Raw genomic sequence first — 72,089 nt, 5'->3', positions numbered from 1 at the left:
AGGTGGGGTGGACTCAATAAGCCCCAATAAGATTATTGAAAAATTACACCAAAAGCAAAGGCAACAAAAGTAAACAAGTGGGACTATACCAAACTAAAAAGTTCTGCGCAGCAAAGGAACAAAATGAAAAGGCAACCTACCGAATGGAAGAAAATATTTGCAAATCATGTATCTGATAAGGGCCTAATATCCAAAATATAAAAGGAACTCAAACAACTCATTAGCAAAAAACCAAACAATCTGATTTAAAAATGGGTAGAGGGCTTCCCTTGTGGCGCAGTGGTTGAGAATCTGCCTGTCAATGCAGGGGACACTGGTTCGCGCCCTGGTCTGGGAAGATCCCACGTGCCGCGGAGCAGCTGGGCCCGTGCGCCACAACTACTGAGCCTGCGCGTCTGGAGCCTGTGCTCCGCAACAAGAGAGGCCGCGATAGTGAGAGGCCCGCGCACCGCGATGAAGAGTGACCCCCACTTGCCACAACTAGAGAAAGCCCTCGCACGGAAACGAAGACCCAACACAGCCATAAATAAATAAATAAATAAATAAATAAAAATGGGTAGAAAATCTGAAGAGACATTTTTTCGAAGGAAGACATACAGATGGCCAGCAAGCACAAAAAGATGCTCAACATCAACTAAAACTCAGGGAAATGCAAACCAAAACCACAATGAGATAACACCTTACACCTGCCAAAATGGCTACCATTCAAAAGACAACAAATAACAATGGTTGGCGAGGATGTGGAGGAAAGGGAACCCTTGTACACTGTTGGTGGGAATGTAAATTGGTACAACCACTATGGCAAACAGTATGAAGGGTCCTCAAAAATTTTTTTTTTAAAAAACTACCATACAATCTAGCAGTTCCACTTCTGGGTATTTATCCAAAGAAAATGAAACACTAACTCAAAAAAATATATGCACCCCTATGTTCACTGCAGCATTGTTTACGATAGCCAAGATATGGAAACAACCTAAGTGTCCATCAATGAATGACGGATAAAGTGGTATGTGTACACAATGGAATATTATTCAGCCATAAAAAAGAATGAAATCTTGCCATTTTCAACAACATGGATGGACCTTGAGGGCATTATGCTACGTGAAAGACAAATATTGTATGACCTCACTCATACGTGGAAAATAAAAAATAAACAACAAAAAAACCACCCCAAGCTCAAAGATACAGAGAGGAGATTGGTGATTGCTGGCAGGGGCCACAAAACAGGTGAAGGCAGTCAAAAGGTACAAACTTCCAGTTACACACTAAATTAAGTCCTGGGGATGTAATGTACAGCATGGTGACTATAATTAATAATACTGTACTGCATATTTGAAAGTTGCTAAGACAGTAAATCTTAAAAGTTCTCATCACAAGAAAAAAATTCTGTAACTACATATGGTGGCAGATGTTAACTAGACTTACTGTAGTGATCATTTTGCAATGTATACAAATATCAAATCACTGTGTTGTACATCTGAAACTAACATAATGTTTTATGTCAATTATACCTCAAAAAAATTACTGAAACTGTTAGATGTGAAATTACAAAGAACCAAATTGAAATTTGTTGAAATGTGATTTTTTAAAAAGCTTGCTTAGAAACTTTGGTGAAAAAGCCCAGGGTCCCCTGTACAGGTGGCCAAACCCATTTCATATGCATTTGTCAAAGTCAATTACTTTTGATTGTGGAGAATACTGCCTGGGGTTAACTAACAGGAGAAAGTTACCAGAAGGTGAAATTCATACACTGTTTGTACATTACCACAACTCTCCAGAGAAAGAAATCCTCTTTCTCGAGTTTTACTGCTTTCACATGCTTGCCTTTAGGTGAAAAGGTGAAACTGAGAAATTTGAGGTGTATTGATTTCTCCCAAGCCATCATTTTTGACACTGTACAAAGTATCACTTGTAAAGTTCTCCAAAATGTTAATGACTAACACTTGAGCCATCAAAAACTTGTTAATAAAGTCAGATTTCTTACCCACTGTAAGGAAATTCCTTCCCCAGTCACAAATGCATTTTAATATTACAGCTCTGTTGGAAGATATCAGAAATTTGTCATGAAATCTAGCCTTATTCTCATTTGTTTAAGAAATGGAAACAACAGTTAAGACTCATCTCATGATTGAGAACGATAAAATGGATTCTGATATTCAGGCAACTACACAAATCAGAAAACACCAGTTCGGCCTCCAGGTGCTCTGTGGATGCAGTGACATGTTCTGTGCATATTTCCTAAAGGAGAGCAAGCAGCTTGAAAGAACACTGCAGGAAAAACCGTCAGAGAACCATGTGAGTCCATAAATGAGCAACATGCCTTTTAATTAATGGGTGTGCCGTCCATGTATTCACCCAGTTTTGAGAGATAGCTTCAAAGGGACAGCCACAAATGGGATTTTACTGGTTTAATCATCAAATTCTACATCTGGTCAGGAAAATGGGAAAACAGTTTAAAAGAGGGAAATCACTAGTGGATAGAATGGCTACTAATTACTTGCTGATTTGTAGATGCTGGAGGAAATTGATTTATTACACCAAGAATCCAGTTCTGCATTCTATGCTTGCTAGTTTTTTTTTTTAATTTACATATGCAGCTATTTAAAATTATGGATAAAAAGAAGATTAATTATTAAAAATGTTTCTAAGTTGAAATGATATTGAGGGGAATAAAGAATCCAGCACAGGCAAGTACGATATTGACAATAACAGTAGGACACACTATCTTATAAAACCTTTTTAAAAAACTGCTAAAAAAGCTTTAACTTTTTGTTTCTGCATAGCTCTCAAACGACATTGCAAGTTAATGTTAGCAAGTAATTCAGATCACTTTCCCAGCATCGACTCCTTCTACCTGCCTTTTGCCCTAATTCCATGCCCAATCACTAACTTTCCCGTCACTAATTCAATTACTCCTTTACTTTAATATCTAGTTGTGAGCATTCTGGATAAAGGACACAAACCGTTAGGTTAAACTATATGAAACTACCATTTTATAAGTTAAAAATGGCCAAATATCTGTAATACCACATGTTGCAATTTAACAATCACGGAAGAGAAGGTTAAGTGCTCATTAAGTCCACTTCTGTGTCTCCTGGGCACAAAGCTACACTATACTTCCCAGCCATCCTGTCGGTTAGGTGGGGTCACATGACTGGTTTTGGCCAACGAAATGTGGGTAGACCATCTCCAACCCTGCGCACAAAGCCTCCCATGGGATCCCTGACTCCTTTTCCATCAGCCCACTAAATAAAGACGACTCTGCGCACCGGCAAAATATGGCGCCTCAAGATGGATGGTGCCTTGTCCCATGTGCAAGCACGTAGCAGATTCTCTCAAACATGCATTGGACTTGGAGGCAGGCAAAGAAGTAAACTTCTACTGTGTTCAGCCACTATGATTTTGAGATGGTTTAACACATAAGTTAGCCCACCCTGATCAAGAGAGTAATACTCCAAGGCCATTTCTTTTCCTAAAGTCTAGTACACATGATTTTTTCCTCATGTGTGAATCCATTCAAACAAACAAAAACTTATAAGGCTATCGATATGAATTGAATTTAGTTCCATATTTAATGAAGCATGTGTTTTTTTAATGTACAGAATTGGAGCAGTGCATTCTGGGATATCAAGGTTGCATGGTTAAGGCATAGTATCAATCACCTGAATTTAAGAGATGTCTGAGTAGAATGAGCTTATATGCATTGGGCTGGATTCAACCAACTCCACGGAACCTGATAAACCTGCGGTAATCAATAAAAGGAGTTTATAAACCTGGAAAGAGAATTCTTGGTCTTGGACTGAAATGATCCCACCAACATTCTCTGCCACCGTGGGAGGTACGGCCGGGCTAGACAGCTGCTGGCCCACGCGAGCTTGCTCTCTCTCTCTCTGATCTCTCTTCCTAAACAACACTGGACATACTGAAGGCTCAGGGCATCCAGTACTGAGGCAGGGAAGTGGCAGTTTAGGTGAGCAAGTCTCTGTGGGGAGGAGGCCCTGAGCCATGGGAGTCTGATCTAAATGCTGAATTGCCCAGAGTTCCTTTAACACACTATACAGCTTGCTGTCTACATTGATCAAATTAATCACAAATCGCTGTCTCCACAGCTGAAGTTAATTTAAAAACATTCCAGGGATTGTGTAAGCAGTATAGTATTTCTTCATGGGATTCCTTATTTTCTGCAAAAGTATACTGTGCCAGAATTCTTAGTATGCTTGCTTATGGTCAGGTTCCAGGAAACTTTCTGATATTCTCCAAGACAAATTGGGAAGTTAAAACTTTTTTGCTGATGTTTAAATACATTTAAATATTGCCAAATGAAATAAAAAAATTTCTAAATACGGACAACAAGGGCCAGCCATAAGTGATTTGTTTTTGTTTTCTCTTGTTTTCATCATGGCTCCCAGTGTGGCAAGTCCATAGTACCCAACCAGTTCAGATTAATTCTGGGTTCCCATCCACCGTCGAGATACAGAGTCCAAGTCCAGCAGCCCCAGGGATGCCCCAAGGCATCTCGCTTTCCTGGATGTGTAGGGATTTAGAGCCCAGTCAAATGCCCAAGCTATCAAGTGTGTACCAGTGTGTGTTGAGGCATCTTCAAATTTCCCATGCCATGAGTAGGCAAAACTTGGAACTTTCCAGTGTTTCCCCTATTTCTCTCACTTATCTTCCAAGCTCAGAGTTAGGTAGAAATTGGGAATGGGGCGTGTCTTAGCTTGGGCTCCCCCAGAAGCAGACCATGAGACAAGGATTTGAGTGCAGTGGTTTATTTATGAGGTGAAGAGAATGTCCATGAGGGATTGGGGAAATGAGACGCGGAAGGGAAGGTTGTCAATAGAGCAAGTGTTATCCAGACAGTTACATTTATTTTCCATCACATTCATTCATTCATTCATAGTGAGCATGAAGGAGAATAATATAAAATGGAGTTAGAGAAATAGGCAAAGGCTAGATCAAGCAAGGCCTTTGATACCATTTAAACTAGAGGACTTCCCTGGTGGCGCAGTGGTTAAGAATCTGCCTGCCAATGCAGGGGACACAGGTTCAAGCACTGGTCCAGGAAGATCCCACATGCCGCGGAGCCACTAAGCCCGTGCGCCACAACTACTGAGCCTGCACTCTAGAGCCCGCGAGCCACAACTACTGAGCCTGTGTGCCTGAAGCCCATGCTCCTCAACAAGAGAAGCTACCGCAATGAGAAGCCTGCGCACCGGAAGGAAGAGTAGCCCCTGCTCGCCGCAACTAGAGAGAAAGCCCGCGCGTAACAACGAAGACACAACACAGCCAAAAATAAATAAATATATTTTAAAAAATATATAGAATGGATTTTATTCTTAATCCAATGGGGAGTCACTGGAAGGTTTTAAGGAGAGGGCTGGCATGATCTGATTTAAATCTTAAGAGGAACACTTTGAGACATGGACTAGAGCGGACAAAAGAAGAAGCAAAGGGAAGCTACGGTGGGGATCCAGCTGAGAGATGACGGTGATGTGGCTGGGCGGTGGCTGGGCGGTGGCAGGCAGGAGGGAGAGAAGGAGATGGGTTTGAGACATGGTCCAGAGTAGGACTTAGCACCAGATTGCATATAAGTGGGGACGAAGAGTGAGTTGTCAGGAATGATGCCCAGGTTTTTGGCTCAAACCAGTTTAGACACTGTTTGTTCTGGAATAGGGGGAAGGGGTGAGATGCAGGGAAGTGAGTTCTAGAGAGCTGATTAAGAGTTCAGTTTTGGATGTCCTAAGCTCAGTGAAACATCCCAATGGATAGGTCAAGAACTGACAAGGGATTAATCTCCAAAATATACAAACAGCTCATGCAGCTAAAACAACCCAATCAAAAACTGGGTGGAAGATCTAAATAGACATTTCTCCAAAGAAGACATACAGGTGGCCAAAAAGCACACGAAAATATGCTCAACATCCCTAATTATTAGAGAAATGCAAATCAAAACTACAGTGAGGTATCACTTCACACCAGTCAGAATGGTCATCATCAAAAAATCTACAAACAATAAATGCTGGAGAGGGTGTGGAGAAAAGGGAACCCTCCTACACCGTTGGCAGGAATGTAAATTGGTACAGCCACTATGAAGAACAGTATGGAGGGTCCTTAAAAAACTAAAAATACAGCTACCATATGATCCAGCAATCCCACTCCTGGGCATATATCCAGAGAAAACCACAACTCAAAATTAAAACTGATTCATAGAGCTAGAAAAAAAATTAAGCTCTTAGTTCTACAGGCAAGAAGAAATGAGTTCTGACACCAAACTGAATGAGCTTGGCAGTGGTTTTATCTCCAGTCAAGCCTTCTTATTAGAACACAGCTCTGTAAACATTGTAATTTCAACCAGGAAACAACCTGAAGCAGAGAAGGCAGTTGAGCTATGCTTGGACTCCTGATACACAAAAACTATGACATAATAAATTTGCATGTGTTTTTTTTTTTTAAAAAAAGATACATGCACCCCAATGTTCACTGCAGCACTATTTACAATAGCCAGGACATGGAAACAACCTAAATGTCCATCAAAAGAGGAACGGATAAAGAAGATGTGGTACACATATACAATGGAATATTAGTCAGCCATAAAAAAGGATGAGATAATTCCGTTTGCAGCAACATGGATGGACCTAGAGATTGTCATACTGAATGAAGTCAGAGAATGACAAATATCATATGATATCACTTATATGTGGAACCTAAAAAATACAACAAACTAGTGAATATAACAAAAAAGAAGCAGACTCACAGATACAGAGAACAAACTAGTGGTTACCAGTGGGGAGAGGGAAAACCAGAATATATAGTGTGTTTGTCTTAAAATATGTCCACAAATTCTTTGATATTCCTCCTTTCAAAAGTTAAGCCTAATTCCCCTTCCCTTATGAAAGGGAGAAGGACTCTGTGGTCCTTCTCCGACATGTCCTCCTCCTGCCTTTTGTCTATAGAAAAACTTTAGTCAAAGAATAAATTTAATCAGAGAAGTGAGAAAATGCAGAAGCAAAGGAAAATAGTCAAAGAGGACAAAATAACAGTTTAGTCATTAAGAAATGTCAAGGATCTTTAGTTCTTCCTCAAGGGCTACAGATAATATTCTGAGCCACATCCTTTGAGCTGTTTCGTAAATACTGACACCCCCACCAGGTGGAAGAAGTTAACTATATGATGACCAGACTGTAGCCATGACAAAGCTGCCGCAATTCCAAGAACTGGCCTCAAAAAAATGGGAACAAACCAACCCTGGAACTGAAGATTAACTGTGCTTAAAACAATCAAGATGACACTGATCAAAAACAAAACAAAACAAAAGATGACACCGATCAGACCACCGCATGATCAATTTCAAGATGACTGTCAGAGCTGCCTGTGCTGTTTCTGCACGTAGCCCCCTCCCTCCGCCTACACACCCCTGAAACTCCCCTTTAAAAGCTCTTGCCCACTGACTGTCAGTGAAGAGTCGGCCTTTGGACATGAGTTCGCCCTCTCCCCTGGTTGCCAGCCTCCGAAATAAAGCAAACTTTCCTTTCCACCAACCTTGCCTCTCAAGTATTGGCTTTCGAGTGGCGAGCAGCTCGACCCAACTTTCGGTAACATTTATGTGGGACTGTACTCAGTGACTGGTTTCTAACAAAGAGATTACGGTGGGAGTGATTGAGGGTAACTTCTGAGATCAGGACATAGAAGGCATTGCAACTTCCTCTTCGTTCTCTGTTTTTTGGATTTCTTGCTATGTAGGAAGTCCGCTGACATCTCATAAGGATACTCAAGCAGGCTTATGGAGAGGTCCGCAAGGTGAGGAGCTGAGGCCTCCTGCCCACAGCCATGTGAGTATGCCATCTTGAAAGCAGATCCTCCAGTTGGAGTCATGCATTTGGATGGCTGCAGCCTTGACCAACAACTCGATTATAACCTTGCGAAAAACCCCAAGCCCCATCCAGCTAAACTGCTCCTCAATTCCTGGCTCACAGAAACTGTGAGATAATAAGCATTGTTTTAAACCACTAAGCTTTGTAGTATGGTAGTATCGATACAATTTGTAGTATCAATATTTTGTTAAATAGCAGTAGATAACTATAATACATGTGGTACCCAGAAATCAAACAAAGGGAATACTCAAAGAGCAAGGTGATGATCTTTATAAAGGTATTTGCTGCTTTGGTATTTTGATTTTTAATTTTGCATTTGTATTCATCAAAGCTGAGATACCACAGACTAGAAGCACACTATTATTACGTATATTAGGAAAAATACTGCCAGGTAAAATAAATTATCGTTAATTACCTTAAAAATAATTTTGTGTAACTGTGTGATAATTCTGAGCATGAATTGGGCATGATGGGTTATCTTTAAAGAAATCAGCCGGTGATGCCCTGCTTTGCTCTCTACTGCTGTCAGAACAAAGTTCAAATTCCTCAGCTGGACATGCAGGGCTCCTTACAGCCTGGTTCCAGCCTGGCTTCTTTGATCTTGGCAGTCACTTGGCTCATGACCCCAGATGCTAACCACTCCACTCCATACCTTGGGCCAATGCCTTCCTTTTGCATTCCTTTTGCAGGTATGTATCTGTCCAGCCAGCCATTCATTTATTCCTACGCAAGACCTGCTATGAATCAAGCACTGGAACACTTGCCTTCTCCCCTGTTTTATATCAGGTGGGCTCACATTCATTCTATACGCATAGCTTCGGTGTCATCCCATGTCTTCCACTTTCCCTGACTCTGTCGTGCTGGCTAAATTTCTCTTAACTGTATTCTATGGAATATTTATATGTGTGTGTATATATATATGTTTATAAATAAACACATATAAATATATAATTTATAAATATAATATACCCATGTTCATTCTTTTGAATGTTTATATACATATAAATATATATATTATTCACATGTAAATAACATTATTTGCTTCTCCATTGCCTTCCTTTGGTCATTCATTTAGGCACCAAAGTTTTTACCCAACACCTACTATGTACCAGGCACTGGACAAAGAGTTGGAGTTATAACTCTCCCCCTGCACCCCCCTCACCAAAAGAGAAAGACAGGTTATTTTGCTTGCCCTGCAAAGTTGTCCAGTGCAGGTAGCAGATAGAGGTTTCTATCTCCGGCATTCAGGAGGATGTTTGGGCATGTCAAGTGTTCAGTAAATGTGGTTGACTTGAACTGAATGAATTTTAAACTACTTTCAAAATATTGGTGTTTTTTTTTTTTTCCGTAAGACCTTCAGATTTACAACAGGTTAGTTATTGAAACCAATACACTGGAACCAGCAAGTTAACTAAAGAAACTGGAAGTACTACTGATTACTCTGGACAAAATATTTGATGGAAAGTGATCTAATTATCTTTGGGAGCTACCACGGCTCCTTGTCTCACCAGGTCATTGACAAATGGTGGTACATTGTGGTTAACGGTCAGCCTCATTTCCTGACGCCCAAGAACTTCCTCTGCTGGCAGGAGCCAGCTCTGCCTGTGAGTGTGGTAGGCTGAACACATAGAATCCACCTCCTCAGAAGTCCTCAACCAATGACTGCTGGGAGTATAGATACCCCAGCTCCCTTACCTCAGGGGGGATAATTCTAAGGCTTGTGTCCTACTGTCTTCTAGAATTCCCCAGCAGAATTAAATCGCAGTGGTAACTTATTTATATAACATGTCTTTCCCTTCTCTGTCCTACTTCCCAGCTTCCCTACTAGAACTTTCTGGGAACACCTCCCAAATAAACCATGCACACTTGAATTCTGGTCTTAGAGTCTGCTGCTGAGAGAATGCAAAGTTGAGAGGAAGGAGTTGGGAGGATGGAGTATCAAGAACTCCCCACTTATTCTACACATATCCCTTGATGGTGCTGGACAAGAGTCAAGCTCAACAGGCTCACTGGTGATAATGTGTGAGAAAGTACTCTGTAAAGATGTCAGCTTTTATGTATTCAATTTTTTTTTTTGAGAAACAAATTTGAAATATTGGAATGTCACTGTTCTTAGAGCAGAAGACCAAATCCAATGCAGTTATTGAGGAATCATCTAATTTCTTCCAGTTTCTCCATCCCATTGTCTGTCAAATAGACACAATACCTATTTCTTAGGATCAATGAGACAGGTGATTGAAATCACACTGAAAAAGTGTTGACAAATAGTAGGGTCTCAACAAAATTTGTTGAATGCCCATCTGATTTATGAAGACTAGATAATATACTTATTCTCATTTTAATGTTTACATAACCTTAGATTATATACATAAATTATATATAAAAAGGACTTTAATACCTTCTAAGCCAGTGAAACTAACTATTGAAATAAGATTGCTCAGAAATGATTTCTATGTTATAACTGTGCATTTCATGGTCACCATTTCCTAGAAACACCCAGCTCGTGAGTTTTTGGTATATTCCCATAAATTCTGGTTTTAAGAATAAAGAAATGAGGAATTCCCTGGTGGTCCAGTGGTTAGGACTCCATGCTCTCACTGCCAAGGGCCGGGGTTGAATCCCTGGTCGGGGAACTGAGATCCCACAAGCTGTGCAGTGTGGCAAAAAAAAAAAAAAAAAAAAAAAAAGAATAAAGAAATGAATGGTATGCTAACCACTCATAAATCACTAAAATCATGTTTTAAAGTAAGATCCAACCCATAAAAGCAAACACAACAGACTCACAGCTCAGGCTTCCTGTGGAAGGCTAAATAATGGCCCCCCCCCAAAGACAGTCATGTCCTAATCCCTGGAACCTGTAAATGTTACCTTATAGGGCAGAAAGAAATTTGCAGATGTGCTCAAATTAAGGATCTTAAGATAGGGAGGTCACCCTGGATTTTCTGGATGGGCCAGGTATAATCACAGAGTTCTTTTTAGAGGGAGGAAGATGACTAAGTCAGAGAAAAGGCAAGGTGACAAAGGAAGAAGAGAATGGAATGATGTGCCCACAAGCCAAGGACTGTTGGAAGCCGCTACGAGTGTAAGAGACAAGGAATGGATCCTCCCATGGAGCCTCCAGAAGGAACAAATCTTGCCAACAGCTTAGTTTTAGCCCCATAAGACTCATTTTGGACTTCTGACCTCCAGAACTCTAGGAGAATAAATTTATGTTTTTTGTTTGTTTTTTGCCACGATGCACGGCATGCGGTGATCTTAGTTCCCTGACCAGGGATCGAACCCGTGCCCCCTGCAATGGAAGCGTGGAGTCCTAACCACTGGACCACCAGGGAATTCCAAAATCTATGTTATTTTAAGCCACTAAGTTTGTGGAAAATTGTGACAATGGCACTTCCTTTAGCAGGGCTTTGAGAAGAATCAATTCTCAACACAGGGTGTGGTTTGCAGAAAGCAGGCCTCTCTCCGTGAGTACATGAATCCAGACATTCCTCCATCTCTCACGTTATTTTTACTTGAACTCAATAGAGAAAAAAATGTATAACATAAATATAAGTAGGGAGTTGTTCCAAACTTCAAACTCGAGAATAGCAAAGTTAATAACATATTTATTTTATGTACCCAAGGCAGAAAGATGCCAGCGTCAGGACCTGAAATGCTGGAGATGGAGTTCAGATCAGTAAGTGTTCTGGATTAATACTGTCCAATAGAAATATAATAGCCATATATGGCATTTAAAATTTTCTAGTAGCCATAGTTTTTTTTTCTGGCCATGCCGTGCAGCCTGTGGGATCTTAGTTCCCCGACCAGGGATCAAACCTGTGCCCCCTGCAGTGGAAGCTCAGAATCTTAACCGCTGGACCACCAGGGATGTCCCTCTAGTAGCCATATTTTTTAAAATGTAAAAGAAACAGGTGGAATTAATTTTAGTAATATATTTTATCTAATGCAGTATATCCACAACATTATCATTTCAACATGTATTCAATATAAAATGATTAGTGAGATATTTTATGTTCTTTTTTCATACAAAGTCTTCAAAATCCAATGAATCCAATGAGTCTTTTACACTTACATCACATCACATCTCATCTTGGACTGGCTACATTTCAAGTACTCACCAGCCACATGGGGCTAGTGACTACCGTATTTACTGTATTGAACAAAGCAGGTCGAGAGCATCTAAATAGTCCCAATGCCCAAATGGCATTAAAAAGTATGGGGATCAGCAAAGGGAATATAGTCAATACTTTATAACAACTTTGTATGGTGTGTAAGCTATAAAAATACTGAATCACTATGTTGTACACCTGAAACTAATATTGTAAGTCAATTATACTTACAATATTAGTTTGAAGTAGTATACAAAATAAAGAATAAATGGTTTAAGCCAAATTCTGATGCTTAAGATCAGAAAACCGCATGCTGCTAAATAAAGATTTACTCATTTGATGAGTGTTAACTGTCTACTATGCACAAATCACCATTTAAGAGGCGTATAATTTTCTAGGTCACTGAAATTATGGAGCAGCGTTTTTATTTAAAAAATACAACGAGTACTTATATTAGAAACCTCTATATAGCAGTCAGTTTTTACTATAAGTCGTAAAACCTCGGGAAATAATCAGTAGACACACTCTAGTGCAATGAGCACCTTGCCTTTCTGTAAATGTGCCGTCTGTAACTTGGAGGCTGGAATTGATGGAACCTGGTCCCCGGGCAGTTCCTGAAGAGCCGAGCATTAGACATTTCCAAGCATGCTGCACAGATAATAAACATAGCAGCTTGTGAACCTGATACCATGTAAAGAAACCACAGTTCACATCTTGAAAACTGTGAAATTGCAGAATCCTGACGTAGATTCTCCATTGTAATATTCTTGGGTTTATTTGGGAGCTTTTCGGCTTTTAATTTAATTTGGTGGCCCTTTGAAACTGAGACTCCTGGGGGTCAGTTAGCCTGCTGCTAAAAGAACTATTAATCTCATCTCCAAATAGCACTTGATCTTTTTAAGTGGGCTTTCTAGGGATACCAGCACCTCCAACGTTCAAGGAAATGTGATCATGAGCAAATTGCATCTCCTTACATTTTTATCATGAAAAGGAAATTGAAACTTGCGATCATACATTCTAAGAACCTGGTTTGAAGTTTTTTCTGTTTGAACTTGAAAATCCCTTAATACTGTGACTGACGCTGATAGAAGATTTTTTCCTGTAAGTCAAACAAAGATAGTCAGGCTCACCTTTAAGAAGCCTGTTCCAAACCAAGGCTCGCAGCCAGCTCTCCCCAGGAATTGTCTACTAAAAAAATCAAATAGCGCAGACGTTCTCACTCAGCTGGACACAACTGTGCAGCCTCCGCCCCGCCCCCGTACCTTGGGCAATGTCTGGACACAGTTTTGATTGTCACAACTTGGGGAAGTTGCTACTGGCCTCTAGTGTGTAGAGGCTACACATGCTGCTAAGAATCCTGTAATGCACAGGACAGCTCTCCAACCACCCCGAACAAATAACTCTCCAGCCCAGCCCAAAAGATCAATAGTGCCACAGTAGAGAAACCCTGCTCTAGGGGACACCTCGGAAAGCAAAACATCACAGCCAGAGAACCAGGAAAACTTTTCCAGTCAGTGATCCCTAAAAGGCTGCCCTAGCGCACTGGGGAAGAGCAGGGTCTCCAGGCCAGACTGCCTGGGTTTGAACGCTGGTGTTTTCACTTACTGGCTGTGCCTGTTGGGGCAAGTTACTCGACCTCTCTGTGCCTTGGTTTTTCTCTTCTACAATACGGGGATTATAATAACAGTACCTTCCACACAGAGCACTTATGGACTTTAAATGGGTTAATAGCCCTCAAGTGTTTAGGACTGCCAGGCCTACAGTATGCACTAGAAGTGTGTTTTTTTTTTTTAACATCTTTATTGGAGTGTAATTGCTTTACAATGGCGTGTTAGTTTCTGCTGTATAACAAAGTGAATCAGCTATACACATACATATATCCCCATATCCCCTCCCTCTTGCGTCTCTCTCCCACCCTCCCTATCCCACCCCTCTAGGTGGTCACAAAGCACCGAGCTGATCTCCCTGTGCTATGCAGCTGCTTCCCACTAGCTAGCTATTTTACATTTGGTAGTGTATATATGTCCATAACACTCTCTCACTTCGTCCCAGCTTACCCTTCCCACTCCCCATGTCCTCAAGTCCATTCTCTTACGTCTGCGTCTTTATTCCTGTCCTGCCCCTAGGTTTTAAAAGTGTGTATTTATTAAGTGGCTTTGCTGATCTCTGGGAAAATAAGTTTCAGGGCTTAGGAAAGTTTAAGGGAAGTAAAGAAACGGCTTCAAGTTCTGAATTGCCAGGGCAAGAATAATGAGTCGATTTCATCTGACAATCACGTCCTTTCTTTCCAGCTCATGGACCTTAATCAGAAAGGCATTGAGCAGAGGGGCCCCCTTCCTGGCGCAGCCCAAGCACGGTAAACGCTGACTCTGTGCCGTCCTCAGTTTCTTTCCCTCCTTCCCCAGTAAAACTAGCCATTGACAATCAGTTGGTGCCCTTCGGAAAGAGTGGAAAGCAAGACGGCACAGGCACGGAACCCAGCCACCCATCCACAGACAGACACACGCCCGCCGGAACAGTGGATGTCTGCAGACCGCCGAGCCAGACCGCACACGCGGGTCCGCGCAGAGCCTCCCTCCTCCTGACCCGCAGGACGCAGCCAGGTGGGGCGCAGCTGATGCCGAGGAGCCGGTGCGAAGCGCCGCCAGAAGGGTGCGCGGGGAGGGAGGGAAGCCCGTGGGCGCTCCGGGCCAGGCATCCTCTTTAAATACCGTCTCGCGCGCACAGATACACAGGTGCCTAAGGGGACGCGGGACAAAGAAAAGGGGCCAAACGGGGGAGCTCAGGCCAGGGCCAGACACTCACCTGGCCGCGTTCCCTACTCCACCTGCCACCCAGGGGAACAGCAGCGGGAGCGCCAGGGCCCAGAGCTGCGGCATCTTCGCGCTGGGCCTCCCTCCGCCGCCTCCTCTCGCTGCTCCCCCTGCGCCCCCTCGGGAGGACGCGGAACCCGGGGCGCAGCGGGGCCGCCGCCTCCTCTGTCCTCGGCCCCTCGGAGCCTCGGCTTCTCCCGGGCGCGGTCCTCGCGGGCGGAGAGGTGAAGCCGGGCACTGCAGCGGGGGCGCCCCGGCGAGGCGCGCAGCGGCTCCTCTACGCGTGAAGCGGCAACGGGCGCGCGAGAGAGGGCGGGGCGGGCCGTGCACATCTGGCTGGGACCCGCCTCCAGCACCACCCGCGCATCCTCTGCGCTCGCTGTTCGCCGCCGAGAAACTTCCCCCGGACTCAGGTCCCTTCCCTCTTGTCAGAGTCACCGCGTCTCGCCATCTGTTTCAGACATGGGACAGGTTTCGGCGATACCCGCGCTCCAGGATTTCACAATTTAGTTGAGAAGTCAAAGCAGGAACCAAGGGATGCCGGTTCGGAAAGACACTTCTGTCTTACTTCTAGGTTTTCATACTCTGCGGGCTTTTCTTCCCAGACTGCAAATCATGGGCGGCCAGAGCTGGAAGGTCACCAAGTCCTGTGCAACCCCGTCATCTGACAAGTGATCTCTCCCGCTCATTTGCAACACCTTCCTTACACGGGACCACCAGAAGATATTGTAAGGCAGTAACCAGTTCAGAAATGAATGGCAGAAACTCGAGCGCTATATGAGTTCAGAGAATTCATGTGGGTATTTAGATGTTCTTCGTTTTGACAACTGTTATAATAGAATGAACGCCTGGTCCCTCCTGCAGCCCCGCCCTCACCCACACCCTGTGGCTTCAGGGTGGGCAGAGCCTATGGTCCCCACACTTTGGCTTTGGACGTGGCTGTGTGACTTGTTTGACGAATGGCATGAGGACCAGTTCCAAGCCTAGGCGGTAAGACACCTGGGCCTCTATTACGGCCATGAGAAGACCACGCCCCAGCCAGCCTCTTGGCCCAAGAATGAGCATCAGGTGAAACAGAGCTACCTGGTCAACTGCAGACTCACAGCAAGCCTAGTGTATATCAGCCAACCCACAGATACATGAATAAACTCAGCCAAGGTCAGCAGTGCCAGCCAAGCTACTGAGGCTTACTGTGATAATTTGTTACACAGCAATAAGTGTCCGATACACCTGTGACCTGGTATTAGAAATAAAATGAAGAATATAGAGAAAGAGGAGATTTGTCTTGATTATAAGCTTGACTCATGGTTATATAATGGGCATATGCCTTAATTCTAGCCAGTGAAATGTGAGAAGTGGGGATGGGGCAGATTCTTGCTGCAGACCATGGATGTCCTTATTGGCGTGAGCCACGCTACACTGGATCTTCTGTTTTATGGATGAAGACATCCTAATGGATTCAGTGTCCTTGGTTAGTAACCAGTTAAGCCATTGAACTGTTCATAGATAATAGTGACAGGCATTATCCTAAACGCTTTACACACATCTTACTGAACACCCACAACTGTATAGGTAGGGATGAATAGCTCTCCCATGTTTGAAGTGTCAAACTGAGAGGCAGAGAGGTTAAGTGACTTGCCCAAGTTCACACAGCTAACGAGTATAGAACCAGGATTGGAAACCAGGGCCCATCTCCCCCTGGCCTGTGCCACTTACATTGATCCCTTTTCTTCACCTTCTTACTCCTTGGTGACTTCAGATGCCAAATGAGTCTCATGAACAAGGTAATAAGATGATCTCTTCAAGGCCATTACCAAAACCCTTTGAATTCTTCATATCATAACTAGTTTTATCAACTGAAAATATTAAAATTGAAAGGAAAGAATATAAAGGTATGAACTGTATACCTACAAATATCTTAAAGCAAATGCAAGATTAAATTTGTCTAAGTGTGGGTTTTCCCACAAGCAGACCCTAAGGCAAGGATTTGAGCGGAAGTAGTTTGCTCTGGAGGCTTATAGAACACTGGTAGGGGAGTGAGGGCGTGAATCGGGAAGGGAAGGAAAACAGTAGCAGGTGTGTATCAAGTTATCACTGGGGCAACTGGAGCGTCAGGCTGCTGAGCATCGCCCAGAGCCAGCTTAGATGGTGCACCTCCACATGACCTCACCCAACAGGCGAGGGAGCTGGGCTACTTTAGACCGCATCTGCATTCAGTTATCGCCTGAAGGCTTCTACCAGGCCACTGATCCTAGGACTTCTGCTTGCTGAGCTGAGGGCAGAGTGGGGGGGGGCGACAGATAAAGAAAGCCCTTAGCCCTGTAGATGCCCACTGTTGACATCGTACTGAAATGTTAAGGCCAGGGGGATACAGGCAGGGCACCACACTGGCTGTTACCTAAAGTCTAGAAATTGAATTGAACTGAGAATTATGTTTTTACCCATGCCACTGCTCCCTAAACATTCAGAGCCAAACCACTCCCTCCTCCAAATACAGCATTATTCAAAAAAGTCCGACTAAAACATGACTAGCCTCAAACGTGGGGGCCATCCCACCTGCTTAGCCCTGAGTCATAAAGGGTCAGAATAACATCTTGCATAATGTTTATCTGTCACTTTCTAGCTTAAGTTTCAGCATTTTGATGCTGTTTCTGCTTTTTTTTTTTTTCAGAGCTGACTTCTCTTCTGTTTAATTAAAGGAGGTGATGAACATGACAACGGGAAACTTCCAGAGGAAGTCAAACACTCCTCAGCCAACGCACCTATTATTTCCTGGGGAGAACTATCAAGAACGGCACCGTCAGGAAGCATGAGGAACAGAGAAGGAACCTAGAAATGATGTGTTGCCAGGTGAGAAGATGTTGGACACAAACTGCCACGTCGAGGCAGGTGTTTTTAATAACCACACTGGTGTGGCTGACTGTGAAGAGAACTGCTCTTTAGATGGCCCTACTCCATTCTACAAAGGCAAAACAATCTCTGATCAGAATCTCATAAAGTCATCCGCCCCTTTTACAGGAATACTTTTTGTTTTCCAATCTATTTCCACTTAGCCCTCTGCATGGAACAGGTGTGATGGGGGTATTTTTGTGCTGAGTATATACCCATAACACACATATAAAGCTTTCAACACTTACGATGTGCCTGGTGCTGAGATCCAGAGTTATATTGAAATATCACCACCAGAAGCAAAGCACTGTTGGACGAAAGGGCAGGGTGGAAGGGTGTCTAGGCCAGAGTTTTCAAACTTTAACATCAATACAAATTACCTGGGGGTCTTGTTTGTGGTTCTGTTACAAAAAAGAACCCAAGTGATGCCCATGCAGCTTGTTGAGAACCACTTCGTGTAGTGAGGGTCCAGAGACCACCTGGCCCAGTTCTCAAGCTCAGCTGCACGTTGGGATCATCTAGGAAGCTTTGAAACTACTGATGCCTGGGTCCCACCTAAGGCGATTCTACTGTCTGGACTATGGCTTGGGCATGGGGACAGTTGGAAACTCCTTGGCTGGTTCTAACGGAGAACCAAGATTGAGAGCCATTGATCTGGACCAACTCTGACATCTTACAGATGAAAAAGCTCAGCGTGTGAAGCACCTTGCCTGAGGCCACACGCAGGATGAGTTCACATCCCTGTGTTTCCATCACATAGGCCTCCCCCTCAAACTTCATGACGTCTTCTCCATCACCATTCCTACTGAAGAAAATGGCATCTCTTCTTCACCTTCTCCATTAATTGTAGCCCAGAAACATGTTCTAGAAATGGATGTCTTTTCCTAGTCTGTTTCTTTCCATGTCTTCTTGTTCCATGAAAGGAGGCAGTGAAGAAGTGTAAGACTCAATGCAGACACTGCTAAATTCTGCAGGGGAAGGTGTGTCTTGAGGTTCACACTGCTTTCCTTCATTCTGTGCCTGTCAAGGACCCTGTTCTTGGAGCTTTATAGTAGAAACAAATTCCAAACACTAACAGCCTTCCTTCCTTTTCTCCCTCCCACCTCAATCCCCACCCCCGGATCCTTCCCTTTCTATTCCTACCCTCTTCCCTTGCTCAAACATTTACCCGGAACCTACAAAATGCCAGGCCCTGGGCTAGGCAGCGAGGACAGCTTGTTGGAAATGTGTACACCAGATAGTCCCTGGTTCCTTTTTCTCCCTGACGACATGGGCTGGACAACCAACATGTGCTTCTTAGAAAATCTGGTCTTCAGCAATATGAGTCTCACTTCTTAGGAAGCAGAAAAGAACTAATAAGGTACGATGAAAAGAGCAAAAAAAAATGACACCATGATCCATTTTCCCCTCAAATTTGGCCAACTCCCCACTTGATATTTGAGGAAGAGAAAGAAATTGATATTTGTGGAGTGATTATTACATGCTAGACATTTTGGAGAGAGTAATTGTTTACTCTTAACACCACCTATATAAAGTAGCTATTCCCACACCATTTTACAGGTGAGCAATGGGAGGTTTAGAGCAGATAAATACCTTGTCTAAGGTCACCTATCAACGTAAGGGAAAGAACATGGATTTTGAAGTCAGGTCTCACTGGAGATTAATTTTGCCAGCCGATTTCATTCTTCATGGCATGACGTGGTGGTTGGCGGGGGGGGGGGGTCAGCTCACCACCGGGAACAGTGAATAATACTTTATGTGTAGGGGAGGGGAGTGTGTTCCAGTGAGGAGCAACACGACTTCAGATTTTTAAGCAAGTCTATGACCCTTTAACTGTCATTACTATATAGAAAAGTCCCCTTGCCCGTGAATAAAATCTCTTTGTCTGAATGTTAGCTCCCTTGACTTTTACCAAATTCATAAGTTTCCAGCTTAAGGCACTCAGTCACCCGGGGCGTTTTTGTCTTTACTGGGGGAAGGTGTGGCTTGAGTCCATCCCGTGCACTTCCCTCCCGTCCCATGTGGAAATATCCTTTAGCTATCTTCCTGTTCACAGTTGAATGTAATAATAACTTGGCATACACCTACAGCTTGCCTATTGACTGTTTCCTACATAAACCCTATAGAATGGCTTGTGAGGACTAAAGCCAGGAAACTCAGTTTAGACAGGCCTTAAAAGTAAAGACTTTTACCAGTCACTCCAACTTGATTTGGGAAAGTTTGGTTGAGAAATGTTCTGTGGACTATAAAATTAGAACTACATTTGTGATCTTTTTAAAAAATAAATAAAAATAGCAAAATTTGCTAAAACAAAAAACTTTTTTTTCTTTTTCTTTTTTTTTTTAACATTATCTACCTATTTTCAAAAAGTTCTCCTATATGGTTTACAGACTTATTCATTCCCTTAACAAACATATAATGTTCCCTAGTCAATCATGTGCTGGACACTGTTTGGTTGAGATATAAAAATGACTAAGACATAAACCCTTGCCCTAGGTGACAGAAATATATTAAATATATTTAAATATGTAAATATATTATTACAATTAATGGCCTAAGTCTTCACAAAAGTACTTCGGGATGCTGTGGAAATAAGGGAGGGAGAAGATAAATTCTTTGTGTTCTATACCTATAAATGTTTGTCCCTGTTTGATCCCCTGCTTTCATGAATCATTTTATAAAATGATTTTCGTTTTTAAAAAATATTTATTTACTTATTTATTATTTATTTTGGCTGTGCTGGGTCTTAGTTGCGGCACGCGGGCTCTTTAGTTGCAGCACACAGACTTCTTAGTTGCAGCATGCGGACTCTTAGTTGGGGCACGTGGGCTTCTTGGCTGCGGCATGCAAACTCTTAGTTGTGACATGCATGTGGGATCTCGTTCCCCGACCAAGGATCAAACCCGGGCCTCCTGCATTGGGAGTGCGGAGACCTACCCACTGGACCACCAGGGAAGTCCCTAAAATGATTTTTAGATGGCAAGGTTTCTAGAAAATAGAAAACCTTGAAAGTTATATTCGCTCAGATAATAACTTATCCCAAACCACATTGTCCTGACTCAGGAGTTCTGCTATTCTTGAGTGAGGCAGTATTTGGTTAAAAAAAAAAAAAAAGAGCCCAGGACTGGAAATTAGGAGAATCAGGATTTAGTTCCAAGTTCTACCAACTTGGCAAGCCAGTTTGCCTCTTTGGTTCTCACTTTCTACATCTATATTGTGCTTGCAAAGGATTCTGGATCCTTCAGCGTCTTTCTCCAAAGTTGCATGATTCAAACATTTTCGTTGGCAGGAGGGTGGAAAAAAATCATCTATGTCCCCAAAGACCGTATTTGAAATGGCAAAGTTGGGTTAACTTCAGCAAAGGAATCTTGATCTGATTGGGTGGATAAATGAGTGAATGAATTTTTTCTTCCATTGTGGTTAAGATTCATCCTGCTTTGCTTCTGGAGTTTATTCCACACTCTGTGAGACCTTTTACCCATATACATTAATTGACTGAGTACCCACTTGGTGCCGGGCACAATGCCTGGGGTTGGTGATATAAAGTTCAGGATGTCTAGTGTTAACTGACATTAGTACCCCAATCATCATGTCTACCTAAAAACCCACCGTGCATTTCCAAAACACCCTCATGAAGGTGGTACTGTCCTGTTGAGAACCACTGGCCTAGCATGATGGAGCTTCATGAGCTTGGCTGAAGGGTTTTCACTTCATCTTATGTGCTCTGGGAGCCACTGAGGGAATTGAAACAGGGAGTTATAGGATTCATGATCATATGTGTGTTCAAGAGCATGGAGACTTCTGAATCTACTGATTGCCAAAGGCTGAATACTGTGAACACCTGCAACTCTTTGAGGGTTTCTTAGTCACTGATGGCAGCCCGAAACCAATGATGGATAGGGACTTGGTGATTCCACACCCCAGGCACCTCACCCCTTGGTTGGGAGAACTCTGAGGCATATTCTGCATGGTCTCCCAGTGATCCCCAGTGGGAATGAGGTCCAGATGCCCAGAGTGGAAATAGGCTTGATAACTTACTCTTTCTTGGCTGCCTTCTCTTCCCTGTCTCACTTTCCCACTCCCTTGCCAGTATTTCTGGGAATCACCTTCCAAATCCTGCTGGCATTCACCTCCTTGCCTCTGGGGAAACCCCAAACTAGACACCTATATATTCTGGTAGGAACTATTTCCATTCAAACTTTGAATTACATCTTATGGCAGGTTTGGAAAGAGAACCCCCTTTTAACTCCATTTAACATAAATTCTATTGTATGTGTGAGCTGTGAGGTTCCCCAAGGCCAATTTGAGAAGAGTGGGGTACTGTGCCCTTCTTTAGATGGAGAAGTGGTCACTTCGGTATGGCGCATGCATTTATCCTAGTCTGACTGTAACCAAGGGGATAAAACCCATGAGTCTAACCCTAACCTCATTGCTTGGCCCCATACCTTTCATTTAGTGACCTTGTAAGGATGTGATGTTTTCTGTATTCTATGAAATTTGTATGGTGTGAAAATGAAGAAAACACATCTTTTAAATTTTGTTTTCGGCGTAACAAAGTACACTATAAATTCCCTAAACGACAGATTTATGATGTATGTAAATTCTAGTATTTCCTTCTTTTGTCAAACTCATGATACTGCTTGGATGCCAGGGACAAGAATTTATGCAACTAGAAGCATATGGCATAAACACAATATGACAACTATTATACATTTCTTTGATAAACAGAAAAAGAATATGTAATTTTTTTTGTTGCTGTTAACTACTCTTCAGATTACGAAAATAAGTTACCCCATGTTTGCTACTGGGCTCCATTAAGACCAGTTAATTACTAAAACATTTTAGATGACTGCATATTTTCAGGAATTAACAATACAACATAGATCTGATGGAAATATCTGACTGTGCTCAAAGTTTACTGTTAAAAAGTTGATTTTGTCTGCTCTTTCATTCAGTAAATGTTTATGCAGCACAGATCTGGGAACAGAGCAAGGAATGAGAGAAAATTCCTGCTCTAAGAGCTTCCTTATGATGAGGGAAAACAGGCAATTAACAATCAGATAAAAGAAAACTGAATCCAACAATACATTAAAAAGATCATACATCATGATCAAGTTGGATTTATTCCAGGGTCACAAGGATGGTTCAACACACACAAATCAATCAATGTGATACACCACATTACCAAAGACAAAAATCACATGATCATCTCGATAGACACAGAAAAAACATGACAAAATTTAATGTCCATTCATGATAAAAACTCTCAAAGTGGGTATAGAGGGAACCTATTTAATATAATAAAGGCCATTTACAACAAACCCACAGCCAACATAATACTCAATGGTAAAAAGCTGAACGCCTTCCCACTAAATTCAGGAACAAGACAAGGATGCCCACTCTCACCACTTCTATTTAACATAGTATTGGAAGCCCTAGCCACAGCAGCCAGACAAGAAAAAGAAATAAAAGTTATCCAAATTGGAAGGGAAGAAGTAAAATTGTCACCTTTTACAGATGACGTGATACTTTATATAGAGAACCCTAAAGTCTCCACCTCAAAACTATTAGAACTAATAAATGAATTCAGCAAGGTAGCAGGATACATGATTAATATACAGAAATCTGTTGCATTTCCATACACTAATAATGAAATATCAGAAAGTAAAAAACAATCCTGTTTAAAATCATATAAAAAAATAAAATATCTAGGAATAAACTTAACCAAAGAGGTGCAAGACCTATACTCTTAAAACTTTAAAACATTGATGAAGAAAACTCAAGATGATTCCAAGAAATGGAAGGATATCCCATGCTCTTGGAATGAAAAATTAACATTATTAAAATGGCCATACCACCCAAGGCAATCTATAGATTTAATGCAATCCCTATCAAAATACCCATGACATTTTTCACAGAACTAGAATAATCCTAAAATTTATATGAAACCACAAAAGACCCCGAATTGCCAAAGCAATCTTGAGAAAAAAGAATAATGCTGAAGGTGTAACCTTCCCAGACTTCAGACAATACTACAAAGCTACAGTAATCAAAACAGCGTGGTGGGACTTCCCTGGTGGCACAGTGGTTAAGAATCCGCTTGCCAATGCAGGGGACACGGGTTCGAGCCCTGGTATGGGAAGATCCCACACGCCGCGGAGCAACTAAGCCCGTGCGCCACAACTACTGAGCCTGCGCTCTAGAGCCCATGAGCCACAACTACTGAGCCCATGTGCTGCAACTACTGAAGCCCATGCACCTAGAGCCCGTGCTCCGCAACAAGAGAAGCCACCGCAATGAGGAGCCTGCACACCGCAAGGAAGAGTAGCCCCCCACTCGCTGCAAACAGAGAAAGACCACATGCAGCAACGAAGACCCAACACAGCCAAAAATAAATAAATTAATTAATTAATTAAAAAACAACAACAACAGCGTGGTACTGGCACAAAAACAGACACATATATTAATGGAACAGAATGGAGAGCCCAGAAATAAACCCACGTACCTACAGTCAATCTACAACAAAGGAGGCAAGAATATACAATGGAGAAAAGACAGTCTATTCAATAAGCAGTGCCAGGAAAACTGGACAGCTACATGTAAAAGAATGAAATTAGAACATTTTCTCACACCATACACAAAAATAAACTCAAAACGATTTGAAGACCTAAATGTAAGACCTGAAACCATAAAAATTCTAGAAGAGAACATAGGCGCGACACTCTTTGACACAAATCGCAGCAATAGTTTCTTGGATCAGTCTCCTAAGGCAAAAGAAATAAAAACAAATGAGACCTAATTAAAAGCTTTTGCACAGCAAAAGAAACCATCAACAAAATGAAAAGACAACCTACTGAATGGGAGAAAATATTTGCAAATGATGAGACTGACAAGGGGTTAATATATAAAATATACAAACAGTTCATACAACTCAATATCAAAAAACCCAAACAACCCAATCAAAAAATGGGAAGAAGACCTAAATAGACATTTTTCCAAAGAAGACATATAGATGGCTAACAGGCACATGAAAAGACGCTCAACACCATTAATTATCAGAGAAATGCAAATCATAACCACAATGAGGCATCACCTCACACCTGTCAGAATGTCTATCATCAAAAAGTCCACAAAAAAAAATATTGGAGAGGATGTGGAGAAAAGGGAACCCTCCTACACTACACTGTTGGTAGGAATGTAAATTGGTGCAGCCACTATGGAAAACAGTATGGAGGTTCCTTAAAAAAACTAAAAATAGAGCTGCCATATGATCCAGCAATCCAACTCCTGGGTATATATCCAGAAAAGACAAAAACACTAATTTGAAAACATACATGCACCCCAATATTCATAGCAGCATTATTTACAATAGCCAAGACATGGAAGCAACCCAAGTGCCCATCAACAGACAACTAGATTTAGACGATGTGGTATATATATATACAGTGGAATACTACTCAGCCATAAAAAAGAATGAAATAGTGCCATTTGCAACATGGATGGACCTAGAGAATACTATGCTTAGTGAAATAAGTTGGACAGAGAAAAGACAAATACCATATGATATCATTTATATATGGAATCTAAAAAATAACACAAATGAATGTATAAGCAAAACAGACTCACAGATATAGAAAACAAACTTGTGGTTACCAAAGGGAAGAGAAAAGGGGAGCAGGGACAAATTAGGTATATGGGATTAACAGATGCAAACTATTACGTGTAAAATAGATAAGCAACAAGAATATACTGTTTAGCGTGGGGAATTATACCCATTATCTTATAATAACCTATAATGAAATATAATCTACAAGAATACTGAATCACTTTGCTGTATACCTGAAACTAATACAATACTGTAAATCAAATATACTTCAATTAAAAAACTATAAAAATAAAAAAGTACATAAATATACAAGTAATAATGTGCTTTTAGCTGTAGAAAAAAAATTTTTAATAATTTGGACATCCTGTTACATACCTAGGCCCTTTCTTGATTTGGCTTTATAATCACAGAAAAACAGAACTGGAAATTTTAGTCAAGTCGCTGACTTGTGTTTGGCATTACATGTCATTTATTTAAACTGCATCTGCTTTCTAAAACCTATCTTTCAAAGCAACATTTTAATAAAGATTTTTTAAAACAGCAAAACATTCATTTGGTCTCCTTTGGATAAATGGAGAGGGGTATTAATCACAGCATGTGTACCTTTCAAATGTGACCTCAGACCTCATGCAAAATAGCTGTCCAAAGCTTAATATTACTAAGTCCCAACTGATCATGGATCATTCAACATCAGGAAATGCAGAGAAATAATAAAAGCACAAACTTCAGCAATAAGGCAGCACAAGATATCCTACTTCTCAAAGCAGGAAAAATGCCTTTACAGTAGTTGAGTTTTTATATTGTTGAGTTTTGCTTCCACTTTGGGGAGCTAAGTTAAGAATCTTCTATTCTCTATTGTTCTTAATGAACTGAACCAGAGACATGACCCAAACCTGCCAATGGGTGTCACCTGGATGTCAACAATACTACTGAAGTGCAGCCCAGCTCCAACCTCCTTACCCTGAATTTTATGTGATCTATTTTCCTGGAATGAGAGAGTCACAAGCATGTAATTATGAGATCAAATATAGATGGACTTCTTATTTATTTATTTATTTATTTACTTTTGGCTGCATTGGGTCTTCGTTGCTGTGCGTGGGCTTTCTCTAGTTGCGGCGAGTGGGGGCCACTCTTTGTTGCGGCGCACGGGCTTCTCATTGCGGTGGCTTCTCTTGTTGTGGAGCACGGGCTCCAGGAGCACGGGCTTCAGTAGTTGCAGCATGAGGGCTCAGTAGTTGTGGCTCATGGGCTCTAGAGCGCAGGCTCAGTAGTTGTGCACGGGCTTAGTTGCTCCACAGCATGTGGGATCTTCCCATACCAGGGATCGAACCCGTGTCCCCTGCATTGGCAGGCAGATTCTTAACCACTGCACCACCAGGTAAGTCCCTAGATGGACTTCTTAGATTCACAAATCAAGTGATCTATCTCAAGCTGCTACTAATTCTTGGTAAAGGTGAGCCATTTGATGACGTTATTTCTTCACCAGTCTCAGGGGTCAATGAGAATACTCTTAGGATGTGAGATATTTAGAAAGTTTGTATTCTGATTTAAGTGTAAGTGCAAATAGATATGAGACACCACCTTTGAAGGAGGTGATCAAAGCCTGCCAGCCATGGTTTAATCTCGTCTTGTGCTTTTCCCTTTCTGTCCTACTCAAATTGGTGCAAGGCTAGCTGAGAGCTCTGGTTTCCATTCTTATTCATAAAGGCATGGACATGAGAAATAATGAATAAGACAAGTTTGGAAAACAAACTTCTAAAGAAGTAGATCCCATTTTACTTGGTATCCTCCATCTTTATTTTGTTTTGACTTTGTTTTATGACATAAAATTTCAGAGCTTGATGGCACCTTGTGAATGACCTGGATCATTTCCACAAATATGGAACTAAGGTTAAAGCCCCACCTCTTACTAACTGTATCACACGAGATGCATTAAATTTCTTCTTTTTTAATTTCCTCAGCTGTGAAATAGGAAGAAGCTATAATATTTTCCAGGGTCATTGTGAAGTGAAATGAGCTGATACAGACTCAGCCCTTAGAATGGTGCCGGGCACAGGGCAAGCACCCACAAGTGTTAGATGTCATTGGGGTTGGAATTGTTTTTTATGAAATGTATCCAAGGCCCACAACTACAGAAAGGCAACCAGGGCTTCAGACTCCCAGCCCAGTGTTCTTTCCATAACACCACACTATAAAACTAACATTGGTTTTGGAGTTTGGGGGTCAAACAGAAGTTAATCTCCTGGTTATATTGTTGATTAGCATACCAAAGAGGTATATGCATTTGGTAGACCTAATTTTCTGCATAATGACAAATACAGAGACAGTATTTATTGCAAGAATTCTGCTAATGCTTTCTAACATAAAAAGCTTCTTAAAAAGCTGTCTTGTTTAGCCTCCTGTTTTCTATAATAAACCCACTAAAGCTTTACTCTTCAGCTATGTTAGATCCCAAACACAAGCACGCCAATGGGAAAACTTAGTCAAAAAATATATATTATCCACACATCCCAAGGTTCACAGCAGCACTATTTATAATAGCCAAGACATGGAAGCAACCTAAATGTCCTTTGACAGATGAATGGATAAAGAAGATGTGGTACATATATACAATGGAATATTACTCAGCCATAAAAAAGAATGAAATAATGCCATTTGCAGCAACATGGATGGACCTAGAGATGATCATACTAAGTGAAGTAAGTCAGACAGAGAAAGACAAATATCATATGATATCACTTCTACGTGGAATCTTAAAAACTGATACAAATAAGCTTATTTACAAAACAAAGAGACTCACAGACATAGAAAACAAACTTATGGCTACCAAAGGGGAAAGGGGGCAGGAGAACAGGGATAAATTAGGAGTTCGGGATTAGCAGATACAAGTCACTATATATAAAACAGATAAACAACAAGGACCTACTGTATAGTACAGGGAACTATATTCAACATCCTGTAATAACCTATAATGGAAAAGATTATGAAAAAGAACGTATATAAATACATAAACTGAATATATATACACATATATATGTGTATATATGTATATAACTGAATCACTTTGCTGTACAACAGAGACTAACACAACATTGTAAATCAACTATACTTCAATTTAAAAAAATAGTAAAAGAAAAAAATGTATTATCTTATGGTGGTGTACAGAAATATTTATGCTTCAATAAAAAGAAATGTACTGTTCAGATCACACCCTTCCTGGTTTTCTGAGTCTAGCCTTTCATTGTCTTTGAGCTAGTCTACTGCAAGTTGTAAATTATTGGTATAACAATGCAAAATCATTTATATCTATAGACGTGTACATCCTGCCTTCTGGAGGTTCAAGTGACTTTCCTCCCTCATGATGGAAGAGGACAGTTTTGCCTCCATTTGCGAGCTCATTTCAACATTCCTGACGTATACGTGTCTATTCTTTGGTTTCTCCTTTGAACTAGTTGTCATATTTTACTAGTTCCCACGGTAGTTAAATACAATCTTTAACATGTGCTTATCTTATATCTTTATGATTTTGCCTTTTTTGAAAATTATCTTAATCTTAATCTTTAATCAGAGCTAACTGATATATTTATGAGTTGAAATATATGAAATATAATATGAACATATATAGTACTACATATATATATATTTTTTAATTAATTTATTTATTTTTGGCTGCGTTGGGTCTTCATTGAGGCATGCGGGCTTTCTCTAGTTGCAGCAAGTGGGGCTACTCTTCATCGTGGTGTGTGGGCTTCTCACTGCGGTGGCTTCTCTTGTTGTGGGGTACGGGCCCTAGGCGTGCGGGCTTCAGTAACTGTGGCACACGGGCTCAGTAGTTGTGGCTCGCAGGCTCTAGAGCGCAGGCTCAGTAGTTGTGGCGCATGGGCTTAGTTGCTCCGCAGCATGTGGGATCTTCCCGGACCAGGGCTCAAACCCGTGTCCCCTGCATTGGCAGGCGAATTCTTAACCACTGTGCCACCAGGGAAGCCCACAATATATTTTTTAAATATTGGGTTTTTTAATTTGTGGGGCATTGGTTTAATAACTAAAACATTCCCAGTTGCTTATGCTCTAGTCTGTATCACTTTCACCAACTTAGATTCCCTAACCAGTTTTTTGGGTCACAATTTATTTCCACTTAACTCCAATATAGCTTTTAAATTTGAATAAAACAAAATATCTCTCCCAGCCAAATTTATTCCAATAGAGATAATGAAATTTGATTTTAAAATTAATATATCAGATCACATCAAAAAGAATAAAATACCTAGGAATAAATCTAACTAAGGAGGTAAAAGACCTGTACTCAGAAAACTATAAGACACTGATGAGAGAAATTGAAGATGAGAGAAACAGATGGAAAGATATATCATATTCAAGGATTGGAGGAACTAATGTTGTTAAAATGTCCACAGTACCCAAGGCAATCTATAGATTAATGCAAAATCCCTATCAAATTACCAATAGCATTCTTCCCAGAGTTAGAACAAATAATTCTAAAATCGATATGGAAACAAAAAAGACCCGAAATAGCCAAAACAACTGGAGGTATCACACTCACTGCTTTCAAACTATACTACAAAGCTACAGTCATCAAAACAGTATGGTACTGGTATAAAATCATACACATAGATCAATGGAAAAAATAGAGAGCCCAGAAATAAACCCACACTTATATAGGCAATGAATCTATGACAAAGGAGGCAGGAATATACAATGGGGAAAAGACAGTCTCTTCAATAAATGGTGTTGGGAAAACTGAACAGCTATGTGCAAAAGAATCCAATTGGACTACTCTCTCACACCATACACAAAAATAAATTCAAAATGGATTAAAGACTTAAATGTAAGACCTGAAACCATAAAACTTCCAGAAGAAAACATAGGCAGTAAGCTCTTTGATATGAGTCTTAGTAGTATGTCTTTGGATACATCTCTTCAGGCAAGGGAAACAAAAGCAAAAATAGACAAATGGGACTACATCAAACTAAAAAGCTTTTGCACAGCAAAGCAAACAATACACAAAACGAAAAGGCAACCTACTGAATAGGAGAAAATATTTTCAAACAATATATCTGATAAAGTGTTAATGTCCAAAATATTCAAAGAACTCATACAACTCAACATCAAAAAAACAAACAACCCGATTAAAAAAATGGGCAGAGGATCTGAATAAACATTTTTCAAAGGAAGACATACAGCGGGCCAACAGGTACATGAAAAGATGCTCAACATCACTAATCATCAGAGAAATGGAAATCAAATCACAATGAGGTATCACCTCACACTGTCAAAATGACTATTATCAAAAAGACAACAAATAACAAGTGTTGGCAAAGATGTGCAGAAAAGGGAATGCTTGTGTACTGTTGGTGGGAATGTAAATTGGTGCAGCCACTATGGAAAACAGTATGGAGATTCCTCAAAAAATTAAAAATAGAACTACCATATGATCCAGCAATTCCACTCCTGGCTATTTATCTGAAGAAAACAAAAACACTAATTAGAAAAGATATATACACCCCTATGTTCATTGCAGCATTATTTACAATAGCCAAGACATGTAAGCAACCCAAATGCCCATCAATAGATGAATGGATAAAGAAGATATGGTATATACATATAATGGAATATTACTCAGTCATAAAAAAATGAAATCTCGCCATTTGCAACAACATGGATGGACCTAGAGGGTATTATGCTAAGGGAAATAAGTCAGACAGAGAAAGACAAAAACTGTATGATTTTACTTACATGTGGAATCTAAAAAACAAGACAAATGAACAAACATAACAAAACAGAAACAGTTATAGATACAGAGAATAGACAGGTTGTTGCCACACGGGAGGGGAGTGAGGGGAGGAGAGAAATAGGTGTGGGGGATAAGAGGTAGAAACTTCCAGGTGCAAAATAAAGGAGTCACAGGTATGAAATGTACAGTGTGGGGAATATAGTCAATAATTAAGTAATATCTTTGCATGGTGACAGATGGTAACTAGTTTTATCATTGGTGATCATTTTGAAATGTACAGATAAATCGAATTACTATGTTGTGTAACAGGAACTAACAGTGTTATAGGTCAACTATAGTTCAAAAACAAATGAACTCACACATAGAAAAAGAGATCAGATTTGTGGTTACCAAAGGTGGGGGGCTGGGGAAGTGGATGAAGGCAGTCAAAAGGTACAAACTTCCAGTTATAAGACAAATAAGTAGTAGGGATGTAATGTACAACATGATAAATATAATTAACACGGCTGTATGTTATGTATGAAAGTTAAGAGAGTAAATCCTAAGAGTTCTCATCACAAGGAAAAAACTTTTTTCTCTTTGATTCTGTATCTATACGAGACGATGGGTGTTCACTAAGCTTACTGTGATAATCCTTCCATGATGTATGTAAGTCAAATCATTATGCTGTACACCTTAAACTTACAGAGTGCTACATGTCAATTATACCTCAAGAAAACTGGAATAAAAAAAATATTAGGACCACCTATGTTGACTGGGGAGGGCTATTAAAAAATTAAACGGCAAGATGGGAGTAGATTGATTTGTCATCAGAGAAGCTAAAAAACAACAAAGACAACATGGCTAGCAGTTATTCTTATGACCTTCCAGGTGTGTTGGGTTTTTTTCCAAGTACCACCAAGCAATTAACTCAGTTTTCTGAGGACACTGACAGCGTGTCCCAAAATTCAACTAATTCTGACTCCATCTACCCAGAGACAGCATCAGATCCCACAGACTAAGGGTTCAGTCCTACAAGACCACACCTCCCCCTCCTGACTTCAGAGGCCAATCACAAGTCCAAGTTGTCACCTGTGCTTCTGACCAACGCCCTCCTTGTTTTCAACTACTTTGCTAGAGCAGCTCACAGAACTCAGAGAAACATTTTACTTACTAGATCACTGGTTGATTATGAAAGGATGTAAGTCAGGAACAGGCAGCTGGAAGAGATGCAGAGGGCAGGTGTGGGGAAAGGGCACGGAGCTTCCAAGCTCTCCCCGAGCACCCTCCTCTCCCCAAATCTCCATGTGTTCACCAACCTGGAAGCTCTCTGAACCCTGCCCTGGAGGCTCTGTTACAAAGGCACGATTGATTAAATCACTGACCATTGGTGATTGAAAATCTCCACTCCCTCTCCCCTCCCCAGAGGTCTGGTGGTGGGACTGAAAATTCCAACCCTCTCTAAAGGTTGGTTCCCCTGGCAACCAGCCCCCCATCCGGAGGTGCTTTCCAAAAGCTACCTCATTAACACAACAAAAGACACCTTTATCGCTCCCTTTACCTAGGAAATTCCGAAGGTTTTAGGAGTTCTGTGCCAGGAAGGAGACAAAGACCAAATACATCTACTTCTTATCATAAATCTCAATATCATACTACCATTTTACCCTTGTGGGCAAAGTCAAGGCAATTTTGTAGATAAACTAATCTTGCTCTAAATTCTTTGGAATTGGGTGGGGAGGGCTGGGGTTTGTCTTACAGGGTGACCAACTCGGCTCAGTTTGCCTGGGACTTTTTGGTTTAGCACTGAAAGTCCTCCGTCCTAGGAAAACCTTCAGTTCAGTGCAAACTGGGATGGTTGGTCGCCCTAGGTTTGAGTTACTGAAAAAAGCTAACTACGCTGTGTATCATCATATTAAGTTTTCAATTATCTTCATGTCTCAGCAAGGCTGCGGTGCCCATGGCTCACAGATACTGCCGGGGGTGCTGAGGTGGGAGGCGCAGGGCTAAGAACAATGGCAAAGGTAACATTTGTGGACAGCACTATGGGCTGAGTCCTGAGCCAAATCCTTTACCTGAATTAACTAACTGAATCCTCATTCCTCACAGCCACCCTAAGAGGTAGATACTGTGGTTACTCCATTTTACAGATGAGGAGTTGAGACACAGAGGTTAAGTGACTTGTCCAAGGTTTCACTGCAAATAAATGGCAGAGCCAGGGTTCTGATCAGGAGATTGGGATTGGCTTAAATTGGAGGGGCTTCTGGGGTGTCTAACAGGCAGCTAGAGATGCAAGTTGCAGGCTCACAAGAAAGGTCAGAGCTAGGGCTCATGATGTCAGAGCGATTTTTTTTTTTTTTTTTTTTGGCTGCACCGGGTCTTAGTTGTGGCACGAGGGATCTTCACTGTGGCATGCTGGATCTTTCAGTTGCAGCATGTGGACTCACAGTTGCGGTATGCGGGCTTCTTAGTTGCGGCATGCATGTGGGATCTAGTTCCCCAATCAGGGATCAAACCCGGGCCCCCTGCATTGGGAGCATGGAATCTTGCCCACTGGACCGCCAGGGAAGTCCTGGGTTTTTTTTTTTAGTTGAAGTATAGGGGCTTCCCTGGTGATGCAGTGATTAAGAATCCGCCTGCCAATGTAGGGGGCACGGGTTCGAGCCCTGGCCTGGGAAGATCCCACAGGCCACAGAGCAACTAAGCCTGTGCGCCACAACTACTGAGGCTGCGAGCCACAACTACTGAAGCCCGCACGCCTAGGGCCCGTGCCCTGCAACAAGAGAAGCCACCGCAGTGAGAAGCCCGCGCACCACAACAAAGAGTAGCCCCCGCTCCCTGCAACTAGAGAAAGCCCGCGTGCAGCAACGAAGACCCAACATAGCCAAAAATAAATAAAATAAATTTATAATTGAAATATAGTTGACTTACAATATTATATTAATTTCAGGTGTGCAACATAGTGATTTACAATTTTTAAAGGTTACACTCCATTTATAGTTATTATGAAATATCAGCTATATTCCCTGTGCTGTACAATATATCCTTGTAGCTTATTTCATACATAGTAGTTTGTCCTTTTTAATCCCTTACCTCTATCTTGCCCCTCCCCACTTCCCTCACCCCACTGGTAACCACTAGTTTGTTCTCTATACCTGTGAGTTGGTTTCCCTTTTGTTATATTCACTAGTTTTTTTTTTTTTTAGATTCTACATTTAAGTGTTACCATATGGTATTTGTCTTTCTCTGTCTGACTTATTTCACTAAGCATAATACCCTCCAAATACATCCTGGTCATTGCAAATGGCAAAATTTCATTATTTTTTATGGCTGAGTAGTATTCCTGTGTGTGTGTGTGTGTGTATGTGTGTGTGTGTGTGTGTGTGTGTGTATCACATCTTCCTTATCCATTTATCTGCTGATAGACACTTAGGTTGCTTCCATATCTTGCCAATTATAAATAATGCTGCTATGAACATTGGATGTGAGAGTGGTTTTCACAGAATGGTCATGTCTAGGAGGGCATGAAAGGAGTAGTGAAGAAGACTCAGTAGGAAAGACCAGGGAGGAAAAGAAAGTAAAAATGAAAGGGAAACTTTCAAGAAAGATGTCAACCATGTCAACAGATTCAATGAGATCAAGGATGATGAGAAAAAGGCCATTGACTTTGGCAGGCAGGCCCCTGGAGGCTTTCTAGCACAGTTCCAGGGGCTCAGGGAGTGGAATCCAGCTTTGGGCAGGTTATGGCTGGTCCTCCATCCTGCCTGCCCATTAGCACCATCTGAAAAACTTCACCAAAAATATGCATCAGACCCTAGGACTTATCTCCAGGGATTCTGATTAAATTGCTGGGAGGTATATCCCTGGCTTCCAGATGTCAGAGTTTTTCTAAAAGCCCCTGAGGCGACTCTAAGGTACTAAAGTACCACTGAGTTAAATAAGGGCAGTGGGTTGGGAAGAAGTGAAGGTAAAGTTGCAGGTAACTCTGTGAATAAATTTAAAAGAAGGCGACAATAGCAACCACTCACTATGAGCTCCTACTATGGGCCAAACTCTAAGCCCCTGCCAACACTTTCGCATTTGGCCATCAGAACAGCCTATGATATAGGGACACTTATCATCCCCATTTTTCCCATCAGGAAACTGAGGTCTACAGACATCCAGGGACTTGCCCAAGTAAGCAGAGAAATCAGGATCAAACCCTGGCAGCTTGGTCAATACAAATTATTTTCCAGGTTATCATATCAGAGAGAGGAGCATATTTATGGTCAGGAGGGAAGGACTCCCTGCCACCAATTTGCCATTCACTGTGACTTGTGTTATTAACTTCCTCGTTACAGATTTACCTTTTTTCTCCAAATAGATTATACCCCTATATTTTCCTCTGTACCTTCCTTCCTCCCAACTCCCCGAGAACAGACGGCATCTACAAACACACGTGACGGTCTTCAGAGAGGAAGCCACTCTTCTGGGAACATAATACTAGTGCTGGCAGAAGTGGAATCCCCCGTGACAGCGTGAAGGGGTCTCCAGGATTCCTCGCTAGTGTCTGGTGGCCCCAAGGAGATGTGAACATTCTGCAAAAAGTTCTCTTTGGGGATCTGAAACAACTGACAACTCCTCCCTCCGCTCATCGTGCCATCTCGTCTGTCTGACTCCTGAGGGCAACTGTCCCTTGGGAGGGTACAACTAAGATTGGGTCCCCATAAGTAGACCCTAAGACGAGATTCAGCCATAAGTGTTACTAGGGAAAGTCAATGGGGAGGTGGGAAAAAGGACCAGGAGAAGTTGCACAGGCAAGGATGCGATATTGGGCAAAGTTCCACAGGAGAGCTCTGGAGAGAGTGAGGGTCATTTCTTAGAGTTGCCCCAGTCAGTGTGCAGAGGAGCTGGGGTATTGATACCTTCTCATTCATCAGCCTTGGGTTCAGGGCTATTCTTGGGGAATATATAAATTCCCATGTGCGGTTAAAGTGGGTTCAGGCAGCTGGAGGCTGCTCTGCCTACGAATACATGCAGGTGCTGGCTACTGAGAGGAACACACACTGGAGGCACCGTGCCCCCCAATGTAAGGGGTGCCAAGGGCATGTGGGTGGAGAACTGTCAGTGTCCACCACCAGGTGGGAAGGGGACAATCACTTGTCCGTGACGGGGACAGACAGGCGTGAGAGGGGCGGTAGTTTCCTGCAGGATCTGGAAGTCAGAAGGCAAGGGCGACGGATGAGAGCAGGAAGACTAAAGCTTGTTCCTCAAGGGAAAGAGACAAGCAGCGACCAGAACAGATCGGGGGACCACGCAGACCTCTTTCACACCTCTCAACTCCGGTGCACTGGAAAGGGGACCTGGCAAGACTGGATTCCACATTCAACGGGGGCTGAAGGCTTTGGTAATTGGAAAAGGAAGTTATCCCTGAACCCTGGAGAGTCTGGAGACATCTGGGCTACAGAAACGTATGTACACATCCTCCAGCGGGCGAACCGTAGCACCCTCTCGTCTCACCATGCCCGCCCCATATTCCACAACAGATGTCACCTCACGCCACGATGCTGGAGAGGACTCTGCAGCCCAGCTTTCTGCCCGCGTGGGCTTCCCGTGGTGGCAGTCACACCCCGCCCTCTGATGGTGTAGATTATGCCAGAGAGGTTCTGTTTATCACCCGTGGGCTCAGCTGGGCTGCTGGTTGCGCCTAAGCGCAGATGCACAGACTCACAGATCCCCAGACCTGGATCTTCCATGAGTGTCCCGCCCCCGTGCCTCTCCCTGACAACTCCCCTGAGAGAAACCGGGCACTCGAAGCATCTGAGGCGAATATCCACGCTCTGTCTCTTCACCGCTGGCTTAGGGCTAGGCCCTCCTCTAGTCTAGGATTATACGGAGGTAATCCTGAAGAACTCCTTTTGCTCGAGACCAAGGCTAATGCAGACCTACACAACTTAACCTCCTAGAGGAACATGCTTTTTGTATCTTCTGAGAGGGAGACAACCCAGGGGTGTGGCCACAAGGACTCAAAGAGAGAAAGGACAGTGGCAGAAAAGATCCTGCGGAGTAGGGGTTGACAAACTTGTTCTGCAAAGGACTGGAGAGTAAATGATTTAGGCTCTGCAGGCTGTATGGCCTCTGCCACCACCACTCAACTCCTCTGCTGCAGGGCCAAAGCGGCCAGAGACGGTACATAAATGAATGCGCGTGGCTGTGTGCCCATCAGACTGTATTTATGGACCTTGAAATTTCAATTTCACGTAATTTTTATGTGTCAAGAAGTATTCTTCTTCTGATTGTTTTTCAACCATTTAAAAATGTAAAAACCACTCTTAGCTCCTAGACAGGCTGTGGACAGGCCCATGGACAATAGTTGGCTGATCCCTGCTCTAGAAGGAAGAGCAGTGAGCCCCAGCCAGTTATATTTACACACTCCTTATGTGTGCCAGGGCACATTTCCCCGCCTTAGCAGACCAGCCTTGATGTGTGATCTGAAAAGTCCATTTTGTACTCAACTCAAGTTTCTCTTTCCCGAAGTAAGAGTTGGTAAGAGATCAACTCGCCTTGGAAATGGTGGGACCCAACTAGTCTCTGTTTCCTGGAATTTTAAATTTAAAAACATTAAATTGCAACCTGATGGAAGATATTTCCCCCCAAATTAATGAAGCCATGCCAAATAAACACCTTTTTTATTTTTTCAAATAGAACCGGAACACAAAAATATCTGGAAACTGAAACTTAACTGAATAAGCGTGTCACTTGGTCTGAGTTTTTGGAGAAAGAAGAAGAAGATGTGGGAAACACCAAAACCATTTAAACATTCATCTGTGGAAGGTCCTCACAGACAGAAGAGTAGTTGATTCAAAGTAACAGTTTTAAACACTTAACTGGGTGTTAAACATTTTGGGTATGAGGGCCTCATCAGAGATCATAGGCAATGTTTTATTTCCTGTCAAGATGCCTTTCCCACTGTAAACCCAGAATAGATGACTGTCATTTTAGTAAACACTCTGTCCTTAGTGTATAAAAAAAGGAAAGTCACAAATGACACACATCTAGAGATTACCATACCAAGTGAAGTACGTCAGAGAAAGACAAATATCATATGATATCACTTATATGCAGAATCTAAAATAAGAATACAAATGAACTTATTTACAAAACAGAAACAGATTCACAGACATAGAAAACAAACTTACAGTTACCAAAGGGGAAAGGGGGGAGGGATAAATTAGAAGTTTGGGGTTAGCAGATACAAATTACTATATACAAAATAGATAAACAACAAGGTCCTACTGTATAACACAGGGAACTATACTCAGTATTTTGTAATAACCTATAAGGGAAAAGAATCTGAAAAAGAATATATATATATATATATATATATATATATACACACACACACACATATATATAAAATATATATATATACACATATATAAAATATACATATATATATATATACACACATATATAATGACTCAATCACTTTGCTGTCTACCTGAAACTAACACATTGTAAATCAACTATATTTCAATAAAAATTTTTAAAAATTAATATTTAAAACCAGAAAAAAACCCAAATGACACACATGTTCAGTGAGTTGTATATGACACACAAAAAATATAGCTAAAGACTTTGTAAATGTCAACCTCTGGGTACTATAAACGTTGACATTCAAAATCAATCATTTAAGCAGCGGAAAGAAGCCGAGGAGCCTTTGGGGTTTAAGTTGCGAGAAAGAATATATATCTGGAAGGAAACATACTGGCAGGAAGGTTATGGTTCCAGACCTTAGAGAGTTAAAAGTTTTTCTTTTTTTTTAAGAGAGTTTGTAGTTGGCTGAGACAGGAGTGCTGTTTTAAATAAAATATGGGTTTTGACAGCACCCCATACTTTGCATGTTATAAAGATGCTATTTTGAGTTTAGAGCTGTAGAGTTGAGGATTTTTTTCCTGCATTTTACTTCTGGAGAGGCACAGGACAGACCATTTCATCCCGAAGTCTAAGCGGCAACAATGGTTCTAAGAAGGCCGCAGCAAGGTGTCCTGTTCATTCCTAGAATTGTACTCCAGGGACTATATATAATCCATAGGTATGGAGAGCCTGGACCTTGTTGGAAAAATGAAGCCTTTAGGATTCTGGCAGTAGCAACTGAGGGAAAAGGGTCAGAGAAGAAAATAAAGAAACCAAAATTTGATAACAAAATGGATATAAATAATAAGAGGGCAGGAACAAAAGTTAAAAGACAATCCTAAGGTTTTCATCTGGGAACCTCCCACTGCTAGAAAGCAAGTAGTTAAAAAAAGGCATCACATTTGTAGGAGAAAGAAATAAGAGAAACTTATTCAAAGAGTGATGTCCGGGACTTCCCTGGTGGTCCAGTGGTTAAGATTTTCCCTTCCAATGCAGGGGGTGTGGGTTCAATCCCTGGTCAGGGAGCTAAGGTCCCACATGCCTCACAGCCCGAAAACCAAGACATAAAACAGAAGCAATATTGTAACAAATTCAATAAAGACTTTAAAAATGGTCCACATCAAAAAAAAACAAAAACAAAAAGTGATGTCCTATGTACATCTGGAAGCATGGAACTAGGGTTTAGATCAAAAGTTGGGACTGATCCACATTAAAAGGTAGGTATCCACAATCTTAGAGCATTCTTCAAATGAATAAATGAATAAATAAATTAATGAATAAAGATTAATTTTCTTTATAGGCGTTTGAGAAGAGACTCTGAACTATCATTTATAAACAAAAGATTGAGATTTACTGATTAGCAATAGCCTATCCTCTGAAGTTGTTATAACGGTGTTGAAAATGTTCAACAGAACGATAATTTCTGGCAATACGTAACTTCATTGGCAACAAATTCCTCTGAAGAACAGTGGCGTTTATTTCAAAGAGTGAGAGGCAGCCCTGGCCCTTGAGAGAGACATGATACAGACATGGTCCCTCTGCGTACCGATGTGGCGAGTCCTGGTGAACCCATGCAGACCCCATGGAACACTGAGCTATAAGGACGCCCACTGGCTGTGTCTTAGGAACTTGCCTTCTTGCCTTCAGGCCTTAGTAAAGACTGTGAAGGTCAAGGAAGGTCTCCAGACATAACTGGAGAGTGGTGAAGAGCGAAGTTGAGAAAAGCAAATTCTCCCTGTTGTCAGGTCAATAACTCTTCTTTTTAAAACCCTCCTATGGCTTCACATCTCACTTAGAAGAAAATGCAAACCTCCCCCCACCCCCCCAAGAAGCCCAGCACGCTCCAGTCCCCATATCCTCTCCTACGTTCTGCCCTCAGTCACCCCGTGCAGGCCCCGCTGGCCTTCCCCTGTTCATTCCAATCACAGGAAGCTCTCCTTTGCTGTTCCCACTGTCTGGACCACACCTTGTCCTGATCTTTACACGGCTGGGTCCTTCTCATGAGTCAGGTCTCAGCTAAAATGTCCCCCCCTTAGAGAAGTCTTCCTGACGACCACATCTGAGGTTGTATCCAGGGTTCTCAATCTGCACTGTGCACACGGATCTCCTGGGGAACCTGTTACGAGGCAGACTTGGACCCAGTGGTTTGGAGGGGAAGACAGAGTGGGGGCAGTGGGGGGAAGGCACTGAGATCCAGCATTTCTAACAAGATCCCAGGAGATGGGCAGCACTACCCCTCAATCTCCATCACACTAGCTGTTTCATTTTTTTCATGATGCTTCACATTTTGAAATTACTTATCTGTTTGTGTACTGGGTTGTTCATTGGTGGGTTGATCTATTTGTCTACTAGTAAGTAAATTCCACAAGAGCAGGGAATTTTTTTTTTGCACTATTATTCTTTATTCTTTTAATCTTTATATTCTCGGTGTTAGCAGAGTTCCCTGGCGATCAAATCAAATAAGTGAAAAATACTGTAAGTTGCTCATCTGAATCCTATCTCCTTGTGATAATCTGCTCCCAGTATACAACACTGCCCTAGATTCTGGCCTGCAGCAGGGCCAGGCTCAATATGATCTCAGATTAGCTTGGCTAAAATAGGACTCTGGTGGAGAGAGTTAGACTTCAGCGAAGTGAACGGCGAACACCTGCCGGGCAATCTAATCAGGAGATTCAGCTTCAATATTCTGCATTGAAGGGATAATCCTCCAAATGCGACACAGGGTTCACGGCGCAGGCCCTCTAGTTTCTGCTGAAGCTGAGTATGATCACCATCTCTTCATCATTCAATTTGAAAGTCAAGGCCTAAAATTTCTCAACGATGCATGTTGGTGTCACAGACTTGGGGATTAACAACCACATTCCGTTGGATACAGAACCTGATGAGAACCTGGCCTGTAGTTTTTGTGCTTTGCAGCAATCTCAACCTTGAGACCCTCCAGTCGGGAAGGGTCCTCTGGGTTGGCCCAAGGTTTCACCGGAGAGCCCAGAGGGCTGTATGGTGTGACAGTTATGCCCTTGGAGTGGCAGTACTGGCTCCATTTCTCCTGCATGATGTACAAGTGACAATCTGGTTAGTCACTGCTTTGTATTTTGTTTCGGGCTTGTTCAATAGTTTTTTTGGTTACACAACAAGGCCTGTATAGCACAGAGAACAATATTCAATACCCTATAACAAGCCATAATGGAAAAGAATATTAAAAAAAAAGAATGTATATATATGTATAACTGAATCACTTTGCTGTACAGCAGAAATTAACAGTATTGTAAATCAACTATACTGCAATTAAAAAATTTAAATTAAAGCAAATTAAATACAGAGTATTTTGATCTGGAGGTCGCTGAAGTTGGAGATTCCAATGGCTTTCACCAACCCCCTCATCCACCAGCTCCTCCACGGCCTCCCAGGCAACCAAGAATGTTACTTCACTGGCCAGGACATTGCCTTTATTGTCTTCGGAGAAAAGTCATCCCCAGGCTATAATCCCAGTGATTAAGATAAATGTCCAGATGGTCCAGTTTCAGATCCTTGAGGGTCTTCTGAGAGGTTTCCTTCACTAGGTTCTTTCAAAGAAGAGGGGCCATAACTTGTCAATGATGAAGAGGTCCTCCTTCTTCACAACCTTCTTTCGGTGGCTTCCGCCATCTCATTCTTCTTCCGATAGACACAGGCACAATGTGGTGATATCTGCATCAGTGGCCTCCTTCACAGGCTCCTTGACTTTGCCTGGGGGAGACCTTCAGGTGCCCAGATCCACAATGGACATCTTGGCTTTGGTATTGAGTACCAGTAAGGTGGCCACGGTCAGTGCAGAAACAGTTCTGAGCAAGCAGATAGGTACCTTGTGCCCTGGTTAAGGAAACTGGCCTTCAAGCAGGGACTTTGTCCAGAATGTTTACTTTTGTATTCCCAGCACTTAACACAGAACCTGGCATGTCACAGATGCTCCATAAGTACAGTAGAATAAATGACGTTGTTCCAGATTAATTCCTTTATCCCTTTACCGCCCTCTTACCGCTTCAGCGACTGCTCCTTTATACAATAAGATCTAGACTGTAAGTGATAAAGGGCAGTGCTACCCTAGTGCCACTCCACGAAGTGCCAGTTACTGGTCTAAACTAAGACAAAAAGCTTATACCAAAATGTAAATCTGATATGGCACTTAGCAAAGTGTTTAGTCAGGATGACTTTTTTTTTGTTTTCATAGAAAGACTTTATTGATGAAGGAAATTGCTTTCCCTTCTGGCACAGGCTCATCTCATAAAACAGTGTGTGAACTGGCACCTGTAGGCAGGCTGTCTTGTGACCAGCACAGACACAGAGGTTAAACAACTTAATATATACATTTTATATATATTTTATATTTTCCAACTTCAGAAAACTCATAGGTAAGAGAAATACACACTTTAAGACATAATTACAAAATTTTGTGTCAAGTCCTATAATAAAGAGTTGTGGGACAGAAAACAGAATTGTGGGAGTGACAAGGAATTGTGGGAGAGAATGGAAAACTGTGAGAGAGAGTTGTGGCAGAAAACAGAACTTTAAAAGAGAATGGAGAATCGACAGAGAAAAAGAAGTGTGAGAGTAAATGTAGACTATTGAGAGAAAACAAAATTGTGAGAGAAAAATGGAGAATTGTGTGGGAGAATGGGAAATCCTAAGACAATAGAGCATTTTAGGCTAGGGGACTGTAGGAGAGATATAGGATTGTGGAAGAAAATGGAGACTGTAGGAACTCTATGGAACTGTGGAAAAAATAGGGAATTGTGAGAGAGCTGGGAATTGTGAGAAAGAATGAAAAACAGAGAGAGGACAGACAATTGGGAAAGAGCACAGAGAAGTGCCCGACAGAAAAAAAGTGGGAGAGAAAACACGGAATTGTGGGAGAGAATGGGAAATTTTGAGAGAAACAGTGACTTGTGGGAGAGAATGAGGACTTGAAGGAGCAAGTGGGGGATTGTGGGGGGCCACATAGAATTGGGGGGGGCTGTAGGGAGATTGTGGGAGAGAATGCAGAACCGAGGGAGCAAACAGGGGATTGTGGGAGCTGTGGTGATGTGGGAGGAGGCTGCAGGGGATTGTGGGGGAACAGTGATGAGTGGGGGAGGGGGAGGCATGGAACTGTGGGGAAAACAGGGAATTGTGGGAGCTATGGTGATGTGGGGGGAGGCTGCAGGGGATTGTGGGGGAACAGTGATGAGTGGGGGAGGGGGAGCATGGACCTGTGGGGAAAACAGGGAATTGTGGGGGCTATGGTGACGTGGGGGGGAGGCTGCAGGGGATTGTGGGGGAACAGTGATGAGTGGGGGAGGGGGAGCATGGAACTGGGGGGAAAACAGGGAATTGTGGGGGCTATGGTGATGTGGGGGGAGGCTGCAGGGGATTGTGGGGGAACAGTGATGAGTGGGGGAGGGGGAGCATGGAACTGTGGGGAAAACAGGGAATTGTGGGAGCTATAGTGACCGTGGGGGGAGGCTGCAGGGGACTGTGGGGGAACAGTGATGAGTGGGGGAGGGGGAGGCATGGAACTGTGGGGAAAACAGGGAATTGTGGGAGCTATAGTGACGTGGGGGGAGGCTGCAGGGGATTGTGGGGGAACAGTGATGAGTGGGGGAGGGGGAGGCATGGAATTGTGGGGAAAACAGGGAATTGTGGGGGCTGCCTCTGATTGGGCAAGAGAATGAGGAATTACAGTAGAAACAATGGCAGGGCAGTGAGTGGGGAATGGGGGAAAAGAGAATTATAAAAGAGTAAAAAGAATCATGGAGAGGGCTTCCCTGGTGGCCCAGTGGTCGGGAATCCGCCTGCCAGTGCAGGGCACACGGGTTCGAGCTCTGGTCCGGGAAGATCCCACATGCCACGGAGCAACTAAGCCCGTGCGCCAGAACTGCTGAACCTGCGCTCTAGAGCCCATGAGCCACAACTACTGAGCCTGGGCTCTAGAGCCCGCGAGCCGCGACTACTGAGCGCGTGTGCCGCAACTACTGAAGCCCACGCACCTAGAGCCTGTGCTCCACAACAAGAGGAGCCACCGCAATGAGGAGCCCGCGCACCGCAACGAAGAGTAGCCCCCTCCCGCCGCAACTAGAGAAAGCCCGCATGCAGCAACGAAGACCCAACGCAGCCAAAACTAAATAAATAAATAAATTTTAAAAAAATCATAGAGAGATAGAGAATTGTAGGAAATATAAGAAATTGGGGGAGGAAATGGAGAATTGTGGAAAGACAGGATTGTGGGAGAGCAGACAACTGTGGGAGAGATGGGAATGGGAATTATGGGAGAGAATGGAGAAATGGGGGAAACGGAAATATGAGAGAATGGCAAGTTGAGGAAGAGAAGAGAATTGAGGGAGGAGATGGGAATTGTGGAAGAAAACAATTGTGAGAGAATGTAGAACTGTGAGAGAAAATGAAAACGTAAAACTGTAAGGTAAAACAAGAAATTGTAGGAAAATATGGCAACTGTGGGAGAGGTGGGGAAGTGCGGGAGAGTATGGAGGGTTGTGGGAGACAATGACGGGAGAGAACACCAGATAAAATGTATATTTGTGAGGGAGAAGAGACAACTGGGGAGAGGCCGAGAATCGTGGGAAAGAATTGGAATTGTGGGAGAGACTGGAGAATTGTAGAAGAGAATGAAGCATTGAGAGAGACAAGGAATTGTGAAAGCTGGAGAAATACAAGAGGAGCACTGATAAAAAAGATGAAGAACTGTAGATTTGGAAAGGTGACTCACTTTACCAGGACCAACCCTAAATTCAGTTAGCAACTCAGAGAGAGTCGCTGATTTTAACTCTGCTAACACCCCAGGCCTGACAGCAGCAGTTCCTCCTAAAGTACCATGGATTAGCAACCTCCTAGGCACCGCCTCGTGTATTCCAAGGTCTGGTATTATTATTCCAGACCATGTCCATTCTCCTCTCCTCACAGGGCTGGCTCAGCCTCAGTTCAGAAAGTTAGACGCAGTGGTTTAGTGCCTCTTGGTTTTGCTACACCTGAGACCCTACCCTTAGGAGCCCTGAAATTAGTGCCTCACACTCATTTTTCATGTCACTTTCAGTAAGTCCAGAAAGAAAAGGAACAGAGGTGTTTGCTCAGTGACATTTTCCCCCTTTTGTACTTTATTTTCCATTGAATGCTAGGAAATCTGCTCATTCATCAGGAAATGGCCCATTTATCATTTTTATGAATACATGTAATGAGAATGCTAGTTTCAGCTTGGAAGTGTTATAAATACAAATCATTGGCTTTGGAATGAAAAAAAAATCTTTGTTCATCTCTGGCCAAGAGCTGAGGGTTTCGTATTGCTGCACTTATACATTGATGATTTCATAAGTGTTTATAATTATAACCAGGGAGACCTCCTGGATGTAATTCAGTACTCTTTCACTTCTTGGTCTATAATATTTTCCATATGTTAGTTTAGAAGTGCCGTACCTCTCTGTTAACAGCCTTTCCCCGCTTAAAAAGCCATCAGCTTTTAAAGACATAGGGATATTTTACTTTTTCAGTGGGAAGAACATCGTCACGTTACAGATAGTTACCTTCTCTTTGAGGTACTTTTGTGCCTATACATATACATGGACCCTTTAAAGACTTTATCATCTTTAACTGAAAGCTGACCATCATAGAAAACAAAGATGGTTAAACTAATACCCATTCCCAGGAGCAAATGAGTGAAGGTGCAGTGAGAATTAGATTCTACATTATTGCGAACAGAAAGGCATTAGAGGAGAGAGACGGTAGTCAGTAGAGTTAGAGGTGGAGTCAAGCAGGACTGTCACCATCCAGTTGTTTTTGTTTTTGTTTTTGTTTTTTGCTGTGTTGGGTCTTAGCTGCGGCATGCGGGATCTTTCTCGTTGCAGAGCGCGGTCTCTTCGTTGCGGTGTGTGGGCTTCTCTCTAGTTGTGGCATGCGGGTTTTCTCTCTCTAGTTGTGGCACGTGGGGTCCAGAGCACGTGGGCTCTGTAGCTTGCAGCACGTGGGCTCTCTCGTTGAGGCGCGCAGGCTCAGTAGTTGTGGCGCGTGGGCTTAGCTGCCCCGCGGCATGTGGGATCTTAGTTCCTTGACCAGGGATCAAAACCACATCCCCTGCATTGGAAGGCAGATTCTTTACCACTGGACCACCAGGGAAGTCCCAGTCACCATCCAGTTTTTTTGTTTGTTTGTTTGTTTTCACCATCCAGTTTTGATGGCAGCAGACCAAGCATAAGATTCAATCGGTTAGGTAAAGGGAAAGGTCTAAATAATCGAAGGAGAATCATATTTTCATTGTTTGGTTGCTCATTATGAGTTAATTCATTTTCTGTTGTTAAGAACTTTTAGAAAAAGTAGTAATACTTCCTCAGCCCAAAGTAATTCAAAGTGTTTAGGCCAAAAGTCAGCCTCCCTTTTGCCTGTGTCCTCTCATCACTCAGTATCCCTTCCTGGAGATAATATTACCATTTCCTATGTAGAGATGATTCATTTTCAAAATGAACATGTTCTTGAACTCACACAGTTTTCTACTAATATTATTCAATATTCGATGTGGCAAAATTCCATTCCAACAAAATAATTTGCAATGAACTGAAATGATATGACCTGTATGTGTGTAGCCCCACAATGACTGTAAAGGGGTTAAGTAGTAAAACAGTCAGTGGGTACACCAGAATCAGACACCTGAATTATCATTGAGTCAGTGACTTCTGGGCCAGGGGAAACTTTTGGGGTCATTTTCAATCTGTAACTTGCTCTCCCTGAACCAAAAATTCCTACCATTTTAACCCTCTTCAACAACTTCAGTCCAACTTAGACTGAAGGCAAAGCCCAGAATGTCCTGAAATTCTGCAGTACAGAGACAGACAAAAGACAGGCCAAGTCACTGGGGAATGGCAGCCAGTGTTTTCCAGCCTCTATCAAAGGTGAGACGTAATTTGATGGAATTTCTCAAATCTATGCTGTAACAGTTAGGGAGAGCAGAATCTAAATCTTAAAAACACAACCTATAAAGGATGTGCACCTCATGAACAGAAATCACAGAAGACTAAGACTTATTATACAGTAAGTCCCCTACATGCGAACTTTCAAAGATGCGAACAAGCTACTACCCAGACATCACTGGATCGTTTTTTTGCAAGAGGGTAGATAGAATGGAATCCAGCAAGGAACCAGTAGCTGTGCCATCAACGTCAGGCGTGAGTGAAACTGCAGCTTGTCCTCCGTCTCCTATTGCTGACGATCCTTCAGCTCTACCACCTCCCACCTCCTCTCCCTCCTCCAGTCGGTAACTCTTCTTGCCTGTTCACTCGATGCCAGCCCCTGTATGCCAGCTGTTGTACTGTACTACTGTACTTTTCAAGGTACTGTACTGTAAGATTAAAAGTTTTTTTGTGTTTGTTTATTTTTATGTATTCTTTGTGTGAAAAGCATTATAAACCTATTAAACAGCACAGTACTATATAGCCGATTGTGTTAGTTGGGTACCTAGGCTTTGCTGGACTTAGAACACATTGGACTTACGAACACGCTCTCGGAACGGAACTCGTTCGTAGGTAGCGGACTTACTGTAATTGAAACAGAGCCTCTAAATAAAAGAAACCATACCAATAAGGCTGGCACAAGACGTCCCCCAGTGTGGGGACATGAGGCAAGAAGGCCCAAGGTCCACAATGAGGCCAGCAAACAGAAGCAAGGATCTGGATATGGCCATGGGTTAGTGTAGGTCCTCCGCAAAGCACTCACCATGATGGGGTTAAACATGCGAGGATTTTACCAGGGGAAATGCCTGTGGGAGAAACTGGGGAGAATGCTGGGGAAGGCTGGAGCCACTTCAATCCTCAATGTAAGTCTGACCCCAGTGAAGGAGAGTGGGAGAGCAGGTTGGTAGAAGCATCCTAGACTCCTGTGCAGACAAAGGAAGGATCGGCAAAGCTGCTGGGATGTGTTGGAGCCTAAGTCCACCAACAGAAGAATGTGTGTCTCCCAGTGACAGGCTGCCTCAGTGTCCCATCACACTTGGTTACTGGCAGGGAGCACCGCATGGGAGTTGTGGCCTCAGCACAGATGCTGTGACGGCTTCAGAGCACAGCTGCTGGGGCCCTTAGTTAACTATGCTCCTGCAGGTAGAGGTCTGCAAGGTACATTCTTATGTACATTCTCGGGCCTTCCTGTTGAAGAATCAACCATTTCCATCTAAGGCCAACTTGGGAGTTGATGTCACAACTAGTCCATCCCCAGCCTTGTCCTGATCAGTCTCTATTCGCTCAAGTTCACTACAATCAGCCGTCTGTATCCACAGGCTCCAAATCCACAGATTCGACCAACCATGGATCAAAAATATTCAGAAAAAAAATTCCAGAAAGTTCCAGGAAGTGAAACTTGAATTTGCCACACTCTAGCAACTATTTCCATAGCATTTCCATTGTATTAGGAATTATAAGTAATCAAGAGATGATTTACAGTATACGGCAGGATTGAGTAGGTTATATGCAAATGTTGTTGAACAACAATCAGTATCGAAGCTGTAAAGAACAAACAGCTTTGCTTGGGGTCTTAGGAATTTCAATTCAGGAGACACAGATTTGGGTAAAACAAAGAGTGACCCTGGGAAGAGAAAGGATAAGGGGCTTATAAAGGCAAAAGCCATGAGGTTGTTAAAGTTGTCTTGCAAGAATTATGATTGGCTCTGATGCAAAAAGGAAGTATTTGTCCTTAAGGGACAGGCTGTCACAAGTTATTTAGGGTAAGGGTCCCATAAGTGTCTTGAGTTTCTGGAACACTGTGCAGATGTTCTGGATGCCTGCGTTAAGACAAAAAGTGGTCAAAAGTTCAGATTCCATCTGGGCTGAGATGTAAAAGTCCCACTTCCTCAGTGGTCTCCCGGCTCCATTTTAGAGAGCTCTCTTAGCAATACCAACTCCATTTTTATTTTCCTTTACAATACTACACTATTTTATATAAGGGACTTGAGCATCCGTGGATCTCGGTATCCAAAGGGGTGGGGGTGGGATGTCCTGGAACCAATCCCCTGCAGATACTGAGGGACAGCTGTATTTAGAAAGCTGTATAGGGGCTTCCCTGGTGGCGCAGTGGTTAAGAATCCGCCTGCCAATGCAGGGGACACGGGTTCAAGCCCTGGTCTGGGATGATCCCACATGCCGCGGAGCAACTAAGCCCGTGCGCCACAACTACTGAACCTGCGCTCTGGAGCCCACGAGCCACAACTACTGAAGCCCGCGAGCCTAGAGTCCGTGCTCCGCAACAAGAGAAGCCACTGCAATGAGAAGCCCGCGCACAGCAATGAAGAGTAGCCCCCGCTCGCCGCAACTAGAGAAAGCCCGTGTGCAGCAACGAAGACCCAACGCAGCCAAAAATAAATAAATAAAATAAATAAAATTTAAAAAAATCTAAAAAGCTGTATACAGTTCATTTCCCGAGAGTGGGTTTAATTATCCTGTTATTATGCTATCTTTAGTAAGAGAACTCTTTTAAGTACTGTTAAGAGAAGTGGACTCGTGAACTTTAACTGGTGACTAAAATCAAGTTTCTGGTGTTCATGAGGCAGATCAAGTTAACAAACGCTCTATACAACCTGCGTCCTGCCAAGGCCGGCATCTTTGGGTTTGTAAACGCTGCCTAAGCACCTGTAGGACGGAACAGTGGCACGCTGATGACGGAATGGTGAGACTTCTGGCTGAGGTCGAAAATGAAGATTAAAATAAGATTAGTCCCCAGTGGTGAGAGAAAATCCTCCAACTCTGCCAAATTGTCTTCACTCTGCTTAACAAGGGCTCCGTGTGACAACCACAGGGCTTCAGCAAAATCCCTTTCAGCAGAGGAACAGGAATTCTCTACTTGCATATATTTGGGCTACAGTTTGTCTCCGGTTTCATGATTTGTTCTAGTGTAGGAGAGGTGGAGATAAGAAAACTCAGCACATTCGTGGGGAACACAATGCCTGTCTGTGAAATTAAACCCAGAGAGAGATAGGGGTGGTTTCTGCACCCAGCAGGGTGCCGCCTTCACGCCCACAGCGCCCTTCACGTCTGTAGGGCGGACGCTCAGAACCGAGTATTCAAAACACTGGATAGTTCCTAACCTCAGCGCTTTCACCGAAGTTTTAAGAAACACTCCCCAAGACTCCTTTCTGCATCCAGAGCCATTTTGGAAGAATTCTCAACTGTAGCAAGGAAAGAGGTTTCTGGAATTTGTGATCTTCTACTTATTCATTTAAAATTTATTTTAAGATTTTGCATTTGTTTAAACTTCTGATTTTTGTTTTCTTGGGGGTTTTTTTGGCCACACTGTGCGGCATGCAGACCTTCCCTGATCTGGAATCGAACCCGTGCCCCCTGCAGTGGAAGCGCAGAGCGTTAACCACTGGACCACCAGGGAACTCCATAAACTTCTAATTTCTGGATAGATAAAATTCACAAGTACAAAAGTACATATGCCATGAAAAACACACCCTGTTCCTTCTCTCTCCAATGACAACATTGTTCTCTACCCGAGCCCTATGCACCTGGAAAACCGCAGAAAGCTAAGAAATAACCCCACGCTTTTGTGTTCCGGGAACAGGCTTACTGCAAAGAACCACCTTTCCCCATAGGACTTAGATAAGACTTGTGGACAAACCCTTGTTACATACGACAAGGCCAGACACAGGCTCGAAATTCCCATTTTTTGCCCTAAAAATGATTCGATGAACTGTTGTACCCATTGATCCATCAGAACAAAATGCTTGACAACCAAACTTTGGTTAAGCTCCTCTCCTTCGCCGAGACCCTGGAGCTTTGGCCCACCCTCAGCTTGAGCCAACAGATAATCCCTCCTGAGGACAGGCAAAGCCTCACTCAGGTGCAGACATTCTTTGATGACTGTCCCATGACTGCCTTACCTGGTTCCTTCCCTAGGAAAGAAGACCGCCTCTCGTCTAACCCTTGAGAGCTGGCAGATCGGTGCTGGGAGGGTTTGCTCTGTTGCAATCATCTCTTGCACCCCATCCCAATAATCCTTTTGAATAAAGTCCTGAATTACTCACGAAATCTGGATTTGTTTTTCATTTGATACCCGTCTCCCAATTCTCTGGAGGCAACCACTATTCCCAATTCTTACACAACCCTCCCTAGATAGTCTGTATTGATAAAAATGTCAACATTTACATAGTTTCTACTTCCTTATTTCCATGTAACAGTGTCATTTACAAATTATTCCCTGTTAGTACACGTGGATGGCCTTACTGTGTTTGAAGTCTAGAGTCTTCTATGGCATTCAATGGATGCACCATCATTTATTTAAACAGTTCCCTACTGATGAACATTTAGGTTGCTGTACAAACTCTAATGTGATGACTTATGCATACATATGTCATTTTGCACCTATGTATATCTGCAAGAGAAAGACTGTAAGCAGAGAGGGTAGGGGATCCCTAGAGAAAGAGAACCAGGCGTGGCTTTCTTGATATAAAAGAAGCCATTTTTGGCTTAAGCCGTTTTGTGATCTAAGCCTGGCCACAATGCTTGCCCTTGAAAAGGTCTCAGTAATTAATGATTTTAAGGGAAAAAAGAATTCAGAAACATTGCCTGTTATCACACAAGAGAAATAACAACAGCAAAGACCAGTTGAAGAAACAGACCAATGAACATAGAAAACAAACTTACGGTTACCAAAAGGGAAAGGGGCGGGGGAGAGATAAATTAGGAGTTTGGTATTAACATATGCACACTACTATATATATAGTATATATATATTTTATATATATGTATTATGTATATGTATACAAAATAGATAACCAACAAGGACCTACTGTATAGCAAGGGGAACTATACTCAATATTTTGTAATAACCTATAAGGGAAACGAATATGAAAAAGAATATATATATATATATATATATATATATATATATATATATATATATATATATATATATATATCTGAATCACTGTGCTGTACACCTGAAACTAACACAACACTATAAATTAACTATACTTCAATTAAAAAACTTTTTTTTTTAATCAGTTGTAAAGACTTCTGTTTCAACGGTAAAGACTAGCCTGAAGCACTGAACCACCAGATCAACTGGAACCTAAGGGATGATCATATTGACCTTTCTGATCCTCATGACTTCAATCAACTAAAGCTTGGCCTCTGTTGACTGCCCAAGCCCCTTCATTAATACGCATGCACGCTTAGCTTAAAACTTCCCCAGTTTTGCTGTTTGGGAGACACAGCTTTGGGAAAGATCCCCGGTGTTCTCCTTACTTAATGCAAGTAATAAATCCTTCTCCCGACCTTTGGCTTGGTTGTGGCTTTTGACTCGACACCTATCAAGAGGCAAACCCAGTTTTCCGGTAATGATACCTTTTGGGGGAAATCTGGGTCAGGCACATAGGTATTTTTAATTTTGGTAGATAGTGCTGGATTGTTCTAAGAAGTTCAAAGTGTCAATTTACACTCCACTGACTAATTTTAAAAAAAAAGCAGAATCTTGGGACCCAACTCAGATTTATTGAATCAGGGTTTGCATTTTACCAAAGCCCCAGGTGATTTGCCCGCACATTCAAGGGTGAGAAGCTGCCCCCAGAGCAGTGGTTCTCATGCAGCCAGAGACTGGAATCCCCTGGGGGGCTTTAAAGAATTCCGATGCCCAGGCCACGCCACAGAGGGAGGAAATCAGAATCTGGGGGGTGTGGGTGGGAGAACCAAGTCATCAGGATTTTTAAAGCTCTCCTTGAGGCAGGACACAGATGGGCCCCAGGCTGAGCAGCTAGAGTTTCTCCCCTGAGGGGGAACAGGAGCGAGGAGAAGCTGAGCCCTGCCCAGATAAGAGATAAAGAGACCACATATTCCTCGTTCTCGAGGTCAAGGAGACCTTCCCGACTACACATGCGCAGAAAGGCTCCTCGGGGGTCAAAAAGGGAGGGGGCGCCACGCCATAGTAGGTGATGTCAACCTACCCACAGGCCTCTTCGCCAGAATCCATCTTGCCTAAGACATGAGCGCGCACACAAGGGAGGACCCTGAGATGAACCAAATACGGACTCAGAGCCCGGCAAAGCAAGGTGACTGGCCAGAGGAAACCTGGAAGAAATGCCCCATATAAGTGATTCAAACTACCACGAGGGCGCGACTCTCTCTCTGAGCCCGCCCGTGTTCATATGTATTCTTTTTCCTCCTAATAAACACTTTACTTGCTGCACTGCTTTCCGTCTCTTTGTGGGAATTCATTTCTACTAAGCTGATGGGCCAGGGCCTTGTCACTGGCCACTGTCCCTGGTTGTCTAGTGGCTAGGATTCGGCTCTCACTGCCGCGGCCTGATTTCAATCTCTGGCCGGGGAACCGAAGTCCTGCTTCAAGCCGCTGCAGGCCGAGGCCACCCGGGATGATCCCCAGTGACCAGAGTGGTCTTGAAATATCATTTCTCACTAAAAAACCCCCAGGGCTTCTTGGAGAAACGACTGACTCCAAGTCTGGGCCAGGAAATGTACAAGATGAGTAAGTGCCTGACGTTAAGCTTTCGCTGTACGACACAGCTACAAGTAAACCAACTAGACAAGGAATCAGGCTGCCCCCACCCATGAAGTTCCCCTTTTAGAAAGCCCTGGGTGGCCTAGATAACTGACCGCTTGTGTGACCCCTTATCTCCCTTCCCCCTCCCTCATTCCCGCTCTTATGCTTTACATTTGCCAATAAAGAGTGAATCCACGAAACTCTACATCCCCACATTCAGACTCTAATAAAGGTAGAGCCCCAGGTCTATGCTTTCTCCTTCTCCCCTCTCTACCTACGACCTCCCTGTATGGCCCTTGGGTGTGTCAGGTACCCTCCAAGATTTGTGAGTAATAAATTTTATTCTTCAGAGTTCCCTGATGGTTGTTGCTAAGGTACATCCTGGGATCTTAAGAACCACAAGGGCTGGTCCAGCCACCATACTGGCTCTGGTCGAGGAAGCGTCTGTGGAGGCTGCCACAAGTAGTGCCTCAGGCATTCCTGGCCAAGAGCATTGCTATCAAAAGGCTGACACGACACAACAGAACCTGCAACATCTTCTAATACCAGATAGCAAGGACGCTCTCAGAAGCAGCCAGGATCATGTCAAAAGACTCAGGAACCAACTTGATGAGGCTCCCACTGGCCAGATATGAGCCCTAACAATGATAATAATTGCCATGGATTGAAATCCATCAAATATGTTTAAATACATGAATTCATAATAATATTTAGAATGATGATGATGATAATTGTCACCTTTATAGGAGGACAGGACACCAATTTGTAGTCTTAAAAAGTGATAAAGAAAGTGAATCAAAGCTTTATCCCACCTCTCCTCTATGAACTATACCAGTGGGTAATAGATAGTAAATGAGGAGAATCTTTCTCTATAAAAGTATTCCAACTAATAAATGAAAAAGAAAGGATAAAGTTCAAAAATAACCATTTTGCAACCCCTGATGAAGACACAGATATAGGCGTTAGGCATCATTGGCTGGTAACATCATCAAAAGAGAGACAAACAGACATTGTGAACCTCCTGATAGGAAAACACATCACCATCCTGTGGTCTTGCCAAAGGGAAGTGAACTGAGTCTGACAAATCTCAGGATCCAGATGCTGAATTGCAGGAAATATGGAGGACAGAGGAACATACTGAGCTGCACCAAGAGTGTTGTGTTAGTTATTTACTGCTGCATAACAAATTACCCCAAAACATAGTGGCTTAAGACAACAATTCACACTTATTATACTCACAGTTTCCCTGGGTCAGGAATTCAAGAGTGTTTTAGCAGGGTGATTCTGGCTCAGGGTCACACAGGAGGTCACAGTCAAGATGTTAGCTGGGGCAGAAGTCATCTGAAGGCTTGATTGGGGCTGGAGTACCTGCTTCCAAGGTGGGTCATTCACATGGCTGGTAAGTTAATTCTGGTTACAGGTGGGAGGCCTCAGCTCCTCCTCACGTGGGCCTCTCCCAGGCTGTTTGAATGTCCTCGTGACGTGGTGGCTTACTTCCTGCTGAGTAATCTAAGGGAGAAAAACAGAAGCAGCACAATGTCATTTATGATAAAACCTCAGAAGCCACACACTATCACTCTGGCTGTATTCTGCTGGTCACACAGATCAACCCTGATACCACGTTGGATGGGACTATACAAGCGTATGAATGACAGGAAGTGCAGGTCATTGGCACCCATCTTGAAAGCTGGAAACCACGAGTATGCAATCAGCAAACTCCATGCTGTGAAAACGCTACTGTTCAATTAGTCTATGATCTCCATCAGATAAATTATAAGCAAAATAAAGGAACGGGCAGGGAACCTAGAGATTAAAAGAGACTTAAAAGCCATCAAATTTTAAAATATCAGCAAAACTATATAATATCTAGGTACATGTATCTGGGTAACAAAACTTAAAAATTGCAAGGAAGTGATTACTGGAAAAGCCAAAATGGTCACTTATGGGGAGAGGGTAGGAAGGGACCAGGATTTAGCACAAATAAGGGGCTTTTGGAGTGGCTAGCAAAACTCTTTGTTGACCTGGTAATGGTTACAAGCACACGGGTGCTTAACTTAGACTACTTCACTAAGACATGTATTTGCTTTATGTGATTTCCTGTATCTGTGTTTTATTTTACAATAAAAATTTTAAAAATAGAAATCCTAGCCCTGAGATACAGGGTTAAAGCTTCCTAAAGATATTGGCTGGACTTTGTGCAGAAGTCACCATTCCTTTGAATACTAGAAATTAGGAGGCCAGAACACAGGTCTTTTTTTTTTAATGAATTTTTTAAGAAGTACAAAAGGAAATGCAAGCATGCCAGCATATTTGCATTTCTACAGTTTTTTTATCCCACCACTCTTCAAGGTAGTAAAAGTAAGAAATTTCAAAAGACTTCTCATGAACTATATAAGCACAAATATTCTCTCTTTCCTCAAAACCAGATCATTGCATTTGAAATGGGAACAGGAAACTGAACGTGATGGAATGTTCTTCCACCCACCTTTCATGAAAGGAATTTTCAGTGCAAGTAGCACCAGTATCCCAGGCCTGCCTTTTGAATGAAAGAATGAAATCCATCTCCCCCTACCTCCTGTCAATAAGCTGTAGCCACCCCAAATATTAACAGAGATAACCCCCCAGCCAAAGATGTAGGTTCTCATAGTTCCTTATGAGCCAGAGAAAAAGAAAAAAGAGAACATAACACCCTAATCCCAAGTCATTACTTAGCCATTGAAGCTAAAACAGAAAATCCAGTCTAATCCAATCAAATCTCATCTTGTTTCTTAAGTGAAAACCATTTTGCAATGGAAATCAGGGTTATTTTTACTGGTGAGTGGCTGAATGAATTGCTCCCATAGGGTATCTTTGAGTTTTCTAAAAGCTGTTACAAGTTGGGTGCCACTCATTTTTAGTGGAGAGAAACCAGTTTCTGATCAACGTCCCTTCAACCAATCCCAGAGTCAGCTGAATTCCCTGTGCATTTACCTCCCTGTAATGCCCTACCCTCATTTCCAGGAATTTTTTTTTTTTTAATGCACCTGCAACTATGTGCATTTGTTTGTTTGTTATTTACTTATTTATTTATTTGGCTGTGCCAGGTCTTAGTTGCAGCATGCAGGATCTTTAGTTGCGGTATGCAGGCTCTTAGTTGCAGCATGCATGTGGGATCTAGTTCCTTGACTAGGGATCGAACCCGGGCCCCCTGCATTGGGAGTTCAGAGTCTTAACCACTGGACCACCAGGGAAGTCCCAGGAATTTTTTTTTTTTTTTTTTAAACTGGATAGCAAGAAGGGAAGAAGAGCCCTAATCAAAGTATCTCTGGGACACTTGGGGGCTGGGCCAGAGTAGAAGAAATTTCTGGAGCTTCTTCACGCATCTGTCAGGAGTGGTCTGGCCTGTATTGCCTCCGCAGCAAACTGAGGGCTTTGCTGTCCTTCTTTTTTCTTCCTTTTTCTCTTTTTCTCCTCATCCTCCTCCTTTTATATTTTAGAAATTAAATTTTATTACTTTGTGTTGGTTCAGGAATCTCAAGGCATGTCAAATTACCTGGGCCAGGTGGGTAGTTTCTCTATCTGTACTGTTTGATAAGAGTGAATGTCATTCACATCACCATTATTATATATAAATTTAATTTAAATCAATTCAGCAAACACTGAAAATATTTTAGGTGTCAAATTTTTTTTAGGCATTAAATATACAACATCAATATGATCTCTTTCCATCAGTGGCATTTTGAGCAGGGCTTAGAGGTATAGAAGCAGAATCTGAAACTATGGGGCACCTCCAAAGGTCAAAGATCTAAAGAAACAGATGGAATCTGGATTCTGACCAACAGACTATCTTACCTGTGTCCAGAGACACGTGAGTAGGCAGAGGAGGGAGACTGCCTGTTAGGAATGCCTCTCTGTTGGTATCCCCTGCTTTAAATCAGTGGCTGTGTTGGGATGAGCTAACTGGAAAATCCATCACAGGACTGATCAACTGGAATGACAGAGGAGTGGTACTCCGGCTGTGTTCACTGGGGAGTATAGTTTGCAATTCACTCTTTTTGACAATTTTTCTTGAAAAAAATATTTACAGGAGTCCACTCAAACAGTACATGTTCCAGCCGTTGCTCTAGTTAACACTTCTCAAAGGAGTTTTGCATCAGAACCTCCTGGTAAGGTAGCTAAGAATACACAACCCGGCTCCATCCGACACATTGACTCCTCGGTCTAGGGTGACGTCAAGGCAGTTCATGGAGAAAGGTCCCTAGGTGGTTTTTGTGTCTGTTCCTGGTTACCCTCTCACCACAGCCTCCATTCTCCATGAGGTTCCTACCCTAACACACATGAGGGATTCACTACAAGCTCATTGTTAGTAAATTTGGGGACAAACATCTTAGAGTCCTACAATGGAAGAGAATGTAAAAAGAGAATATATATATATATATGTATTTATATATGTATAACTGAATCACTTTGCTGTACACCGGAAACTGACACGACATTGTAAATAGCTGTATTTCAATTAAAATAAATCCTAGAGTCCTAACAAATCTCAAGGGAGGATGGCAATGGGGAGGTGCTTATGTAGTTTGAAAAGGTTCCCAGTTGATTCAAACATTTGGATCATCTCCTCACTTACACCAAGAACCACAGCTCTACAATTTATCCTTGGATTAAATAATCCATCAGAAAGATTTTTTTTTTTAATTTTTATTTATTTATTTACTTATTTATGGCTGTGTTGGGTCTTCGTTTCTGTGTGAGGGCTTTCTCTAGTTGCGGCAAGTGGGGGCCACTCTTCATCGCGGTGCGCGGGCCTCTCACTATCGCGGCCTCTCTTGTTGCGGAGCACAGGCTCCAGACGCGCAGGCTCAGTAGTTTTGGCTTACGGGGCCCAGCCGCTCTGCGGCATGTGGGATCTTCCCAGACCAGGGCTCGAACCCGTGTCCCCTGCATTGGCAGGCGAACTCGCAACCACTGCGCCACCAGGGAAGCCCCCATCAGAAAGATTTTTATCCAGACAAAAATATTTTGATCCCCAAGCCCTTTGCCTAAGAATTGCTTTTTGAAACTTTCAGAGTTGTACATTTCCATTGGCCTTACTAGAAGAACAAACATATCAAACTTGTCTATTTTTCATGGGGTCACTGATGAAGTCCTCGTTCACTTTTATACTATTCTCTTTGCTAGGACCTGGGACAACAGAACTCCTTAGGAACTAGTTTATGCTTTATGGATGCTGGATCATGTAACTGCCTGTGTTTCTCTTGTTGTCTTGGCTGCTTGGAAGCTCAGAACCAAGTATATGGCCACAGCATGGATGTTGGGCAGTTCAGTCTATTTTCTTTTGCCTGATTTCTTCACTTACTTTTAAAGTTAACCTTCTCTCTTATGTTTAATTATTATTCCAACTGATACACTTAATGATAAGATATACTTGTAACAATACATTTGACACAATGTATGAGAAGTATATATGTAGCAATCAACATATTTATAATGATTGACAAATTTGTAGCAGTTGATTACAAAGTATGTAATGCTTTATATTTGTCTTAAATCCATTCTTGGAAGATAGCCTGGTATAAACAAACAAACAAACAAACAAAACAACAGACACTACTGCTTTCTAGACGTACTGATGAAATACTTGGTAATTTAAAAAGAATATGGAGGGATTTCCCTGGTGGCGCAGTGGTTAAGAATCCGCCTGCTAATGCAGGGGACACAGGTTCGTGCCCTGGTCCGGGAAGATCCCATATGCCACGAAGCAACAAAGCCTGTGCGCCACAACTACTGAGCCTGCGCTCTAGAGCTCGTGAGCCACAACTACTGAGCCCACGTGCCACAACTACTGAAGCCCACGCACCTAGAGTCCGTGCTCTGCAACAAGAGAAGCCACCACAATGAGAAGCCCGTGCACCGCAATGAAGAGTAGCCCCCGCTCACCACAACTAGAGAAAGTCCGCACACAGCAACGAAGACCCAACGCAGCCAAAAATAAATAAATAAATAAATAAATAAATAAACAAACAAACAAACAAACAAACAAACCCACTAATTAAATAAATAAATAAACAAATAAAAAGAATATGGCTAACTAACACTGGGGGAAATAGAGTCCAGTATGTGTTCACTTCAGTCAGTGGCTTTTCCAAATGGTTTTCATCTAGGGCCTCCCAAAAGGGGATCACTTAAGGAAACTGAGGCATCTTAATGCCTTTTAAATCTGGAATAACAGGTCTGTTTGCTCAGCTGCATCCAAACTGATGATCCTTTCTCGATTTCCAGGGTTCTCGCGGATGTCTGATTCATCATCGTCTCTAGCATCTTCTTGATACTAATGGGGAGCCCAGAAACAAACAAAAAACTTTCAATTTTTGCATATATACAAACACACATACATGCACACACCCACACACATATATGTTATATAAAGTGTATTTTAAGAAAAATAACTTTTTTTTTTTTTTTGGCTGTGCCGTGCGGAATGCAGGATCTTAGCTCCCTGACCAGGGATCGAACCCATGCCCCCTGCACTGAGAGTGTGGAGTCTTAATCACTGGACCACCAGGGAACTCCCCAAAATAACATTTAAAAAGGAGCCATTCCTCTTTATCAATTCTTCTATTCCTTCTTATGCCTAACTATTTCCTGACTCTGGTGGTATGTATTTTATATGGTACCATAAAATATGTACCATATTTTATATGGTACAAGTATTTTCTTTAAAAATAAGAGAATGACCATTCTATAAATAACTGCTTTGAATCTGGACATAGTTTCTTCTTTACTCTGGTGAGATCCTTTATAATATACCATAAAATGAGGCCCCAATTTCCTCAGCCTATAAAACATCCAGAGGTATTCAAAGCTGCCTTCAAAACGCTGGAAACCATACGATCTGAGACCAGTCCCAAGAGGAATGGCCTGGGCCTCACATATGGGGAAGCTGTTAAAACCTCACCCCAGAAGTGTTCAGTTCTCCTTCACTCTGGAAATCCTGCCTTCACATGTGTGAAATGTGTCCTGGTGGAAACAGCATGTGAGCTGGTTGGGGGCTGCTGAGACCCTGTGAGCGGGTGGCAAGGGCAGCGGGGGCTTGGCTGGAAATAAAAGAAATGGAAAATAATGAGCTTGTGCTTGACAGTGATCGCTGGCTTAGTTGTTCCTAGCTCCCTTTCGTTCCATTCAGAGAACTGGTCTTAATAGGCAAGGTGCCCTCAGAGGGTTTGGAGAACGATCAGAAAGAAGGCTCTAGGGGCATATTTAGTGAAGAGAAAAGAGTACAAACACCACTTTGCTGCACACTCAGACACATACTGGACGACAGAACTCTCTGCAATGATTCAAATATTATATGTCCGTGGTGTCCAAATGGTCACCATCAGCCACCTGTGGCCACTAAACACTTGAAATGTTGCTAACGCAACACAAGAACTGAATAATTTTATTTCATTTTATTTTTTATTTTATTTATTTATTTGGTTGCGCTGGGTCTTAGTTGCGGCTTGTGGGCTCCTTAGTTGTGGCATGCGAACTCCCAGCTGTGGCATGTGGGATCTAGTTCCCTGACCAGGGATCGAACCCAGGCCCCCTGCATTGGGAGTGCAGAGTCTTAACCACTGCGCCACCAGGGAAGTCCCTTTATTTCATTTTAGTTAATTGAAATTTAAATTGCCACACGTGGATCGTGGCTACTCTATTAGACAGTGTAGCCTCAGAGTTTCATGTGGATAATGGAATATGATTTGGCTCACATAAGTGCAAAATGCTAGGCCTGTTCACACCAAAATGCTGTGGTCCCTGAGGATTTGTATCACTCAAAATAAGTGTGTCTGAGCTCCAGCTTGTCCTCTGTCATTGTTGCTATCGGTTCCTCCTTTGCAAATAAACTCGTTTTCTTTCTTCCCAGCCTGCTTCTTGCACAAAATGCCAGAGAACAGTGCTGCCTGCCAGTGCTCGACTCCAAGGCTTAACTCAAGAGGTTGAGAGGTAGTCCCTCGGGGAGGATTTGCTGAGACAGATCTCTCCAGCAGAGGGTTGGGGCCATCTGCCTTGACGCGCGACTGGGCTACCTTCTCCAAACAAAACATCAGGTGAATTTAAATTACTTACAGATGAGGAATGTAGGTCAATGACAAGGGTGAGAGCCTGAACAAATTGCGAGCTTGACAACAGCTACTTCTAGTTTCACTTGAGCCAGGCTGTGTGATGGTTGAAAATTGATACAGGACCCTAAATTTGGGTTTGCTCACTAAGTGACTTCAGTGCCCCACAAGTGGTAACTCTGGTGCTGTTAAGCCCAACTAGGAACTTGGCCCAAAACACAAGGTGTGGTAAACCATCGTGACCACATTTTACAGTCCTGATCTGGATCACAGCAGGGCCCCCAAATCCCCAAATCTGATGGTAGCAGCTGAAAACTAGACCCAAAGTGCGTGAAAAACAATAGTGTGTGTACCTATCAACACAATGATTAATTTAAAGAACAGGGATTAGTGGTTACTATACGCCAGGCCCTAAGCTGGGAGCTGGAAATACAGGAAGAAAGGAAACCAAGCCTCTGCCTTCAAGTTGCTCACTGTCTGGCAGAAGAAAGAGCAAAAAAGACCCCAATCTTATAATAGGCTGTGGTAAAGACTCTCATAAAAGAGTGGATGGGATACTGTGACAGCACATCAAAGAGCCTAGACTCAACCTGGGATTTCACCAAGGGGTCTTTCTGGACATGGCAGCATGAGAGCAGGACCTGAAAGCAGAGTTTGCCAAGCGGGCAAAGGCATTCTGGACAGAGGCATTTGTCCAAAGGCATAGAAGCAAGAAAAGCTTTGTGTATCTGGAGTAGGTCAGATGGTATATCCTGTCCCTCAGTGTGTAAAGTATGCTTATTTAACGACTCAGGCCACACAGAACTGCCTCAAGTGGAAAGTCACGGGAAACTTTCTGCTCCAAATTCCATGCCCCAGAGATGGCCCCTGTTAACTGTTTGATGTATCCTTACAGACCGTATACATAGTGGTGATAAACAGTGCTCTACGCAGAGTAACTGCTCAGTAAGGTTAGTTCAATAAATGCTGACCTCCTGTGCCTGCGTGAACACAGACGTATGGAACGGCCACGAAGTCGAGACGCAGACTCCCTCGTCCTCCCGCAAACACGTATCTCTCCACCTGTTCCTGAACATCTTCTATTTCCAAGCCTGGAAACCATCAGAGGGAGCCCTGACAGCTGGTTCAAGGTCTTTATTGTTGGGAAACTGTCTGGGGCATATAGCTTTGAGGCCCCTGGGTGTTTTGCTGGGCAGTTGGTTTTAGAACCTCCCACCCAAGAATCTCATCCTGTTGAAGGCTAGGCCCCATCTGAACCCTGGAGGGACTGCCTTGGAAGACCTAAGCTGCCATTTAAAATCTACGTTGTCCCTGGACCAGCACCTCCCGGGAGCTTGTCACAAGTGCAGAATCTCAGGACCCCCTGGATCAGAATCTGCACTAAAGATCCCCCGGTGATTCCGGTGCACGTTACAGTTTGAGAAGCTCTGGCCCAGTCAACACAATCCCTGTTCCTAAGAGAAACCCAAGTGCTGGCCCTGGACCTCAGCTCAGCCAGCCCTTCCTCCTCTCCCTCACTTACCCTGGCTTTTGAAATTTCCCTAAAGAGAAATCGGTCAATCTCTGGAGGATCCGTTGTGGCATTTTCTTCTTGCTTTAACTAGGAGCCCTTCTTCATTCTCTTCCTGACCCTCCCCCACATCCCCAGTTCTCCTTGGAATTGCCACTCTGAGTCTCGATCCTCTGCTGGTCCATCTTGGTGGCTTCTGCCCCTCTGGCCTCTACATCACCCCTTTAGCTATGCAGAGAGACAGCACAGTCTTTGAGTGCTTGACCTATGGCTCTTGCCTGTCATGGGTTCGAATCCCAACCAGCTGTGTGACCTTGGGCAAGTTATGTCGCCTCTCTGTGCCTCTTGCTGGCTCCTGAATTCGCTTGCATAGACACTTATCCACACTGGCATCTAAATCACACCTCACATCATTGTTCCAAGCTGGCCGTATCTACCATCTCTAAGGCTAACCCACGCCAATGTGACAGAGAGCCATTCCAGAGACAGTGAATGGATTGATTTATTGTTTTCCTGGTTGTGATTTATATAGACTGGCTGGCTGTTGGCCCTACCCACAGGATAACACAAGGGTAACTAATTGTTTTTCTTGGTACTCCTTAGACCTCAGCTGACTATTGTAAGTTCTTTATGTTTTGTTTGTTTGTGTGTTTGTTTTTTTGGCCACACCGAGCAGCATGCGGGGTCTTAGTTCCCCGAACAGGGATCGAACACGTGCCCCCTGCAGTGGAAGCGCGAAGTCTTAACCACTGCACCGCCAGGGAAGTCCCTATTGTAGGTTCTTTGATAGCTTCCCTCTCGGAGAATCAAGTGTCCCAATGAAATCAGGGTGATGCACACTTCCTTGGCCTTCTATTGCATTTATCCAAGTAGTGAGAGGATGCAAAAAGCTGGATCTGGATACAGTAATTATCCAGATCTGCCACTTGGTTGGTGTATAAAATGTATAGATGCATAAGAAGGATTTCAGTTTTAGAAGGAAAGTTCTTAAAAAATAAGATACAATGCACATATGTGTAATCAGTTAGCCTACTGTAAGTAAGTCACTGAGAATCTTAACTCCCAGCTTAACCAAGTTGACAAGAGAAGTATGCAGTGGGGGTGGGGGGGGCGGTGGGCGGGTCGGGGTTAGGGAAGGGGGGTGGCATGCCTACAACTACAGGAAAGTGAAACAACCCACAGGGACAAGGGGTGTGTGTGTAAGAGGAAAGCATTATTTTGTCCATGCAAATGATTGTGAAATCCAGTAGGATTTGCACTACTATTTATCGTGAAGAAAGAATTCAATCACCTAACTACAAAGGAATCAGAGGATAGTGGTACCTAGGAGATGATCACTCAAAACCCACTCTCACTGAGGTCTCCTCTGGGACAAAGGCATTTCTGTATCAGGAAGAGATACATCATTTGCTTTGACATGCCCTCATTGGCCCTCTTATGTGATGGCACCAAGTCTGTAATATACTCCTTGAATTTTAGGTTGCAATGATGTCTCCATTGTTTCTGAGCTCTTATGGAATGTTATGGAATAGAAATCAAAAGAAATGGGAAATATCCCAAATTCTGCTTCTCATCAGCTGCACGGTCTGTGGCTTATTAATTTTGTTAAGAACCCTACGGACTGGATATAAAATTCCTTGTAGCAAAATATTTATTACATTGCCATGGATGAACCTTAAAATCATTACGCTCAAGTGAAAGAAGCCAGATACAAAGACCACGTATTGTATGATTCCATGTATGTGAAATATCAGAAAAGGCAAATCTACAGAGACAGAAAGTAGATCAGTGGTTGCCCAGGGCTGGGGGTGGGGGGACGGCAAATGGGTAGCAGGGATCTTTGAGGGGTGATGGCATTGCTCCTAAACTGGAATGTGGGGATGGTGGCACACCTCAGTACCTTTACCAAAGATCATTGTGCTGTACATTTCAAATGGGAGAATTTGACGGTATTTTTGAAATTACACGTCAGTGGAACTGTTAAAAATTCACACTGCCACACTCCACCATCAGGAGCATCATGACGCCTTCCTCTTGGGGCTCAGTGACATTAATGCGGCTCACCCCAGCCCCTTTAGCTGCGTGCCTTTTTGCCCCTTAATCACCACCTTTAATTTGTAAAATGCACACAGCGAATGCAGGGCGATTTGGGATACTTTGGGGAGGGGTGGGCACTGGAGACGTGTCTCTGATGCCAGTTAATGTGGTATATTGTGAATTTCCAGTACCCTGGTACTACCATGATCACCGTTATCAGCTTATTGGACCAATAAGATGAGGACTGGGAAATAAAATTCATTCTGGCAGCTGCAAGCTGATTTGGGTTCTCTTTGAGTCGTTAATTCAGAGTTGGCGAAGTAATGGCTCACTTACTCTGGCTAGTTTTAGGTTCATGGAGGAAGGTATAGAGGGTTCCGTACACTCCCTGGCCCCACACACGCACAGTCTTCCCCATTATCAACACCCCGACAAAAGTGGGACATTTGTGACCACTGATGAACCTATGTTGACACATCATAATCACCCAAAGTCCACAGTTTACATTACGGTTCACTCTTGGTGTTGCCTGTTCTATGGGTTTGCACAAATGTATCATAACATCTGTCCATCATTACTGGGGCTGGATTTTGAGTTTAAAACTACTGGAAAATGCTGGGCTTTCCTGGAAAGATAGCACTGTGTCTTTAGAGAGTTGTAACGTGTCTGATACGCACGGTTCTCCTAATCCTATTCCCCTTTGAAGATTTGCCTAGTAGGTACAGCTGAACCTGTTATGAATTTGGAAAGACTTGGGGAAAATTCTGGTGGCTAAATCTCACTGTATTGTCTCACTGTTATTAAAAACTGTGACTGTTGCTTGGAGACTAAAAATGATCTGCAGAAGCTATTTTGTTCTTCTTTACCTTGACGTGATCTGTCAAACCTTTTTTCTATTCTTGTGCATAATTTTACAGTGCATAAGAAATAAGAGATTTCTTAAAAAGTTAGCATGGCTCGCTAATAGCAAAGAATATGTGCCGGAACTCATTTCATAGCAAATGAAAGTGCTTGATAAGATAAGCGGTTTTAAGCCTTCTGGGGGACGCCTTGGCACGTCCTTAATTTAACCCAGCAGATGTTTAGTTGGCGCTTAATGCTTGCCTTCTCTTAGTGATCTGGAATGTTTAGTAATAGCTGGAAGAATTTTTTTTTTTTACTTAGTTGTTTCTCTTTCAAAATACTCTTGATTTTAATCTCATCAAGATGGCAATCTTGAGCATGTGCTGAAATAATGGTTTTGTAGGGGCTCCTAATAACCAAAGGCCTCCTTCAGTGTCCTTGAGACCAAGTCAGCTGTCTAAACTGAGTGGTCTAATATATGTATAACTGAATCACCGTGCTGTACACCTGAAACTAACGCAACATTGTACATCAACTATACTTTAATTAAAAAAAAAAAAAAAAAACACCAGATAGGGGTATGGGATTAAGAGATACAAACTACTATGTATAAAATAAATAAGCAACAAGGATATATTGTACAGTACAGAGAAATATAACCATTATTTTGCAATAACTTTAAATGGAGTATAATCTATAAAAATATTGAATCACTGTGTTGTGCACCTGAAACTAATATAATATTGTAAATCAACTATACTTCACTAAAAAATAAAAACAGAAAAAATAAAATAAAATTGCAACCCTTCCCGCCAAAACTGAGTAGTCTAAGAAGTACCTTACTTACAAGCCGCCAAGTTGGCCCGCCAGTTTCCTAGAGGTGGGTAGAACAAAGACAGGCATAGCAGGCAGTGTGAACTTCCGGATTGTATCCATTTCTCTTACCCCTCAAGTCCCATATGGTGATATGCAAGCAGGCCCAAGGGCCCACTGTAATGTAGAGGCTCTGTGTCAAAGCTGAGGAACCCCAAGTTTAGGAAATCCCCAATCGCCTAAGCGGGCTGCAAGCGAACCTGCCCAACCTTTGCCCTGGAGCGGGGACATTATCTTTATTATCCTGGTCAGGAAATAAATCTGCCCTTAGTCTCAGAGGGAGACACTATCTCTGCATTCCAAGTCCGGTTGTTATACAAGCATCCTTGGAAAGATAATCCAGAACAAAAGCTGTCAATGCCTTGCTTAAAAGATGGGCAAAAAAGCAAGAGACCTGCAGAGACTTGCCTCCCAACACCACTGTCTCTATTCAGATGTCTGCGCAGATGTCTCCTCTCTAAAATAGTCCCCTATGTCACTTGCTCCCCCGCCACTACTTTATGTTTCTGCATAGCGCCTGTAAGGGCAGGCCATTCAAGATGGCTGTTCTCTTGCTCTCTGTACATCCCCTGCTCCACCAGTCCCTGCTTCACTCCCATGACTATCCAACCCTCTTAATTATAGGGCTTAATTAGTCCCTGATTACTGATGAGCCCACCTGACATCAATTCCCCCCTATGAATGGCAGCCTCTGTACCCCCGAGGAGCAAAGATTGCTGCCACATCCCACTTGCTGTCTGCCGTACATGGTGGGGTGTCACTTCAGGACCTTTTGCTTAAGATCCTCTTTCCAATAAACCATCGATGTCTCTGTCGCTGTCTCTGGGCTCTTTCTTCAGTCTTGAAACTGGGCAACTACAAGGCTTGCAGGCCTGTGGGGTGCAGCCCAAGAGCACCCACTGCATCCTAATATATCACATTGTTATTTGTTGTATGTTTCTTCCACTAGAATGCAAACCCCACGAGGGCAGGGTGTCATCTGTTTTGTCCCTGCTGTACCGCCAGGGTTTAAAAATGTTGCTTGGCATATGATAGGTGCTCAATAAATATTTACTAAATTGGTGAATGAATGCATGAATGAATCATGAATAGAATGCACTGTCCTTTGTTCTAGGCAGTTTACACTGAATGAGAGTACCATGTGCATCTGTACTTATTAACTTTTCTTCAAAGAATTACCCCATACACTCTGCTCAGTAATGGGGAGCCCCCAAAGTGCACAGCATTCCTTAATCACCTCATATTCTTAAAGATCCTGCCAAGTTTGGGATCCAAGGTCATGGTTTAAAGCAGAAGCCTCGTTTCAGCATTTTGGTGGCAACAACACAGAAAGGGAAGGGGTAGACTCTAGGACTTGCGTCTTTGGAGAAAGCTCCAGGCCCCAATAACCACATGTGTAGTGCTCCTAAGCCATTTGAAATCTGAGGCTGGGTACAAAAGGCCTTGGGAACGAATGCATGATGGTATGGAAAAAAGACCACAGGCTCAAAAATGTCAAACAAATCCTCAAACAACTAAAAATAGAGTTGCCATATGATCCAGCAATCCCCCTCCTGGGCATATATCTGGACAAAAACATAACTCAAAAATATACATGCACCCCTATGTTCATAGCAGCACTATAGCCAAGACATGGAAGCAACCTAAATGTCCATCGACAGATGAATGGATAAAGAAGATGTGGTGCATATATACAATGGAATATTAGCCATAAAAAAAGAACAAAATAATGCCATTTGCAGCAGCATGGATGGAACTAGAGATTATCATACTAAGTGAAGTAGGTCAGACAGACAAATACCATATGATATCACTTACAAGTGGAATCTAAAATATGACACAAATGAACTTTTATGAAACACAAAACAGACTCACAGACATAGAGAACAGACTTGTGGTTGCCAAAGGGGAGGGGGGATGGAGGAGGGATGGATTGGGAATTTGGGGTTAGTAGGTGCAAATTATTATATATAGGGTGGATAAACAACAACGTCCTACTGTATAGCACAGGGAACTATATTCAATATCGTGTGATAAACCATAATGGAAAAGAATACTTTTAAAAAAGAATGTATATATATATACATATATATATATATGTATCACTGAATAACTCTGCTGTACAGCAGAAAGTAATACAACATTGTAAATCAACTATATTTCACTTAAAAAAAAAGAAAAAAGAAGAATTTACAAGACACTGGCAGTGACAAGAACTTTATTGCAAAGGAGGAGGAGAATGCTCACTAGCCAGCGACTGGGGAAGCCCATGCCCTGGTTCCCTGACGCATCAAAACTAGGGGCTGTGGCTTAGAGCTGAGCACACCCAAGACATCACCACAGCCCCCATCCCCTTAAGAATGACTCTGGATTCATAAACAAGCTTCAAAAGAAGAAGGTGATACTTTTCGATGAAAACAAAGGGAATCAGAGATATCTGCGCAGAAGAACAGAGGGAAGTGTGCCAATTATTTGGCTATCAGCCCCAACCTCGCTCTTCTACATCTTTGCTTTGCCAGTTGCTCCCTGTTAGGTTGTGCCGTGATGGGACACCAGAGGGACACGGCAAGATTGGAGGAGGCGCTACTATATATAAAATAGGTAACTAATAAGGACCTACTGTATAGCACAGGGAACTCTACTCAATATTCTGTAATGACCTACATGGGAAAAGAATCTAAAGAAGAGTGGATATATGTATATCTACAACTGATTCACTTTGCTGTACATCTGAAACTGACACAACGTTGTAAATCAACTCTACTCCAATAAAAATTAAGAAAAAAAGAAAAAAAGATTTCTTCTTGTTTACTGCGGATCCTGTTAGTGTCTCCCCAGTGGTGGTTCTTGCCCTGGCCCTAGCAGTTGGTTCCAGTTTGTGCTTTTTCCCTACATCATCAGATGATCCTTATCGCACCCACTCAGCCATATCAGAATCATCAGATCAGAACCTGACTCAGAGGTCTGGGCTGTAGCCCCACAGGGACCCTCCTGCCACCCTCTAGGTTCAGATAACCCCAACCTCTTCCCACCAAACCCCAGGGGTGGTGGCTGCTTCCAGTAGTTACTAACTCTGAGACACCTCCGTGTTCCCTTTACCTGTTTTCAGTCCTCCAACGCCAGTTTAACCAACTCCTTCTATTAAATTCACTCTGTTAAAGCAACTGTTATGAGTTCCGTTTTCCTGATGGGACTATGACTGAACCATATGACACTGAAGGGTAAAGGGGTCACAGTATTTGTTCACATGAGTAGAACATTGATGATCTCTTTGTTAGTTGATCTCTTTAACTTTTAGGCTAGCTGACATGAAGCCCTGTTAATTATGGTGAGATTGACACCATCATCAATGATGGCAGCATCCCTTCCTTACCCTGCACTGTATTCTCCCTGCATATTTCATTGAATCCATAAAGAAGTGACAACTGAGTACGTGTGGGATGGAAGCACAGAATCCTATGGTCTAGTTATACTAATTCCAATAATTCTTACATTGTAATAGACCATGCATTTTTCATCATATCACAGAGAAGTGGGATCTCAGCCAGATGTCACCATGCTCTATTTTAAGTTTTTCTGAATGACAGGCATTTCCACATTACATATAAAACTAGCGGAAAAGGGAAATTATTCACAGAAATGTAAGGGAAGGAGACATTTAGTACAATCCCAGGTTCCATTCCTGGCCCTTTGTGCTATAAGAAGCCTTCCTCAGCCTTGTCTTCCGGGTTTCCTCTGGGGGGGATTGCTAAGCACAGCTGGCCTCCTCGGGGGGCTGGGGATGTGCTAAGTCAGTATTTCACACCTGAAAACAGCATTCATTTTTCTTATAAAAATAACTTAAGGGACAATGAGACAGAATGTACCTCCTGAGGAAAGATCACAACACCACCTACAGGCTTGCCAAAGACGCTGAACTTGAGCCCATTCAGACCTCGGGATCCAGATGACAGCAGAAGGGAATAAAGAAAACCAAGGTCAGGGTTGAACTGCCCAAGAATAGGAAATAGCAAAATCCAGACACTGAGAAATGGTGTGGGTCGAATGACCTCAATTTTTCAACAGATAAATTATAAGAAAGGGAGAGCGGGGAATCTATGGATTCAAAGACTCAAAAGCCATATGAAGTTTTTTAAAATGAGCAAGACCAAACTACAAGGTCTAAGGAGAGACACTGAGTGATAAAATGATAAAGAAACACAAGGAAGTGATTACTGTGAAAGTACAGCTATTCCCTTGGGCTGTGCCCGAGATAGGCGCCGGGAGGGCTGGCACAGCTCAAGTTCTTCACCTACATGGTGGTTACAAGGGTGTTTATCTTATAAAAATTCATTAAGTTATGCTTTTGTTGTGTGCAGGGATTTGTATCTGTATTGTATTTCATGGTAAAGATTGAGAAAGAGAAAAGCAGCCCCTTATCAACTAGGCTTGGAAGTTTCTAGAAGCTGGCCTGGTCCTCAGAGCTGGGTCTGGGTGTTTTCCTGAACATAAATATTGCACAGAGCATCAACGTCAGACAAGGCCACTCCATGACCAGGAGAGATCAAGACAAAAACAAGACCATCCTGTTATCACGTGTGAATACAGAAGACAAGACGTGAGCATCGTAAGGTCACAAAAATGACCAAACACGTCCTCTCCTGGCAAAAATGATGACTGCTGCTTCTACCAACTAGAGCTTTGGCCTGGATGTAGTTCTTCTGCCTTATAAATAAGATTAAAATACCCAATCATGGAATTACCCCCACTTATTCACAGTATCCACCCTAAAGCAAAACCCCACTTCTTTAAACTCTCCTCCAAGTCGTCTAACACAAGCTCAAATTCTAAAATAAGTCC

At 42.7% G+C, this 72,089-nt stretch overlaps 1 pseudogene; it reads right to left on the bottom strand.

Moving 5' to 3' along the window:
- Window positions 1-41,086: 41,086 nt before the first annotated feature.
- Window positions 41,087-63,682, bottom strand: LOC133082674 (aldo-keto reductase family 1 member B10-like; annotated as a pseudogene).
- Between the last annotated feature and the right edge of the window lie 8,407 nt (window positions 63,683-72,089).

Source organism: Eubalaena glacialis, chromosome X (assembly GCF_028564815.1).
Source record: "Eubalaena glacialis isolate mEubGla1 chromosome X, mEubGla1.1.hap2.+ XY, whole genome shotgun sequence".
NCBI classification, from domain to species: domain Eukaryota; kingdom Metazoa; phylum Chordata; class Mammalia; order Artiodactyla; family Balaenidae; genus Eubalaena; species Eubalaena glacialis.
This window is presented reverse-complemented; position numbering and strand designations above follow the sequence as displayed.